Here is a 70864-nt window from a genome sequence, read left to right on the forward strand (position 1 = left end):
GCATGTGGAAAATACATCTGACATATGTGTGGGTAATTAACAAAACAGTAATCTGGGAGCCTAGATTCAATTTGTAGGGCTCTGAACACTCTCCAGTGGGACAGCCCCCAGCAGAGTTATAAACACACTCAGAGTTCACCAGCAGCATATTGTAGAATATAGGTTGTTAAATTCTTTTGTATATCCCTTTTAGTCTGCCTTAAAATGCTTGCCTTCTCTCTGTACCCATCTAGCAATGAACAGGCCACACATTGTTAAGTAAGTTTAAAATGCTTTACTTACTAGATCCAAAGGTCTGGTTCATGCATTATTCCATTCAACAGCAAGGAGAACACAGGTAGATTACTCTTGATTGCAAAATACAGCATATAGTTTAAAATATGCTGTGTGAACTTGGAGCAAGTTCAGACATGTCCATCATGGTCAATAACATGGCATGGAGAGAGTGTGAGGAACAGCAGCTTCACTTCCTCACCTCACAGAGAACAGGGGGCATGACCTAGCAGAATCTAGGGACAGAACTTTCTGGTCTTACCCCCTTCATGCACTAACTAGCACTCATGCATAGCTATGTTTGAGTGCAATCTCCCACATTCTAGGCACAGGATAAGCGAAAGTGTTGATGATCCCATAGAGAGGGTGGTGTGTATCTAACAGAATATCCTCAGCAGCCTCCTGAAACTATATTTTCAGGATTTGGGGTATTACAAAGCTGGTCTAGTGGAAAACAGACATAGCTTTTAGAAGTGTGGATACAGTAATTTCGGAGCCATCAAAAGGGTTGGCATCTTCTAAGGCCCATATGCCATCAGTCTGCTAATCCCCAGAGCTCCCTCATCCTGCTTTATCCAACAAGAGCCTCTGTTTGCCTTGCTCTCTCATTCTGAGCACTGATGATGAGTGTTGGGCACAAAGGAAGACAACAAGGAAATGGGCAAAGGTGATAGTGGCAAGTTGATGGGGCCACTTGAGGAATCTCGAGCAAGAGACCCACAAAACCTGGAGATGCCACCGAGTCCTTTATGACTTTTTTATATCCTGTGCCCATAATTCCCACCGCTCCCTCCAGAACAGTAAAATACCAGCAATAATAAGGACTTTGAAAAGTTCAGGAATTTTATGAAATAGGCAGAAATCTCAATGGGTGGTGAAACACATGACAATCAGAGTATGTTTTGAGAAAGTTTTACGAACTTTCATACTTCCAAAGTTTCCTCTTTGCCTTCTCAGTTGCAGACCACTAACTTTCTTGATCACCCAACTTTAGCTGTTTCCCAAACTTTGCTGCTATGCAGGCTCTTAATTGGATTACAGAAACAAAGGATTTAGTTATCCAAATCCTTGAGAGAACAGGCCAGTGGGAAGTTTTTCAGAAATCATTTTACATCAGTGCTATCTAACTGGTTTGGATGGCAACTTAGCCAACATCAATAAACAAGTTTCTGTGCTGAAAATGAAGAGTCCTTGGTTACACAATAAATCATGTGGGATTTAAAAAAAAAATGTTTTTAGAAAAGGGAGTGTGGTCCACAGAATCTCCCAACAGGACAGTGCTGCTCGTTTAACTTGTTAGAGCTATATTACTACTATGCAAATAAATTGATCATTTTTAAGAGATTGTACAATTCACTCAGCTAAGCTTGAGGCCAGTTGGCTTAAAAGTGACCAACAAACATTAAATAAAACTTATGTGTCTTTAAACAGTTTTTCACTGTGATGTTCTGACTTTTTTTTTAAAGCCACCTTCAGTCACAGCAGTTGTTGGACTTTTTTAAATTTATTTTTAAAATCCTGGTAATGTCTGGGGAAATCTGGACGTACGGCAGCCCTAATATATCTCCTATTTACATTAACTGATGAACCAAAATTATTGTCCAAAGGCAACAAATTATATATTTTCTAAAGAATCATATACAGATCAACGACTATCACTTGTAGCCATGAGAGAGCAAAAAAGCCCAAGGGAGCATCCCCAAATCTTGTAACTATAAGGGAGGAAGCAAATACAATTCCTCATTAAGCCTGCCCGGGGCCAAAGTTTTTAGCCTCAATATTCACTCACTTTCTTTCCTTCACAAGTTCTTATCATCATCTGTATATAGCAATCTGAAATTGACAAATGGACAGCCTTCTATTGGGATTTAACTGCAACACTAGGAGCTATTTTCTGTATTTATTGACCTTTGGCATCCTAAGTGTGTGTGCTTTCTTTATCACTGCTTGATATAGACAGTGTTGTTCTGTTTTATTGAACACTTGCAGCTTATATGCTTTGTCATTTTTAACATTGATTATTACATGTTGACATTCGTTATCTTTGTTTATTCTTCAGCTGATTCACATTTTTCTGTTGGGGTTACTGGCCTTTAAAAAAAAAAAGCAAACTGTATATACCAGCTATCCATTTAAATAGATCAGCAAGTTACTGGAAGAAATATTTTGCTATTCCAGCTCTAACAGTTACTCTACTCAAGTCCACATATTTTCTCTCAATTTCTCGCTGCATGCATATCAGTGTTGCACCGGTAATAAGTAATTACACTTTAAATTCACAATAGTATTGCTGGTTACAGTACAGCTTGTAGCCTTTCCATATTTTTAGCAACTTCATTAATCTGCGAGGTTCAAATTTCCTCCTCCTCCTCCTCCTCCTCCTCCTCCTTCTTCTTCCTCTTCCTCTTCCCATCCCACCATTCATTTTAGGTGCTCAGATTAATCTTCCAATCCCCATTTTATCCTCACAAGAATTCTGTGAGGTAGGTTAGGCTGAGAGATCGTGAAAGGTCAAAGGTCACCTAGTTAGCCTCATGAATGAGTGGGGATTTTATCCCTGGTCTTCCAGGTCCTAATCCAACACTCTAACCACTACACAACACTGGCTCTATGCCCCACAGTTAATTACTGCTGTTATATCTATTAACAAAGGACTATTTCTAAAAAAATGGCTAGTGAAGACCAATGATTAAGGTTGCTATCTTATACCCACTCATCTGGGAGTAAGCCAAACTTAGCTCAAAGGGGACTTATTTCTGAGAAGACACATACAGGATTGCACTGTTAGTCATTAACATCTTAATTTATGTCTGTCTAATCCTGAGGTATAAAACTACTCATACATTTTGAAACTCTCTTTCACTCCATCTGGACTTGAACCTTTTGTGACATAGCTGCTACTCTTCTTGCGCTAAGAAAAAATTTCTACAAACACTCAGGATGACTCACCAGGAGAAGATGCAGTGATTCAAATAGTCCCATTGTTACTTCATCATCACAACTGGAATTATACCAATTTGTGGTAATGATATTGTGTTTATGCTGCATTTTAGTATAGACACAACCAAATACTTCAACTTCAGATCTGAATTCAGTGCATTTGGGCATCTCAGTGTCTTCAGTTTAAATGCCACATGGGTTTAGTTTTTTACTTCTCTGCCTTGAGCTGCACCTCATCAAGGACCTTGAGGAAGTAATTAAATTGGTTTACAGGTGTTTTCAGACAGATTAACCCCATGAATTTGGACTATTCAAGTATAACTGTGACAGCTGTAGAGTATGACCACCATTTTATATTGCGGTATGCATCACTCAAAGGTGCCAAAGACATTTGGCTGTTTCCTTTTATTCATCTATTAATGGCATGTGCTAATCTTTTTTCAGACCCTCTTCCCATATCTGGTTTTCAAAAGGGTCATAGAGAAATGGATAGGCCTGCTTTAGAGTGCAGCTGCTTCTGGTCTCTTCTCTATGATTTCAGAGAAGTGTCCGATGCATACCTGCAAACTCACAAGTTAGCTGATGCATCTTTAGTAGCAAGTAAAACTGGAGTGGCTGAACCGTTACCAGGAGCATACATCACCTAAACATTTGGGGGTTTTCGCATATTAAATTATATACATGGTTGGCATTTACTGACCTATTTCCACTGTCTATGAAACACTGTTCAACTGAGAAGCAGAGTTATTGTGACCACAATTATATATAAATTCCTTCTCTAATGGGAAGAACTAGAGAAGTGGGACTTCCTTTGGAGTAATCACGCTTAGGGGTGCGTTTAGTAATTTTGCTTGCAATAAGTCATAGGATATTACAACCAACTAGCTAATATAAGAAAGTCACCCCCAACTGGGGACCCTCCCCCCCAGCTGCTCCCCTACCTAGCTGGCCCTGCTTGGCACCCTCCTTGAATGCCTTTCCTATGCTGGGATGTATTCTTGAATGCTCATACATCTTGCTTGCCTTGGATGGAGAATAGAGCGGGATGTGTGAGTAAATTAACCTTTGTTGCTGTACCCACTTTTGCACCCACCACGGGCATGTGGTTCCCAGAAGGTTGTGTAGAAGGCAAGGCAGCCCTTGGGCTGAAAAAAGACACTCTTTCCTTACAATGAGCCAGGACAATGGACCATATAGTACAGTATTGTGCCTGGCAGTGGTTCCCCAAAGCTTCAGACAAGCTTATTTTCTAGCCCAACTTGAAGATGCCAGGAATTGAACCTGGCATCTTTTGCACGCAGAGCATGTGCCCAACCACTGAGCTACAGACTTCCCTCAGGTGCAATTATACAAATTATACCTGGGACTGCCTACCCTACATCTCTACCCATTACTACTTACGGTACGCATCCTTGCCCTTCCGTATCTTTACTGCTAACAACTGTATTTTCAGAGAACAGAATGTCACAACCAATGTTCAGTCGCTGAACATTTCGTGCAGGAGAGCAAGGTGTTTTCTCCAGGTAGCATTAGGCAGGGATGACACAGTATCATATTTTGCCATGGGGGAAGTTGGGTTTATCCCTGAGCTAGTGCATAAATTGCAACAGTGAAGATAGTGTGCAATGCAGTTGCATGGTGTCTGTAGCCGCTGTGCAGTCGCAGTACAAAACTGTTATCTCTCTATATTGTATTTGCACTTACCCATCATCACTCTGGGGACATAGGTGGTGCTGTGGGTTAAACCACAAAGCCTAGGACTTGCCGATCAGAAGGTTGGCTGTTCGAATCCCCGCGACGGGGTGAGCTCCCATTGCTCGGTCCCTGCTCCTGCCAACCTATCAGTTCAAAAGCACCTCAAAGTGCAAGTAGATAAATAAGTACTTCTCCAGCGGGAAGGTAAACAGTGTTTCCGTGCGCTGCTCTGGTTCACCAGAAGCAGTTTAGTCATGCTGGCCACATGACCCGGAAGCTGTACGCCGGCTCCCTCAACCAATAAAGCGAGATGAGCTCCGCAACCCCGGAGTCGGTCACAAGTGGACCTAATGGTCAGGGGTCCCTTTACCTTTACCTTTACCTTATCATCACTCTGATGACTAAGCATGCAAGGATAGCCAATTTAAAAAGGCAAGGGAAGTCTGGGAGGCCCCAAGTGAGCTGTCTGACTGAGCAGGCAGGCAGGCAAGCAGAATGATCACGCATGTCAAGAGGGCTGCTATTCCTTGGTAGTTAGTCCAGACAGGCAGCACACAAACCCCATCATTGCTATTGCTATCATTGGTGGCAGGGAGAGCAATGAAGGTGGGGGGGAGCTTATGTGTCTTTCAGAGCTCAATTCACTGTTGACTATATAGCCTTGTAGGAGGAGACATTGCAGTGAATGTGGCTCTGGTAAGCAAACATTGGGCAGTCAGTGAGGTACTCTCCACCTGCCACAAAGCCAGCTTGTCCTAGCTACCTCCACATGACCTGCCTGAAATTAGGACCCCATTCCATCACTTGCGTTACAGAGACAGTGCTTGGATGACACTCCAACCCTTAATCTTAGCCACTTTTATTCAACCTGGTACCCTCTATAGATATTTTGGACTTTAATTCTGATCATCTCTGAACATTAGGCATGCTGGCTGGGGCAGATGTGACCCAAAGGGCACCAAGCTGGGGGAGGCTGCTAAGGAACTACTGCTGTTGCCGTCACAAAGGATCAGGTAGGACCAAGTCCTGGTGTCATCCACATTGCTTTGAAAATGCCCTCAACAGATTTTCCTGGGTGTTTGAGCTCACCTCTCTCGTCACCTCTCGTCATTTTTATTTCAATCACATACCATATCTGTTGGAGCACTTGCTACGAGCAGGAGAAAGACTTCAGCAGCATTCAGTTGCTTTGCACTGGCAATTTCCCCCTTCCAACTGGGATGTTCAACAGGCATAGTCTCCTTACAAGTTTCCGTACTCAGCAGAAACCTTAAAGTGTCCACCCAGAGGACTTGCAGATGCCAAGAAGTGGTCCACAGTTCATTGAGCGTATGACCTTGAAATATGTAACATGATCGCACAAATGCCTTCTGTTTAACTCACCCCCCCCAGATGCTACCAAGAATCTACAAAGCTTCCGTGTCAAATAACTCTCCAACATTGACTTCCTCCCACAGCCCCCAATATCTCCTTCCAAACATTCTCTCTCTCCCCTAACAGTCTAGTTCCTAGTTAGATGCTGTTGGGAGAAATAGAGTTCCTGTGTACCGCAGCTAGTAATTTCCAGCTCTGAGCGCAACAGCAGCCAGCCATGTCACTCTTTGCTAGTGGTTTCCTAGGCTCTCTCCAACCCAACCAAGAACCTTGTCAGCATTTAAAACACATACAAGGAGTTGCTTAAAGAACAAAGTGGCTCACTTTAATAACCACAAAAGTTGGTCACTATTTAACATGACATTCTAAAAAAAAAAAAAGTCACCACAGGATTCGTTTTATAGTAAATTTACAAGTGGATGGTATACATTTAGATATAGAGGTAGAAGTTCACCGTTACAATATTCAACTAATACAGATGCTCAGATTCAAGGCACAAAATTGTGTTTTTTTCCAAACAAAAAACCCAACTGCTTCTACAACGTGAACACTTTTAAAAAATGTTCGTGAGGAGACATTTACACACCCTTTCCATCCTTAAAACAGTCAAGTTGCATCCAGCATTATCCGTATCTTTGCAAATTAGCTGGCATAAGAATGAAGACTTACTTTTTTTATCCACCTTGCTTGATTGCTTTTGAACTTTAGACAAGAGCTTGGGTAAAGTAATATTTACATATGAGAGCAATGAGGGGGGCAGAAAGGGTTTTGCCATGATATTTGGCCATAATTTAGAAATGCCATTGCCACCTCAAAACACAAAGTAGCTTTAAGAAGCTACCAACTTTAAAAAGATTTGGGATGGGGAAAAGAGGGGAGTCTTTCTCAGTAATGGAATGAAAAAGTCCTGCATTACTTAATTCCAAAAACTTCATAAAATGCACATTTTCCAGTTGAGTTAGGAAAGATTTAGTGTTCAATGAATGTAGGTGTTACACAGCAGAATTTCTCTGAAATTTATCTGTTCTACATAGCCTGGGTGAACCTGTGAAACACCGCCCCACTATTTCACCACATTTGTTTTAAAATGTTTGCCCACAGAAAATACAAGAAAATATAATAGGTGCTGAAACAATTGCATCTTCTGGTTGAATGGCCATCTCAGGAGCAATCTTACACAGTTTGTTTACAAAAGAGTAGAATGTTAATGTACATTTAGTGAAGTTTCAAAAGGGACAAGGGTAACCACTACATTTTATAAATTCACTTTGCCCATCACAGTTTCCAAGAATTCTATTACTTTATATACAGTATGTAAAAACATTGATTTTCTGTTCACTATACAGGTATAGGATCCAAGAGAATACCACAGTAAAATGTTAACTATTGCATCTGCTAACTGCAAGTGCACTTCACAATTCAGTCATTTAGTTTTGAACATAATTCAGCTACAAACACCAGTCCTTTGTAAAACGTTAAATTCCATTTTTTGCTTCATTGTTATTTGTGGCCTGTTTTCGTTGAGCAATGAAAGGGTACATGCACTTGTCTGCTCCCAAAAACCGGTACATACACACAACTGCTTCAAAAGGCAGGATGCTGAGAGGGGGAAGAAAATAAGAAATGTTATAAAACACTTTAGATTACAATTGGTGAAGAATTGCTATTATTATTTATTAAATATGTATATTGCCCTTCATCTGTAGATCTCAGGGTGGCTTACAACATAATACAATATAAAAAGACAAGAATAAGTATCATTATTTACATATGATGCATTTATTTATTTAGACATAGATAAATGCCAGAAAGCTAAAAATACTGTCTGCAGTTACCGACCTCTCCTTGAAAGTAAGAAAAACAGACAAAAGACAATGTGCTATAATCTTTTGTACAAGTAAACAAAGCCTTGACGCAATAACAATAATTGATTACTTTAAATATATGACTGTGTATGACAAATGTTTAAAATGTAAGATAGAAATCAAACCGTTTTAGCTATTAGAAGTTTACATTCAGATATTGCTCGCCCCAAATTTCTGAGCATTGTTAAAGAGCCTCAGTTTTAAAAGAAAAATAGACAATGGGAGACCTAGAACACTTCATAGAAATTTCAGGGTAGCCTTCTGCCCCATCAAAAATTGGAGTGCCACACTGATGTTTAACTGAAGGAAGATTTTGACATTGGACTAGTTTTTGCTATATACTTGCTGGGGCACTATGTAGAAACCTTTCAGAGATTAGATGAATCAATACTAACACTTCCAGTTTTGTTTTGCATGCCTTTGTTGATGCCAGTTTTCAGTTTAAAAAACCCCAGAAATTTGAATTCAACTGAAAAGCAAGAACTTCTTCAGATCCAGGGTATTTGGCAATGGAATTATTTGTCAAAGTTGCCTACTGAAGCAATGGGCATAGCTGCTGCTGCTGCCTCCATTAGCTTCACTGTGCAAGCAGGAGCATGTGCCAATTAAGCTGAATTTTTGTGTATCATCAGAAGGCAAACAGAGGGGGTAGGAGTTATCCAGAACTGAAGCTACAGTGCAAGAGCAGATAACTTAGTGCTGATTAACTCCCCCGCTTATGATCCAAATTAAGGAGGCCAGGATGCCTCCACTACCCCCATTCCCACCTGTGGATTCCGCAATATGGAGACTTAGCAGCTGGACGGAAGGGGGGCTGTTTGGGAGGGAATCCTTTATTAAATATGAGTGCCAGGTGGGCCTAGTGTGGTGTAGTTTTTCTGCACTTCTGCAAACTATAACATTTCAAACACCACAAGGTCCAAGCGTTAGTTAAGTGCCTTAACATGTGATCCACATAGGCTGTTCTGGGGGATGTGTGTGCATTCTTAATATGCCAATATAAGATTAAAATAATTGGGGTGAGGAGAAATCTCTCTCTCTCTCCCTACTACAGCCCATGAACTTTTTACCTTTTCTAGTGCTGTGCCATGAAGAGAGAATGCTGACATAAAGGGCACCAAAGGCACCTTTCTGGACAAATACTCAGGAATGGTTTGTTTTATTAATTCAGAGAAAGATTGCTGTATTTGGGATCCAAAACTATTTCACTTCTAGTGTAGCTTTCAAAAACACTGTTTTCCTCTTGCCACACAGCTTGACTTGTATGCATTATTCAATCAAACATTATAAGTATATTATTGTACACTTGAGAAGTTTTTCCACCAACACAAGTTCCTACAGAACTTTTCTAGCTGTCCATTTATGACAGGCATAGGCAGACTCGGTCCTCCAGATGTTTTGAGACTACAGTTCCCATCATCCCTGACCACTGGGTCCTGTTAGCTAGGAATGATGGGAGCTGTAGTCCCAAAACATCTGGAGGGCTGAGTTTGCCTATGCCTGATTTATGATATCAGACTCTCTGACAAGAAGTCTTCCAGGGGTGAGACTAGTAAGAGCAACTCCAAGATGTACAGCACTCCAATATACTGGGTACCCATTGGTCTGTTAAAAGTTATACATTAACTACTAGCCAAGATTCCAAGATAGTCACCTTTTCATGAAGGTGACCATATACATCAGGCGAGGTGTGCAAATCATAGGTTGGTCTGTAAGTATAGCTCTCATTGCTTGTTTTACACAGTAATCTGGCTTCAGTGGTGGAAGGAAAGGTTCAATTTCTTTTCTGAAAAAGAAAAACGAAAGCTTCATTTTAGAAATATACATGCAGAGAGAAGATTCAGCCAGAGTTAAAGCCACTTTTTACTTCAAAGGGAATGGTTTAAATATAAGCTTAAGTCCCATTGATTTTAATATGAGAGTCAATGGTTTAATTTGGGTCAGATTATGCCATGTGAAGAGTTTCTAAATTAAAGTCTGATCTAGATTAAACAAGTCTGTACATTTACCAGATATAACAGGCGTTTATGACACATCAAAAAGTGAAAGCTAAAATGCACCTTGGCTCCAAATAATATTTTTGTTTCCCTGTTACATGAACAAAGCTATAGAGATCATATTTATGTTTTGCAATGTAGATCTTTTATTGTACTGGACCCAAAACATGTCATTTTTGTGGCATTTGATATAGCTATTATCTTTTTCACAGTTACTGGAGATGAGAAAAAACAAGCTAGTTTGCTTACCTAATTCTGCAGCCTCTGAACATTCCTGTGTCTACAAGGTAAGGACAGACCAATGTTGTTTTAATGCCATCTTTTTCAGCTGCCTTCAGTTCATGGCTCAAAGATTCGTGAAAACCCACTGCTCCAAATTTGCTGGCACAATAATCCTAGATTGGAAGAAGCAAGTGTGTAAATATAGCAAAAATAAAGTGAACAGATTTGAAAGCACCGTTCATGTTCCTATTGAATCATTATATCACTTAATCAAAGTCCTCTAAGCGGTGATAGCACTAACTGAAATAATTTCTTCTCATCTGTATTATTAGCTTTATGTAGCAGTGTAATGAGGGGCAGGAATGTATTGTGAAGTCAGTTGTCAGCTTCAAGTCATAATACAAGAAGAAATGCCCCATCAGTATGGAAGTGCTTTCATTCTGAAACCTCATGACTTGGGTTATCAAGGGAGAAGGAAACACACAATGGGAAAAGTAACTGGGAGACAATCTTGCTTGTGGACCACCTGAAGGTGTGGGTGGCTTAGTCTGGTAATCTGCCATTGTTTATTTGCCAGCCAGGGATATGAAGTCTAAACCGCTTCTCCTTTAGCATTTCTATATCCTTTTCTATATCCTTTGCTTGCTCACTAAGAAGTTCTGCTCTTTACAACCTGTTGCAGCACAATGGCTAAATTAGACAATCAGTGTTGATTAATGGAATTATTGTTGGGAGTGTGAAAGACAAAAAACCACCCACAGTGGTTCACAATTGTGCCTTCTTAAATCAGAACGAAAGACCACCATTGATATTTAAGTACATAAAAACTGTATGTAGAGGAGTGACCAGTAAACGCTTTGTTTTCATCAAGCCACCAGCACTTATGATGACCACACAGCATGGGGCAGAGTGCTCCAGAAGTACTTAGTGTGAGGCTAGGAAAGAGAGCAGACAGGAGGTACCTTATTCCATTTTGATCACACAACTATCATTTTGAAATCTGTCATGTCACTGGTACTGTATTTTAATTTTGAAGTGTCTCAAGCAGGAATGCTGCCTTGCAACATCTAGACCAGGGATGGGGAACGTGTGGCCCACCAACTGGTGTTGGAGTCTGGCTCCCATCATCACTGACCATTGGCCATGCTGGCTGGAACAGATAGAAGCTGGAGCCCAACACCATCTGGATGGCCACAGGTTCTCCAACCCTGATCTAACCTTCACTATGCCTACAATGGTAATTTTTGGTACATGTAATACCATGTATGGCGTGTGGGGGGACGACGACTATTAAATACGATACTGCTGGTATTTCAACAAGTGTTGCTCATTCTTCTCTGCACTAACTCTTCTAAGGAAGTCATTTCTATAAAGTAAAAAACCAAAACTGATGGTTACTCAACTGAATTGAAGTTGAACCTTGAATTTTCAACAGAAGTTAGAGCTGTGAGCTTCCCAGAAGTCTGAGTTAATTTGTACGCCAGCAGGTTCAACAACAGCATGAAGCACTTAGACATGCAAGATCAGTTTTAAAGTACAGTAATCTTAACAAACCTCCACTCCAGCGGTACTAAACAGGCCAAGGGAACTTGCAACAGTCACAATGTGTCCATGATTCAATTCCAGCATTTTGGGAAGGAAGGCTTTAGTGGTCTACAAAGCAAGAGCACACGAGTTTGTTACGTAAGTGCCTACCATTCATTGGCCTACTTCTGCATCAGCCAAAATACAAGACTGCAGGCAATTGAGTGAATGGTCCCCTGAGATAATTCTTACAGAGAAAATGTAGCACCCTAAGTTTCATTACAATTATGCCCAGAGTTTCCATTAGGCCAGATATACTTACCTTTCTCCCAAAGTCAAGTGGTCAGACTAACTTGTCTAAGAGACAGCAAGTTTGCAAAAGTAGTCATAACACACAAGGTTGTCTCTCTGTCCATCCCATTTTAGCCTCATAACATCCCTATGAGACTGGCACAAGGTCACCCAGAAAGCTTCATGGGTGAGTGGAGATTTTAATCTGTTTTTCCTCCTAGTTTCCCTCCCCTACTCTTTAATTTTTACACTGCACAATTCTGGCAAAAAGCTCCTATTATAAGCGAGGAATGTGTGTTTAAAAATATGTATCTTGTTGTACTTAGAAATCTGCAACAATATATTGACATTGCTCAGATTAATGTATGGCTGACTTGTTTTTCACATTGTAACAGGCATGCTAAGAGGCCAACACAACAACAGATGAAGTCTCCACAAAGCTCCATGTATAATCTCATCTCATGACACCTGCATATTCCTCCATGGACTTTGCTGAGATTCCACCTGCAGAAATATATTTGAAAGATTAAGCCGTCTATAATTACTTTACAGCAGTTGCTTTGCAGCTGCCATGCAGTTGCAGGAAGTGACTCTGTGCTAGAATCGCATTTCTGCCAAATTGACTGCATCTGTAAGCCAGAAACAGGGCTCATTTTTAAATTGCTACACCACTAGTTCTGTACTATTAAGGAAGCCCCCACCCCACCCCATCCAAACCAATACTAGCGGCTTTTAAAGTTAAGTGGCTTCCTAATCTAAACAAACACAATTATTTTGAAATACTGAAAGCTAAAAAGGTGGGGGATTTTCTTGAACTTAAACCACTCGCTGCATTTGTTCACTAGGTAACTGACAGCCAAAACAATTTCAGCTAGAAAAAGACTGCTGCTGACTCAATCTAATTCCATTCTTATGGCGTCTCTGCTTTTTCCAATCAGAGACATCAAAACAGTTTTGCTCTAAGAATGTTCACATGTTCTTGGTGAGGCATTTCTGTTCGCAGGTGTTAAATGACTAGCTCAAACCTCTGAACACCACACAAACATGTGTTTTCAATGGGCAGCTAGTGGATGACAGAAGATTAACAGGTTCTCCCATTCTCAGTTTCTTGCCTCGGCTCTTAATGAAGGATTTGCTACACTACAGAACTAACCTGGTTTGCTTGAGCCCCCCCCCCCCCGGTCATCATCCTTTCAAGGAGTTCAAAACATGAGAAGTTTTGTTGCAAGGCACCAACTGCTACCAAAAATCTGGGTCAAAAATTATGCTGGGAAGTCGTACTATGCAAGCATAATATAGTGCATGCTGTTTTTCCCAATAATGTACATTTTAAACCTGTAGTTATAAGGAAGAGAGATCATTAGGAATTGCACCGCTATTCCTGTGTTGTTCCTCTCCCTGCTTGTTGGAGAAGCTGCCACCAAATAATTTCACCATCTACCACACTTGCAAGCAGGGCAAGTGATGGACAATGACTGGAGGACCAAGGAAAGGGCTGATATTGTATCTTGTAGGACTAACAGTCTCTCAGCCTTTTACAGAAGAGCGCTTGCACGTTTTCAAACACATCTCTGCAGCTACCAATGCAGAAAACTTAATATAAACACTCAGTTCTCAGGGTGTGCCAATTGTTGGACTCCACCAAGTCCCACACACAGTTCTGTGTGCCCAGACCCATGATCAACCATCATGTTTTGAGCTTCTCCCACCTCTTGAAACAAGAGGCATCTGCAAACATCTTTGGTATCAATGAAGACTGGACTATGGCTTCATTTATTCCTATGTGAGGGAACAGTTTATTCTAGGACATCATGGTCTTTGGTACAACACAATTCTGCAGATGTGGCAGTTTCAAACAAACATAATTGTTCAGGAGTAAAAAGTAAAAAACTATTTTGAGCAGAAGGGAAATGTGAGAGCAAAAGTTGGCATGATGGATAGGGGTTGTTGGGGCTAGTAAGTTGTACTTACTTTCAAGTCTCCTGTTTCCCACTCTATCTCATGCTTTCCTTTGCTTCATTGGGGGGGGGGGGAGAGATACTATTCATGGGAGAAAGATTGTTGTAATATAATGACATGGTGTCATTGTTCCCAATTCAAAATTTAAATCAGTTAATCTCTATTGGTTGCCTAGCTTCATTTTGGTTCTCAAATTGCTATCATAAGGATCTTCTGGCTTCATTTACTGAAGAAACCTCTCTCACACAGAAGGGGTGAGACCCAGACTTGTTCTCCCCTCCTTAGAAAATAAGTTCCAGTAGAAGCTCTCACTTGACGAAGGGAACACGAAGTGATATTTGCCAGTTCCCTCTTCCCTTGCTGCACTATTCTAGAGGGTCCTCCAACAGTCCAGAGCAGATTTTTGGGAAGTACAGAGTGCTGCAGCAGGGAAGAGAAATCTTGAAAAACCACCCCTCTGGTAGGAACATCCTGTGACTCAAGTTCTGCACTCATGAAGTCTGGATCCAATTCCCATACCACAAACCCACTCAGAACTACCTCGACTAAAGTTGCTCTCTGTACGGTACTTTTAGTACACTGAAAATAAAAACAAAAGTTCATTTTATGAAGCTTTGCTAGAAATGGCTTCACATGTAGCCCTCTTCCTCCAGCTCCTTGAAGCGTAACACCATGGAGTAATGCAATACATCTGAACTCAGTTTCATCTGAATTCTTTCCAGGATCTTCATTATCTCCACAACAAAAGTTCTACACCCAATGCTCTGAAGAGTTATTAAAAATCTGGCACAAACATTTTGTCCCCAATAGAAGCCAATAACCATGGAATCGCAGGATTCCATTTTTCCTGGACTATACTATACAGTTCAGCTTGAATAATCCCTTGGGACGAGGTAGAAACTCCCTACACTTAGAAAACTAGCAGGGAGAGGGCTAATCCTGGAACCCTCCTCTGACACACTAGTTTTCTACATGCAAAGAAACTTTGCCTTCTAGGGCCTGAATTGCTTCTCCACCTCCTCAAATTGCAGACTCCATAGTGTGGTCCACTCCTCAATCATGTAACTTGTTTCTGATTCATGTTGATTAGCTCTTATTTAGAAGAGAAAGGCAGTTGCTATATGGGGCAGAACCAATTTAGATATATTCTAGTGGGAATGTGTGAATTAGTCAGAAGTCATAAATTACCCTTTAGAAAGTTTCCTATCCTGATTACAAGAGGTGATTCTGCAACCACTTTTTACCATTTTTAAGATTAACGTTATGGACACGATCATAACAAGAACAATGAAACCAAGTTGTCTATAATCCTATGGTTATGAGGATATAACAAAGGAAGTTCATCTACCACAGCAGCCAATCAATCAATCAATCAATCAATCAATCAGTAAACACAAGTTCAAACTTTAATTTGTGTATAAAAACCATTGGCTTTTTGGAGAAAAGTTTATGAAGCTGAATTATTTGCTTGTTATTTTATAGTCTTGGGAAGATACCATACAATATTTTAAAATAGCTGACAAAATTTTACAGCTCAAAAATACCAAGAAATATGGATTATGAAAGCTTGTTAACTACTTTAAAAGCATCCAGGCAAGAGTACAATGCCAAGAATAGAACAGCAAATGTTTGAACAGTGCTAAAATGTGTGTAGCACTAGAATTGTGTTGCAGACTAACCCCCCCCAACCCATCAGGTAAGATGCTAAAACATAGTGCCCTATAGCAGCACTGGAATCTACTTAATGGAGCAGTTGGGAGGGACAATGAAAATTTCATATCCTCTTGGCTCTGTCCTGTTAACCAGCTTCTTTGCACCATCCTGACATCATGAAAGAACTGGTTTAACTGGTTAGACAGCCATACAAGGAATTACCTCAATTTCACATGGCAGCTACTCTTACTCTCAGATAGGCAGAATTCAAAATGACTTACCAAACTGTTCCCCACTGAGACAACTTGAATACAGTTGCTTAAAAATGTGCTGAAAATGTGTTTAATCTGTATAGAGCTCTGTAGGATCTAGGATACTTGTCCTCCGCTGGAAGAAAGCAAGCTATGCACATTTGATAATATGAATAGGGACAGAGTTGCTGAGTACACCAAAGTCCTACCTTAAGAGCTAATAAAGGTTTAGTATTCAGCAGATAGCGCTACCCACTTTCAAAAATCTTCTCTGACCATGAGGCCTAGACGTGCATGCAAAGAGATGCAAAAGGGAACACACACCTGCCTCTGCTTCCTTTCTGATGTTGTCTTCCCCATGTCAGAATTTAAGAGCGTAAGCTTATTTGGGCAGGGTCCTGCCCTCATTCTTTGTAAACTGCCATGATAAATAACAATAGTCAATTATCCAATATTGGACATATTCAAAGCAGACCCATTTAAATCAATGGGTGCAAGTCAGCCCACTGTTTTCACTGGGTCTGCTCCAAGCATGACTTTAATCACCCAGTAACTGCTAAGAGCTGTTTGAAATACCAAGCCTTCAAAGATGACAACATTAGTGTAAACTACTCCTGTGTATATTAGGAGCACATTCGGTTTTGAACCAAGAGCTAAAAGGGCTTTCCCACTGATATCCTCCTACTTGTGAAAGTCTAACCTTTTTCAGTCCATAGGTTGTATTCATTGTGGGCCAACCCACCAAGGGTCATATCCCAGCGGTAGAAGTGGCAAAATTGAAGTGGGTGTGGCCATCTTTGTCTCTCTTAGGAAAATTTGCCCCTCCCCATTGTCATGGTGGTGGTGGAAGCAATTTTCCTTCATATCACCCTCTCTGTTTGAATGGGAAAAGGAGGAAAATCTTGCCAATCTGCATCCCCAACAAGGCACTGGGCTGAGCAACACCCGGTTCCATGGGACATGAAGACTGTATCCTCTCCCTGCAAATCAGAATAGCAGGGGAGAGTGCTCAGCCCAGTGCTATGATGAAGATGAAGATTGTTCCGTTCCTGCTGGTGCTCTTCAAAGCTGCAAAGTTGGGTTGGGGAATCAGTGGGCCATTAGGGAAGGCTTAGCAGGTCAGATCAGGCCCACAGGCCTCCATTTCACTACCCACTATTTAAAGGGTAATGAAATACAACACCACAATTAGTAAATAGCCCAAAATAATAAAACATAATATCCTGCATTTGCATAATATCCTACCAAGGGAAGGCTTCTGCAGAATGTGCTGTAAATAAAGTAATAAATGCATAGGTTAACAGCAACTGTTAGTCTACATTCACCAATAAGGTATTTATGGAAACATGAGGTGAGGCAGAGAGGAGTGGGGGAAAGGAACACACGTCTTGTTAATGAGACCACAGAAGTTGGGACGGTATCTCCAGAGTTTCTAGGGAGTAGGCTAAGAAGTGGGTTACGTCCTAAGTTTATCCCTGTAGGAATGGGTTGTTCAAATATTGGCTTAAGGAGTCAACAAATCAGGTTTTGATTGTCACAGCCATTTGTCTGTCACAGAAATGTTAAACCCTAGCCAAAGAACTAGGTTAAGGCTAGAATAGGAAGACTGCAGCGCTGCCCAATACATTCTTTCAGCCCAGCCAGATGCTGCCACTTCCATAGCATGCGCCAATGGTTTTCAAAACTTTCCATCTCCAGCAGTGCCAGATTTACGTATAAGCTAAACAAGCTATAGCTTAGGGCCCCACTCTCTTAGGGGCCCCAAAAAAATTTAAAGGGGGGAAAAACCTGGATGTACATTTCCAAAATATAAGATCAAAAACAAATAAAATAAAACCTACATACAGCAACAGTGTTTTGTGTTGTGTAGCTTCCTATGATATAAGTAATGGGCCCCACCTGCTATATAAAGGGCCCCATGACCTTCAGTAGCTTAGGGCCTCATCAAACCTAAATCCGGCCCTGATCTCCAGGGAACCCTTTTCACATAGATGTGCTTGCCATAAACATCCTGTGCTTTGCACAGGACTCCAAGGTGTATTCTGTTCAGGTGCAACTCTGTTGGCCAGGCTGTTGGAATTCACTCTTGTCCAATGTAAGCCAAAGGTGAGGCCTGGAACACACAGTCTTCTACACCAGGCAAAAGGAAACTCAGCCCTCCAGCTGTTTTAAGACTACAGTTCCCATCATCCCTGACCACTGGTCCTGTTAGCTAGGGATGATGGGAGTTGTAGTCCCAAAACATCTGGAGGGCCGAGTTTGCCTATGCCTGTTCTACACTGAAGCACTGGAAGAGAAGAATGGCAGAGAGAGGCAAGATATCCGGGGAAGGTACCGATTACTCAGTGGTCCCCCTGTTAAGGTTCTGAGAAATGCTAGGATTACCTAAAAATGCTATTATCTAGGTCTATGCTATTATTTGGGTCAAGGACTTGGGGACAGACGGATAAGTCTTGAACACTGGCAAACTTCATGATGCAGGCTTAGAACTTGCATATGTACACAATCCAGTGTTAAGATTTCTGTCCTCTGAATAAAATAAAACCAATTACATTTAACGTCAGTGGCAAACTCCAAATTGTTTAGCCATTGCTTTACTACTATTTCGTCAATTCAAGAAAGACGCACACAGCCTACCCTAATTCAGGATTATCAGGAAGCAAAAGCAGTTGGCACACACTTTTAAAAAAAAAGAACAGCAAAGAAAGAAAAACCTGTAAAGGTTAGTTTATTTTTAGGTATAGAATCTAAACAGCCAAGCCCCATTAAAGGAGTCACCTTTTGTTTTGCACAGCTCATTATACGTTGGAAGTTTCTTAGCACCACAAGCTTAAATCCCACTTACTAATGCATTCCACTGCTACTTGCGAGAATTCCTCACTTCATTTGATTAGCCCCAGAGCCACGTTTACACTTGGTTATGAAATAAATGAATAATGTAAATATCTATACTGTTTCCCCCCCCCCGACACCCACTCATGTGTCATTATTCTTCGTCACTCTCATCCTCATAAACATGTTTTCTTAAGAGTGCTAGATATAATGGGATCATTTAATCTATTTAACTGCACTATTCTGTAGCTGCAGTGACCACAATCTCCTCTCCAAGAACCCATTCATCCATTAATGCTAAGCCGTGGTTTAAAGTTAAGTTTTATGTGCAAAACTAGGTCACAGTATGTACTTCTCTCTCAAATAAGAGACGAAGCTTATGAGTTGGGGGGCGGGGGGAGAGACCTGTTTGCCTAGACCCTTCTGACCCCTGGATCTAGCTCAGTATTTACAGCATACACATTATCAGTGTTAGATTCTGACTAGCCCAAAGGGTCTGAGCAAGTTCCTTTTTGCATAGGTAGAAACCCATTTTTAAACGGATAAGAAATTTGCATGCAAAAAATGCCTTTTCTTAAGAAGAAACTTTTCCTTATAGCACAAAGCTGGAAATGCTGCTGCTGCTGCTGCATTTTAAAAAATGGGTTTCTATTGGGGTAGAGCAGGAGACTCTTAATCTCAGGGCTGTGGATTCGTGCCCCATGTTGGGCGAAAGATTCTTGCATTGCAGTTGGTTAGGCTAGATGAGCCTCATGGTCTCTTCCAATGTTACTATGATCCTATGAAAAGTGTGAACCTGCTCAAGCTCTTGTTGCAGGGTGGGGGCCCTCAGTCCCTGAGGCCAAATGCGACCCTCCAGTCCTCTCTTACCTGGCCCTCAGAACTCTCCCCAGACCACACCTCCTTACTCTCCCTGCTTCACAGCCCCAAGTGTTTTTGGCTGCTGGAATGCGTCCCTGAACTCTGATAATTTATCTTGCTTGAATGTTAAAGGTAAAGGTAAAGGTGCCCCTGCCCGTACGGGCCAGTCATGTCCGACTCTCACTTAAGAGGCCGGGGGCCAGCGCTGTCCGGAGACACTTCCGGGTCACGTGGCCAGCGTGACGAAGCTGCTCTGGCGAGCCAGCACCAGCGCAGCATACGGAAACGCTGTTTACCTTCCTGCTATAAAGTGGTACCTATTTATCTACTTGCACTTAGGGGTGCTTTCGAACTGCTAGGTGGGCAGGAGCTGGGATGGGAGCTCACCCCGCCGCGGGGATTTGAACCGCCGACCATGCGATCGGCAAGCCCTAGGCACTGAGGTTTTACCCACAGCTTGAATGTTAGGTGAACTGAAAGCAGTGTTGCCAAAGACAAGGATATATCTTTATCTGTCTATAAACATAGGCTCCTTCACTTGCAGTGGGAAATGGTATTGTCAAGCAAGAGCTCCATCATGGAATATTGCCAATTGTGCAGCTCTGCTCATTGAGGGATACTTTTGATCTAATCCGGTATTTAAAAGGTGCATTACTTTCACCCTGCCCAGTTAAACAAACTTGAGTGTTGCAATAGCTTCATCTCTGTGTTGCAAGAGCGCACCACTTAAAATCCTAGAACAAGAAATGTTTGTTGTTGGTTACGGCTTGTGGCTGTGCTCAACCTTTTTACTTTCCTATGATACCTGAAAATCTGCCCCCTTTCGGCCCGATCTTTGAGTGCTGCATGGAAGATGGTATGTAATCATCCATGAATGAATCCCAAGAGACAATTTGGCAAGCTGTTATTAACAATTAAATGAATAAACACTGCTCCTTTTTAAAGGAAACATAGTATGTAAGCACAGAAGAAACAGTTCTGGCCTGAAGGGATTGTCTAGAACCTACGGACAGACAAGAATAGAGTGCCAAGGAAGTTAGGAAACAGAGTGTCTGGGTGTGTCATTCCCAGGGAACCAAGGTCTAGGAAAATGAACTTGAGCTGGTTAAACATTCATTCTAAGCCAGTAGAGTTTAGTGTGAGGCTTCTGTTTCAATGAAGAAGCCAACACTGCATTTCCCCCATCAAGCAATTCTCTTGTTCCTTTCCAGAAGGATAGTAATTTCAGAAACAGAAGGATGGAGGACCCAGAAACCTGAACAGGTATAAAACGGTACATAGGCATGTGTAAATTATTTTGAATTACAGTTAGATAGAGGGATAAAGAGATACCCAGGTATGGGGGGGGGGAGCCTCCTTTGCTTTGAAAAGTATTTAGCAACTTGTAGTAAGCAGAAGCCAAGACCTTCAGGCTACAGGGCGGGGCAGGCACAGGGCAGAAGAAGCTAAACTCACCAACCTCTTCCTGTTCACAGGCAGAAATGTTATACATTTGAAGTTCTATTTCCACTCCTGTTCTTTGTATTCCAGCTAACCTATCATGGTTCTAGGATATTGGGCGCCCATACCTAACTACCAAGAATTATCAAAATACTTCCAAGTGCAACTTATACAGGAGTGTTTTTTCATGCTCCCCCTTTCCTATTTCAACTGGTGTATGCCAAGTCTTAGGATCAACACAATAGTGGAAGCTAAGCCAAGGATCAAATAATACATTTGATAAGGGATTGGGGGGGGGGGAAGCAACATGCAAGTTACGTAGCTAACAAATACAGTGGTACCTCGGGTTACAGACGCTTCAGGTTACAGATGCGCTAACCCAGAAATAGTACCTTGGGTAATATTGCTTCAGGATGAGAACAGAAATTGCGCTCTGGCGGCGCAGCGGCAGCGGGAGGCCCCATTAGCTAAAGTGGTACCTCAGGTTAAGAAGAGTTTCAGGTTAAGAGCAGACCTCTAGAATGAATTAAGTTCTTAACCACTGTATGTAGATCTTTGGGTAAGCTTAAACTGTCCCTGGGACAGTGTACTATCTTACAATTTAAATAAATGCAGTGTGTTAAGGGAGAGAAAGATAGTACACAGTAGGGTTGCCATAATTCAAAGAGGAAAAAAGAGGACAAATTTGCCAGTGTCTGGGGCGGGGGGGGGGGAGGTGCGGGACAAAAGATGCTGGCCTAGATAGCCCCATGGTTTGACCCTGCAGGATCCTTTTTACGGTCCTATGCAGAGGCGTAGCTGGGGGGGGGCACACCACGGAGCCGGCAGCATGCCCGAACATGAGGACATTTTGGCAAATTCAAAAAATCCGCCAGGACAGAAATTTTACCTGTGGGGAAAAAAGGACACATTCTGGAAAAAGAGGACACATGGCAACCCCAGTACACAGGGAGAACGCAGGTTTAACGAGAATCATTTCCAAAATAACTGTAGTTATTTTACTGAAGTTCACCGGTTAATGAAAGTGTCTAAAAGATATTGAGGGTGTACTCACAAGCAAGCTCCCTCTGCTAAAAAGCCAGTTGGTCTATATTTAGATTTTTGCACAGAACCTGCCCCCCCCCCCATTGTCAGCCTTTGCATTTAGTCAGTCAAACTGTTGTACTAAAATATTGTAAGGTATTTCTAAATACACAGAACAGTCCATAGTACTGTTAAGCATGTTGTACTGCCTGGCACCACCTCAGTTCGCTCTGGAGCAGGCATGTCTACAACACACCATTTCTGCTAGGCATGGTTTGTGGCCAAGGAATGTCATGCCTACTCTGCACCAATCCTGGAGACTACACTCCTGGAGACTGTACAAGCGCCCTCATTTTCAATGGTTTTCAAAGACCTAATGCAGGACTTCTATTGGGAAGTCTGTCTTTTTGAGAAGATGCTGCAATTTGACATAGCCCATTGCTACACACAATAGATACAAAGTCTGTTGAATTGCCCACATATCAAATAAGGCAGGTTCTACACCACCTGCCAACCTAGTTCCATGAAGGAAACTTTGCCACTTTTCTTGAGAAGTTGGCTAGCCAAAACAAGATCTGGACATGTTACAGGTTCCAAATAAGCCTGCAAATATATGGCTTGAACACGGCAACATTTTCTCTTTCAAATGGAGCAAATGAACTTAGCTAACACCTTAGGTACAAAGAGATACCTGGGCTGATCACAATATCGAGGGGGTAATTCAGCCTCTGTGCAGACCCAGATTAGTACAACAGGCAATAACTTCAATAAGTGTTTACTCTGCTGATGATCTCCTGATCAACACACAACACAAAAACTATCACACCCCATACCCTTGGGCTTACACTGTCATAAGGAGGTAGGAAAATGTGTATAGGACTGTATCCTAGGAATTGAATGAAGTGGAACTTACTTTTCAGTAGTCATACCTAGGATTAGTCTGTAAGCAAGCTTAGATGCATACCAAGTGGGATTCAAACAGATCACTCATACTTTCCCATGGGCAGGTCAAGTTTATAATATTCTCAACAAAGCATCACAACACGGCCAGAGGAGGACATCATGTATGTAGCACTAAACCATGGTTTAACGTTACTTGGAAGTACAACATATAAGAAATCCTGCACCATCTCCTACCATGTTGGCACCATAAGAGATATTGATAGAGAATTCTAGCAAAGATTATTCATACTGGTATACATAGAAGGTGAAGCAGTATTGCTGTTCCAAAGGCTTGATTTGGTTGCACTGACAGTGTTTATTCTCTGGATCAACAACAATCCTGTTTGGAACCACATTCCCCAAGAAAAGCAGTGTTTGTTTCTTATCACTTGCAGAGGTGATTCAGATCTCTCTCTCTCTCTCTCTCTCTCTCTCTCTCTCTCTCTCTGTGTGTGTGTGTGTGTGTGTGTGTGTGTTTGACAGCTGTTCCCTCATTATGCCTCAAAGAGCTTTGCCTTTTCTTCATTATAGCAGAATCCAGAAATCTGAAGCAAGTGGACACTATTTAATTTCACCAAGGTCAACCAACTGGAAAAGCCAGTGTAAAATACCAAGTATGTATACTGAATTTGAAGCACCAATGTACCTACTAAAGGCTCTTCCCAATTTTTACTTCTTCCATTTCTTTTGCTACTTAATTTGCATAAATTAATGATTTAAACATTCTCTTCCTGTGTTTATATTGTTCTACATTTAGGAAACTAGCAAATGTATTCAGTTACCTAGGTCTGGGAAACAAAAGAACAGCTTGAGCATCCACCTCGGAGAATAATTTCTTGATAAAAAGCATTCAGAGAAAAGGGTTGTGGGTTGCTACTTGAAACTATACAACACTGCATGACAAGGTATTGACTTGTTTAGCTGAAATAGCTCTGTCAAGTTCAAGCCACATGGCAAGGGTTAGCTCCAGAGCAGTGCTTCAAAGGGAAAGAGAGCTTGAAATGTCGTATCAAAATGATTTTCAAAACGTACCTAAGGCTGCAATCCTTAGGGGGTGCGCAACATTTTCTGGTTTCCCCCAGTGAACAGAGAGTGGGACTTACTTTTTCAATAGACATGAACAGCACTGCAATATTAGGTTTCCATTGTTAAATTAGGATTTTTAAATGAATCCTTAGAATACACAATAACGTTGCAAGTTATTGTTGAATTAGATGCCTGAAGCAAGAGCAGCTGGGCAGGCTAGGATCTGCCCATATTTTAATGACAATGATGTCATAAGTGACCACTTCCAAGAACTCTAAATTTTTACAGCTATGCCACAAGCATGCATTTACCCAGTTACCAAAGTTCCCTGTTTTTACAAGTATAAACTGGGTGTTTGCATTTCATTTCTGCAGAAAAATCCCTCAGGCTCATTCTAATTGTAAAACATTTAAACCAATATCTTCTGAATTGTTCAAGTAGTATATGATGAAACTGGATCTTCCTTCAATTCATGCTTTACTCACTGAACAGTATTGCAGCATGGTTCTAAAGGGAATGCTTGACATAAGGGTCATGAACCAGTCTTCTACTCTCCTATCTTAAGATAGGCACAGCAAATATTTAGAACTCTCAGTAACACGGAGTTTGCAGAGTATTTCAACAGTATAAATGCTGTAATTGACAATGGATATTATGCAGTGGATTTTGAAGGAAATTCAAGAAAAGATTTCTGAATATAGCCTGGTATTTAGGCAAAGTCTTTTAAAAGTCGCTCTTTATAAACATTGGTCCAAGTCTTCCCAGGAAAACAGAGGAGAGAAAAATTTGCAATATTCTCTGCATAACTGTATTGTCCCACTCTTTAGGCTGCAATCCTGTATGCACTTACCTAAGAGTAAGTCTCATTGAATACAGTGAATTAATTCCAACCCAACATGCATACAAAAGAACTTCGGGTAGCAAAAGCAGCACTTGCTCAAACTCTATGTGGGAATCTTACACCATACTATTTAATGTGGGACCGTCCAGCTGCCATAGACTACAACTCCCATCTTCCATAACCTTTGACCATGCAGGCTGGGGCTGATGGGAGCTAAGAGTTCAACAACATCTGGAAGGCACCACGTTGACTACCAAAGACTTCTGTTTTACACTATTAGCGATGGTTCCACAGAAGATAGCCAGAAAAATCAAGGGAAAGCTGCATAGCTTAGTATGAAAAGTAATACAACCAAGACTTCTGCTGTTGGAAAAGCTTCTGCATGGGACTTTGAGCAGATGCTACCATTTGTAAGCGATAACATTGGGCTCAGTGGACCAACGACTCAATCAGTGTGGCAAAAAGGCCAGCAGATATCTCTATATACCAGGGACTCTGACCCAAACAGTGTTAGCCACATTCAGGTCCCAATGAAATCAACAGGGTGAAAGTTTGTTGAGACTAACTTGCCCAATTGTTTTTTTTAGTTGAACACAATTTTCTCAGGATCTGGCTCAGTGAGTAAGATGGGCAAAGTAACAGAAGGCCCCAATTATGCAGTGCTGCCACACAAAAACAAATGCTGTCCTGAACAAATTGTGATTTCATTTTATAGGGAACAGACAGACTAGATATCAAATGTAGCAACATAAATAGATATACTTACCCAGAAGTGTGCGTGGCAGTTAACCATCATGGTCCTTTCAATAAGCTCATCGGGACATTCCAGGAGATGGTGTCCAGAAACCACACCAGCATTATTAACAAGGACTGAGACTTCACCAACTTCTTTGCGAACTCTCTCGGCAGTTGTGTATACGTTCTCTCTTTTGCTCACGTCACAAGTATATGTGTGGACTTGCAAGTTGTAGTGAGGTACTACTTCTTCACCATGCCCAGCTACTTACAGGAAGCCAGACAAGCAAGGGGTAGGGGGAGAGAAAAGAAAGAAAGAAAACTATTGTCAGGTACCATGCAATGCTTAAATATCAGAAAATAAGTGGACAACTTGATCCACAAACCACTTCAGATGGAGTTTTTAAATTTGATGGTATGGGAACACGCAGCTTGACTGTTGTATTAACTTAGAAATAAGTCTTACTGAGTTCAGTAGATTTAGGGCTTATTCTCAAATATGAACAAGACTGCAAACTTTCATTTTTTTGGTGTGTTTTTTTAAAAAACCCAACTATTCCATTTAATAGGTTTGTGCAAATGGTGCACATGAGCTAAATTAAGCATGATGATGATGATGGTGAAACAAACTGGTGAAGCCATTTGTGACACTCCAATTCTAAACAGTATACTCAAAAGCCAGTTCCACTGAGTTCAATGGGACTAACTCCCAGGTCACAGAGTCTAGGGGGTAAAGTCAAACCATTGGAGAGTTGCAGCACAAATATGTCAGACCATGGCTTTCCATGTGTATCACACTGCATCTCATACAACCCACAACCTGGATTTCTGTGCAATAGGCAGCAAAGAGTATTCCCATTTCACCACCCACAAGATTTACTGTTTTGAGTTGGCTGACTATCCCAAATACGCCCAGACCTCCTTTGCTATCTCCACTTGGTGCTCTCCATTTAATGGCCATATTAAATTCCACTGGAATAAATTATTTCCTTCTCTTCTCCTGTTCCAGGAATAGGCAACAGTCGGGTAGAGCATAGCAACTCAGTGTCAGAACATATGTTTTGCATGCAGAAAGTCCCAAGTTGAATCTCTGGCATCTTCAAGAAGGATTGGGAATGCCCCCCCATCTGAAACCCTGGAGTCTCACTTTCAGGTAGTATAGACAAAACTGAGCTAGATAGACAAAAGGCAGCTTCCAATATTATTAGTAAACATTTGGTTAATTCTCCCCTCTTCTGACTCTTGGTTGTGCATTTCAGATGAGGTAGCCAGACCTTTACACAGTTTTCTGAAAATGGTCAACGAGGGCTCATTTGCTTTTATTGCTATTTTAGCACCTGCACATTCAATTTAAAATTTGCAAACCGCTGCAGCCCAGCATACCAAAGCAAGAAAAGTTCCTCAATTTCAGTCTTGCCTAGAATTTCTGGAATCCAAGGTAACTGTTGTGCAGTATTTGGAGTACTCAATGAAATGGACCAACATGACTCAGTTAAGTCCCATTAATTTCAGTGGGTCTACACCAAGGAGAAGTTAATTGAATACCAGTCATTGCCTTTAGTGTGCCAATCTCTGCCTCTGTAAAAAAAATAAATCACTGCATCCCTCCCAAAACTTCTTGGGTGGCAAGAATGGAGAATATTCCCCTAAGACCAAATGGTTACAAAACCCCACCCAACACTTTTTCACACAATAGGAGGACTTACGAATGTTTGCAACTCAGCCACCCTTGATAAAGAGGCAGGTAAAGTCACTCTGGAGAACACTACAAGCTGCACAAGCCGTTGTCTCTTTCTCTTCCCGTCCAACCATGTACAGATCCGTGTGCCAGAAAAGCATCCTATCAAAGAACTCCACAATCTGCCTTATTGCCCTGAGCAGCACCACATTTCTGTTAAAGAGAAGACATCCCTTGCCCCCTGAGGACAGAATGATCCTTAAAGTTAATCTAGAACTTTGTCCAGGTATCGGCAGGAGGTCTCTGCACAAGAGCAACGATCCAGGAGGTAACATTTTCAGCTGCTACTATTGCCGCTGCTCTTGAAATGTTTTCTCTTTCCTGTACCCTCTTCTCTCAGAATCTTGCACTTAATTTTAAAGCACCCAAGGCTGCAATCCTACACGCTTACCTGGGAATAAACCTCACTGAACTTAATGGGGCTTACTCCCGAGTAGACCACGTGCGAGAGAGCGCTGTTTTTTAAGTATCGATAGAAAAAAAACCCTTGCTTTTCTTTCCTAGAAGGAAGTGGCGCTTGCTTCTCTTGTTTGCCTTTTAAGAACCCGGGGCTTCCCAAGCTCATCCCCGTCTCCACCTCAGCGACCTCCTCCCGCCGGTCGGTTACCTTTCTGAGCAGCGACCACGGCTTCCTCGGCGATCTCCCGGTAGATGTGCCGCACCATGCCCGCCGTCTCCTCGTTGCTCTGCGTGTTGATGTCCCAGAGCACCAAGCGCGCCCGGCGGCGGGCAAACTCCAGAGCGAAGAGGCGGCCCAGCCCACTGCCAGCGCCGGTGATGAGGCACACCTGCCCCGCCACGCTCTTCTCCTTGGGGCGCATGAGCCACTTGGCGGCGGCCACCACGAACGCCCAGAGGACCTTGAAGGTAACCACGAAGAACTCCAGGATGATGTTCATGGTGGCGGCTCCCTTGGAGGGGGGTCGGGCAGCCGGGAGGAGCAGCGAGAGGAGGAGAAGCGGGCGACTGAGCAGCAGCAGCAGCAGCTGGCGGCGCCCTAAAAAGGCTACTTCGGAGTCCTCCTGCGCGGAGAAGCCGGGAGAGCGCGCGCGCCTCGACAATTCAGCGAGGGGCAGCGCGCCCGAGCATAGCCAGGAGCGCAGAAACTGCCCGTTCTCTGCCTCCTCGGACAGCGAAGGGAGCGCGCAAGCTGCTTCCGCGCTTAAGGCAGGAACTCTGCGCTTAGGCACCAGCCAAGCCTCCTAAGGGCACCTCAAGGGCCGCCTCCGGCTTCGCTCTTTCAGACGCCTTCGGTGACGGCGGCAGTGGCCACTATTTCTTGCTACGGGCACGCTAAAGGGAGGGCAAATCTCTCAGCGCCCTCCTACCCTGAGGGGACCACCGCGAGCGGCAAGTTAAAGCAGCGCACGGAACAAGTTTCCCTCGGAGGCTCCTGCTGCGCTTCCTCCGCGCTCTCAGAACAAACACGCGAAGGGGCGTCCGGCTGCCACCTTCCCAGCTCGCGGAAAAGGCTGAGCGGTGAGGCGGCCGCGGCTGCTGCTGCTCCTGCTGCTACTACTACCCCTCTCACGCTCCTCGCGCCTTAGCCCTACCTGTCCCCTCCGCCTTGCGGCTGTGCCCAAGCTCAGCACCTCGCCCCTGAAAGTGAACATTTTCCCACCACTCGGCGCTCTATATAGCCCCGGCGAGAGGAAACCAGGCCCCCCTCCGCCAACCCTCCCGCCCCCAAACCCACCATCATCCGCGCTTCCCAGCCCGGCCCCGCCTCCTCGTCGCCCACTTTGCATTCCTAGGCCTTCCCCCGTCTATTCCCGTCACGTTTCCGCCCAGCAGCGCCGCCCTCCTTTATTAACCAGAGAGCCCAGTCCGGCCACGACGGCGCAGTCAAGCGCAGCGGCGGCGGCAGCGCGCACTGTTCCCCGCGCTGCTAGGCCCGCCCACCCTGGGCGAACTGCGCCTCTGCTGCCCCTTTTCTGTTTTCCTAAACAATCATGTTCATGAGTGCCACGGCCTTCAAGAAGCACAGGCTGCCGAGAGTCGCGCTCATGTGCACACTTTTTTTAATATATAAAAAGGAGAGAGTCCCATTTAAAGCGATGGCACCGTAAACGTGGAAAGGGGGCGGGCTGAGTATGGAGGACACAAGTGTTGGTACAGTCTGCGAATTTTTTTTTCCTACTCAGAAGTAAGTCCCCGTTGAGTTCTTTGGTGCTTTCTCCTAGGCAGACCACAGGGTTGCAGCTTCAAGCTTTTGTCAGCTCACCTTCATGTGAGCGGCTTCGCCCACAGTCCGTTACCCTCGGAGACAGAGCTTGTAACGCTAAACTGGGCAAGCCTAACTGAACCCGTTGATTTGAATGGACTTAGGCGCACCTAACAGCGTGGGATGGGGCTGCAGTCCGACACAGCACGCTGACTTGTAATCCTATGTGTTCTTACTTCCAAGTATCTGGGTAGAAGCCTAAGCGTTGGGAAACAGTGAGCTTCGTGCAGGAAACTATATATTCGTGCCACACTGGCCACTAAGTCTTAGCTATTTCTTGGGGAGAAAGGGGAGAAGTTAATATAAATTGCCTACATTCACCAGAATGCAAAGCGGCAGGTCTAGACTTAAGGCACAGCTGGCAAAGACTACAGAACCCATGATGCACTGAAGCAATAATTTTTATTTTGCCCCACCCCACTTGACAATGTATGCTGGGAGATGTAGTTTTAACCTGTCATCTATCAATTTTAAATTTGCTCCGAGTTTCATTGTGCTTACGCTGTAGTCCAACGCACGTTTACTCAGAACTGTTCAATAGGGCTTTAGTCCCAGATAAGTGTATATAGGAGTGCCCATCTTAATTTACGTCCTGTACATCTTTCACGCAAGAAGCGATGTTATCCAGTCATATCAGCGCTTAAAAACACCTATAATGTTTTACAATCGAAGACACATGATACAAACGGGGGAAAGGATCGGGAAGGAGAAGGAAGGCAAACACTGGCGCTGGGGCTCCTTCACTGGCCAATGGATAGGACCAGATTGGTCTCCCATTGCCATGAGGTTCTTCCTGGCAGGCAGAGGGGCAGCCTCCGAGTGGACCTTGCTGCGTTGGTCCGGCAATACAGAACATGCTTTCCTTGGGTTTTGCGGTCGCAGGGCAACAGGGAAAGTAGAGTGTTCTAATGTCAAGGCTGAAATTCTATGCACCTCACTGGGAGTAACTACAGAATAACCATATGCATGGCTGTGCAAAGTATACATGGCTACATGCCCTTTATATACTTCAAGAGAAATAATATAAAACGTGCTATTTTTAATCGCCCAGAATCTGAGAATTCAAGACGCCACTCCGTGTATGTCTACCAACAATATCGAAAAGCTGGTTCCTAACACCAGACCTGAATATAACACTCATCAAAATTCACTGCTTGGAAAAACCTTTATTTGGTGTGTGTGTGTGTGTGTGTGTGTTGCCTTATTTTCTCATTCCCCCGAACACCTGGATATTCACCGCATCAAGGAGTTAATGACAGTTACGCATGTGCTACAGTTCCGGCTCTTACATAGGCACTCTTCCTTTTTCAGCACAGGCATCGCGTAAGACACCTAAAGCTGGGGCTTTGCGCTTAATGGTCCCTTCCACTAGGCGGCGGAAAGAGTCTTCAAGTTCACCGCGCATGCGCCAACTCTTTCTTTTCCGGCGGCGACCATGGCGGGCGAAGAGTGAGTAGCTTTTTCTTCCTCGGTGCAATCCATTGCCATCCGCGATATCAAGAAAGCGTTTCCTGGGTTTTGTTTCTCGGCCTTCGCCGCTGAGGGCTCCGTATTCTGAAGAGGCTTTTGCTGAGCCTTCTTAGCGAGTGTTTTCTCGGGAGACGGAGGGGTTCATTCAGAGGGATGCGGCTGGGAACTAGGAAGTGTCCCTCCCTGTTGCAGTGGGGCGCGTTGCGAGGGGTTCATTTCTGGGGAATGAGGGGAGCTGGGGACGAGCGGGAAGGCCACGACCGCCGTGGGCAGCTTCCAGACTCACTCGGTCCCCTCGCTTCATGCAGGCCGTGCTGGTCTGGTCGTTTGCGTGGCCCGGTTAGGCCTAGCTGTAGCCTTCCGGCACACGCGCTCCGCTCCGCTTGTGGAGGTAGGCCAGAAAATTCGGAAGCTTTGGCTGCTTGGGGATTTTTGAGCGCTTTTTCTTGCGTAAAGGTAAAGGACCCCTGGTAATTAAGACCAGTCGCAGACGACTCTGGGGTTGCGGCGCTCATCTCGCTTTACAGGCCGAGGGAGCCGGCGTTTGTCCGCATTTGGCTTGCATAGTTTGCCCGAAAAAAAAGGCTTTGACCCGCTGTCGCGATCGTTAGTCGCGATAACCAAACATACGCTTGTTGTATTGGAAGGGTTCCCGAGGGTCATCTAGTCCAACCCCCCCCTGCAAGACAGGAATCTTTCTGCCCAACATGGGGCTAGAACCCATGGCCCTAAGATTACACTGGGATTATTTTTATAGAAACTTTTTTTCCCGGAGTGGGGTGCAAGTAGTTCTGCTTTTAAAATACCAGCATTACAATTTGGGATTTTAAGGTAATTTATAAATCTCCAAAAAACCACTCCAGCTTTGCAGGCCACTGGTTTGTTAAACATGTTTATAACTACCAACAGTGGTAACAATGAGTTTCACATAGCTATATCTCAGGAAATCAAAACTGCTCGATATCTGGAAATTCAGGAAAGCAATAAACCTGTCTCTGGAGAGAAAAGTTTTAATAAAGTAATCTGGTTAATATGCAGTGTTCTATAGCTGCAATAGTTTTCTACTAACAAGTCTAAAAAGATATTGTATGGCTATTAGGTTGTTTCTTTTTGTGTGCAGTATGTATGAGAAGAAACATCCATATTCAGATGTATATGTCTTTTGCTTTCTAATGCAGAGCGAAGAAGAAGTTGCCTTCGGTTCCCGAGAGCCTTATGAAGAAAAGGAAGGCTTTTGCTGATATGAAGGCCAAACGTCTGAAAAAGCTGTTGGTCCAAAAGAAGGTGAATATAACTTAACAGTCTTGTCCATATGCATGTTACTCAGAAATAAGCCCTATTGTGTTTAGTGGAGCATATTCCTAGTATATGCAGGATTACATGCAGCTTTTATTAATGGAGTTGTGCTAGATGCAATTTGATGGAAGTGGCTTGTTTTGCCTTGATACTGTAACAATGTTCCATGTCATATGTTAAGAGGGGATACCATTAAGCTGCAAAATTGGATTTTTGTGTGTGACAACTTAGGTAGTTGGTCTGTTAACTTTTTGTGGCTCTATAAAATTAGGCTTGTAATATATGGATCAAAAATCTAGTTTTTTATATTCTCCACTGCTTAGTGTATATCTAGAAACAATATTGTCCTCATTCTGGCTTATTCTTTCCCATGAGCAGCTGCAGCTGGCACCAGAGCCACCTTTCCCTAACATATTCAACATCTTTCACATATATTAGTGAGATGGTTATCAGTGACCCTTTTCATTATAGAGATTATAAAGCTCTTAACCAAATGCCCTTTATCCATTCTCTTCTTGCATCTCATTGAAGGGGTTCCTTGCCTTAACCATTCAGTTACAAAACTCACCTCCCCCAGCCTTTGCTCTATCAAGGCTGGGACCTTGCTCCCCTCTTCTTTAAAAAAGAAAGGCAAGTAAGCATTCATTCCAAGCAAGCACCATCAAAACTATGTATGTGCATGTGTGCACCCAGTATTTCCAGCATAGGCTGATCACACAAAAAACAAACTATTTGATAACTATAGTACTCCGCCCACCTTTGCGCTATTACAGGTTAATAAAGGTAAGGGCCAGTGTGGAATTGTAGTTAGAGTGTCAGACTAGGACTTAAAGATCCAGGTTCAAATCCCTACTCAGTTATGAAGCTCACTAGGCTACTTTCAGTGAGGTTACATCAGAGCTTTCCAAATTGTGTGTCGCGACACATTAGTGTGTTGATTGCAGTGTGTAGGTTTGTTGTGCAAACGCTCTCTGCACTGGAAAGGGGTTAGTTTAACCCCTGGTTTGTTAGTAAAACTGAATTGCTGTGTCATGAAATGATGCATGTCTAAAAAGTGTGTCACCTACATGAAAAGTTTGGAAAGCTCTGGGTTGCATGATGAGGGTATCTGATGCAGATAACTGCTGAAGCTAAGCGGGTCTCGAGCTGGTCAGTGCCTGGATAAGAGACCACTTGGGAAAAACTTAAAATTCCATGATGGAAGAAAGCCATGATATAAACGTACTAAATAAATGAGGGAGAATGATGTATGTTGTCCTGATACCCTGAAGGAAGACAGAGATAAAGATGTAATAAATGTGCATATATTTACTTATGAAATGTAATAAAATTCTCTTCTGTTTTCAGTTGCGAATTGCTGAGCGAAAATTAATCTATAAAAGGGCTGAGCAATACCACAAAGAGTACAGGCAGATGTACCGGCGTGAAATTCGCATGGCCCGCATGGCTCGCAAAGCTGGCAATTACTATGTACCTGCTGAACCCAAACTGGCATTTGTGATCAGGATCAGAGGGTAAGATGAACAAATGTGTTGTGCTAACCCATAAATTAACAGCAGTTGATCTCACACCCACACTGTATATGTAAGGAACAAGACTTCCCCAAAGAATCCTGGGAACTGTAGTTTGTTAAGGGTGCTGGGGGTTGCAGCTGTTTGAGGGGTAATCCTTTTTATGACCTAAGCCATTGCAGCAGCACTGTCCTTTATGAGATAATTCAAAAATAACTTGTGTTGAAGCCTCTTTATTCAGATTACCCTTAGTGAAAAACGGTTCTAAAGCTGTTCCATGAGGTTCCATGAAGTCCAGGTTTCAGAATAAACAAAATAAAAATATTTTTAATATGTTTGGGGGAGGGGGTGATAGTGGTTTTTTGTTCCAAATATTTGTGCTTTTATCCTGTATTTTTATCTTGTGAACAACCATGAAATCTTTGGATGAAGGGTGGTATATTAATTTAATACATGAATGATTAAATATAAATAAATACAATTTTACTTAACATTCAAATTATACACGTTGGGCCTAATGCAGAGCAAGGCTTTCAGCCTTATATCAGTGTTAAAGCCTAATTGATTTCAAAGTGAAAGAGCATAACTTTTTGCTTTGCATTTTTAAGTAATATCCCACAAGTTTCAGTATAATGAGGAAAGCTCCACTGAGCACACTCGGACTTCATTTTGAGTTAAAAATGCATAAGCGCTTTGTTCTGCTTATGGTCTAGGTGTAATTTAGTCACTTAATTTATTTTGATTTCTCCCTGAAGGCCTTCAGACTGTCTAAGAATTGGTGATTACTAATAAAATAACATAATAAAATAGTTAATTAATAGCATCCAAAGTAGCATTTAAAATAATGGTATTTAGCATATTTAGATCCCGGTGCTCAAAAGCTGCCAGTGTTCTGCCCCCCCCAATACCTCGTTTAGGTTTAGTTTGCTATCAACAATAGTAGCTTTCTGTGAATATGAGCACAGCTGAGCCACAATGGCAGAGGAGTAGCGATAAAACAGATGGAAGAGTATGAAGAATAAACATGTCTTGACCTAAAAAATGAAGTGTAAGAAGAATAAACATGTCTTCGCCTGAAAAATGAAAGGTGGTACAGTTTGCTCCATGGAAATTCTGGGGTGTGTGGGGGGAATCATTTGTATAGGTTACTACCACAATGAAGGCTTCTTGCTTATCTTGGATTGCATAACAGTTGCCACTTTTTCTAAATGCTCCTTATTTTGAAGTGGGCAAGGAATGTGTTTTGGTAGGTTTTTTTAATCCTTTAGTGGACTGTTTGCGTGGGGGGCAAAATTATCTTTAATACTATCCATTAAAAATAAATGTCATTGGTATGTTAATTATAATGTAAGTTCAGCTATCTGGAGTGTTACATGTTTTACTAAGATGATGAAAGCTTTCATTGGAAGTAGCTGGTAGTTAAATCTGTTTGGAGACCGTACTGAAAAGAAACATGTTTTACTACACTTTTAGAATTAATGGCGTTAGTCCCAAGGTTCGCAAGGTACTGCAGCTTCTTCGCCTGCGTCAAATTTTCAATGGCACATTTGTGAAACTCAACAAAGCATCCATTAACATGCTGAGGATTGTTGAACCTTACATTGCATGGGGGTAAGTTGAATCTTAAATTTAGTGGTGTATATTGTTCCCTATATATGTTGCCTTTGCTTGTCTGCGTTGGACGAAGTGGTCTCTACCTCTGCTCCAGAGCAGAAAGTTCTACTCTGCGCTGCTATTGCAGACTGAGCATTGCATCATACATATTTAGAAGGTTGAAGCATAATGAGGTTGGCAGCATTTTTAAAAATACACTGATCCATAGTGTAGCCCATGTATGACCAGCTAATGTCCCACAAGAGGTATTTCTTTGCAGTTTCACTTGTGTGGAATAATGCAACAAGTTTTCATGTGCATTTCATGTTACTAATTTGTATACCGTACAGAATGTGTAACAGAAATAAATGTACAGTAGACCCTTGGGTTACATTACTCTTGAGTAGCATAAACTTTGGGTTGTGAAAGCGACAAACCTGGAAATATTTTTCCAGGTTTCGCCGCATGTGCAGAAGTGGCTCCTCTGGATACAGATTTTTCTGAGTGTGCATGGCCCTCAGAACGAATTAAATTCATATCCAGAGGGTCCACTGTACCTTCTTCTGTTTACCAAAGTTCTTTCATGCCTCTTTTCCCTCTTGTCACATTTTAGACTAAGCCTCTTTGGGCTGGAACTTTAGCTACTTTGTAATGTCTGGAATTGCAAAGTTTACTGCTAGTAATCCTGTGAAAGGATTTTTGTTTGAGGAACTACCTTGGTTATCTTCTCCAAGTTGATACGTTCAGACGAGTCTACTGCCGTAATATATTCATCTTTATAATACATAAGGGGCTAGATAGTTTTAGCTCTGGACTAATGTTTGGAAAAGTACAGTAATTCATGATAATACAGGTGTTGGCTCTTTCTGACCTATGTTATCCAAAGGCCATGGACTAGAGTATAGGTTGGTAAATGATACTTTCTCTTGCTGATGAAAACTTCCAGTGTAGCATTTCTATATAGGAAACCATACTCTAGTTCTTGCTGAACAACAAAATGCAGTGTGATTGTACAGTTAGAAGTATCACTCCTATTTGAGAAAGTGTTGTATTAAAATAGTGAAGAATTCCTATGGTCCTGAAAGTGTAGTAGTTCCCAGCAACAAATTCTGGGCCAAAAGATTTGCCTCCAGGGTACCTGTAGTAGCTCTCCTCCAATATAAGCCTGCCTTTTAAAGATTCACACAGGATCTTCTGTGCATTCTAATGGTGGTAGAAGCATAGTTGGTTGGGACATCTTCTGTTGAGAATGCAGAAATCCCTGCCTCAATAAGTCCCCCCCCCTCCGAAAACCCACCGTATGTCATTTATTGAAAACATTTTTGATCTGGCAAGCTTTTGGCTTGCAGGGTTAAGTTATCTTAATGTGGTTATAGTGTTGGGTGCTTTTTCTCTACTTCATCCTTGTATTTTACTGACCTAAGTTTGTGTCAGATGTTTAATGTGCGTTTTCCAATTATGAAGGGACGGGTGGCGCTGTGGGTTAAACCACAGAGCCTAGGGCTTGCTGATTAGAAGGTAGGCGGTACGAATCCCTGCAACAGGGTGAGCTCCCATTGTTCGGTCCCTGCTCCTGCCCACCTAGCAGTTCGAAAGCACATCAAAATGCAAGTAGATAAATAGGTACCACTCCGGCGGGAAGGTAAACGGTGTTTCCGTGCGCTGCTCTGGTTTTGCCAGAAGCGGCTTAGTCATGCTGGCCACATGACCCAGAAGCTGTACGCCGGCTCCCTCGGCCAATAAAGCGAGATCAGCGCTGCAACCCCCGAGTTGTCCGCAACTGGACCTAATGCTCAGGGGTCCCTTTACCTTCACCTTCCAATTATGACTCTAACTTAAATATTGTACGTTGTGCTTTGTATTGTGATTGCAATAGAAGACGATGGTAGAAATTCAGTTTAAAAACACATAATATAAGCCATTATTTCTCCCCTTCCATCTCTCTGGCATAAATATGTTCCAAGCAGATTTCCTTCCTGCTTATGCTAAAAATGATTCCCCCCAACCCCCTCCTCTTCCTTGTCCAATGCAATATTCCACTGTGTGCCAAAAGTTGTCCATGCTAATTTTCATTCCTTGTGAGAGTAGTTATGTTCCCAGCATTCAAACCCAAAAGCTTATGTCTGGATACAGCTACTTAATTTTAGAAATTAGTTGGCTGTGGTAAATACAGATGTGTACTGAATGGACAAACAGCAAGGTGTTGAGGACACAATATTGCCAGTGAACTCATGCATTTGGCATACACATTTTTATATTTTTAACTTAGAAATTCAAGCACCTGGTTTTCATTACTAAGTTAGAAGTGCTGTTGTCATGTCTTATCTTTTGTTCCAGTTACCCCAACTTGAAATCTGTGCATGAGTTGATCTACAAGCGTGGTTTTGGGAAGATCAACAAGCAGCGCATTGCTTTGACAGATAACTCTCTCATCAAAGGATGCCTGGGTAAGTAAACTTATGACAACTTGTACTGGATTATTTTAGTGTATCGCTACATCTGCAAGCTTATTGCATTCTTGTATCGTCTGAGACAAGTATTCTTTGCAATCCTGCTGGCCAACTTGAGCATAACATTTTGCATTTACATAGAAAGTATTTCACTGATGTTCTCAGTTAGAACTTTTCTCTAACAGTGTGCTAGTATTATGCCATTTTTGCAAGATGGAGTAATGAGGCTTGCTGAAGGCTGTCTAGTTTGTGAGCTGAGATTTGAACCTAACACATTGTGGTTTTTATGTCTAGCCACAACATTACACTATACCAGCTCTTGCCTAATAAGATTGTGGTTTAGCGTTAGAAGTCAACATCAAAATAGAAAAAAGTTTAACTTAATGTCAAACAAATACAAGTAGACTCTTCAGAGTGCCACTATCAAGTTATACTATTTGAGTGACGGACATTTTGGCTTTACAGCAGTGACAAAATGTGCCCATTCTGTTGGACGCGCAGTGTATAGTGCTATACATTTCCCATGTCCCAGTTCCTTTTTGGTTGCGATGCTCTCATTTGGGTGACTTGGCAAATTGCATTCTCTCAGCTACCCGCAGGGTGATTGCAACAATCAATGAATGGGAAGGCACTTTGTACTCTGAACCTTTTCTAACTCTACTTTTAGGAAAACTCGGCATCATTTGCATGGAGGATCTGATCCATGAAATCTATACTGTTGGCAAAAACTTCAAAGCAGCAAACAACTTTCTCTGGCCATTCAAGCTGTCTTCTCCACGGGGTGGAATGAAGAAGAAAACCATTCACTTTGTAGAAGGTGGTGATGCAGGAAACAGGGAAGACCAGATTAACCGGCTCATAAGGAGGATGAATTAATGGTATGCTGGGCTGGAGAACACTAAAATACAAACTTGTAGCGAGGGTTTCCTTCACACATCTTAAGTTTTTCAAGGGTGTGTACAGAAAATAACCATTGGTTTGTTTGTTTTTGTACACATATCCACCTTGCACAAGGGATATAGGCTTCTGGTTGTAGAATATTTTCTTCATGTGGAATCATGGAGTCTTGGGAATTCATTGACAAAGTTAAGCAGATCTTGTCATGGTCAGTTCCCAGGTGGGAAACTGAGCATCACATGTTAATTGTATTGCTTCCTAAAGGAGCTCCTTATACCTTTACGGATTAGAGGTGGTGAATCCACAGTCTTAGCTTGCAAAGGCACTTCTCTCTCAGCCACAGTACCATAGCTCTGACATCTTAAGGTTCCTTCCTGTTTTGTGCACACTAAGACTTTCAAGGGGTGACACCCTGCCAGAGGTGGAAGTGCCTTTGTAAATCAAGTTCAGAGGGCTTTCCTTGCCCTTCTCCTAGCTAGGAAATGCAATGGCATCTCAGTCCAACATTGCAAAGATCAGCAGAAGTTGGGGGAGGAACTTGTGTATGTCTTTCTGTGTGCATGTGAGTATACCGTGACCATGCCTCCCACAGGATAAAGTAGTATATTGCAATACAACTATGGCAAAATTCTACAACAAACTAAACTATTTAGACCAAACTGCCCCAATGTGCAGGATTAGAAATACAATAAAGCTATACAATCTTTAACTTGATTTTCTGGAACATCTGACATTTTAAAGTTCTTTAGGTGTGGGGTTTGTAGGGGAAATGTAAGCAAATGTGGGTGTGGATGGCAGTTTGTCTAGCTGTAGAATTGCAGTTTTGTTACTTCTCTTTGTATTCGGAACTCATTGTTATGTTAATTAAGCCATATAAGCTGCTTATTCAGAGAACAAATTATGCCCCCATTGCTCTATTTGTGCTATTTTAAATCATTTGGGTGGTTGGTTAAGATGGACTTTAGACTGCACTTTAGGTTAGGCACTGCTTGTGTGTTTTAGAGTAATAATTAATTACTGTAGTATACCGAGCTGGCTATAGGAAACTATGGGAAACACATCTTTTACTATTTTTAGTCACCACAGGCAGCCAGATAAGTAGCTTTTTGGTTGAAAGTGATTTTTGTGTGCACATAAAGGCAAGTAAAACACTGAAATGTGCGCTGTCAGCCCAACTTGAAATTCTCAGAAAAATATTCACCAATTGAAATGTTTCTAATCTTAGTTTGTCTTCTCTTCTAGGGGCCTAGCAGATGACATCTCTATGCATTGTTAATAAAAAAATCTTCTGTGAAATTGTGCTGTTCTTCCTTGCTCTGAAATTGACTGGCAGTCAGAGTACTTCTGCAATCCTTTTAATTCTAGGTAGCCACAAACAGTAAGTTATGAATGTTATTGAGAAATCTAAGCTATGGTTAACCTACACAAGCCGGTCCTGAGTAGTTTGCTCAAAGATCCTGTTAGCTGAAGGTCTGTCTGACAACAAGGTGTTAATGACCTTGCCAGTCAGAAGACTAGGCAGATGCTTGGTTCAGAAAAGGAGCTATGATGATCACCCTTGTCCTCTTCAGATAGAACGTGAAATGGGCCCTGGGAAAGAGGTGCTGGTGGAAATCCACACAGCAGCTTGTGGTGTCAGCACCTGCTATTAAAAAAATTGTTTAGAAAGCTGATGTGAGTTTTAATCTGCCTTTAGTCAGTCATTTTACTGATAAATTGTTTTTGTAAACTGCTTTGGGGTTTTGATTTTGATTTTTTTTAAGGAAACCTGTAAAGCAGTATATAAATTTGATGAAATAAATCACAGCCTATCCTGGGGATAGCAAAGGGCTAAGAAGTTAAGCAACCCAAACCCAGTAATGTGTTAACGGCAGGCAGGCTAACAGGATAAGTCAGACAGTATTTTCTTTCAATAACAAAAGGACTCTTGCCTCATTGGAGGTTTTTAGACAGAGGTTGGGTGTTTGACATAAGCTTTAGCTGAGATTCCTGCATTAGAGGGGGATTGGACAAGATGATCCTCAGGGTTCCCTTCCAACTCTGACTTTTCTATCACTATTTCAGGGGAGGGGAGGCTGACCTGCTACTGCATCTACAGCATTAGATGCAGTTCAAAAACTTTACCATGGCAATATAATTACAAACATAAAAAAGCTTTATTAATCACATATTTCCCCTTAATTGCGAGGTTTGTTGATCAACATAGTATTTGTGAAAGAATTAGATAGACGTGAACAAGAAAATAGTAACTTTACATGATTTCAAAGGAGCCTGTTCCTTTCCTGGTACGTTGTTTACATCATCTGTCTCTTGGCCTTCCTGAGTCTTCTTGTTTTCTCTTGATGTATGGTTTCACATTCCAATGCAGCCAGTTGAGAAAGCCGCTGGAGGAACTGAGGAGGAGCTCCAGTGACAGGGTCTGTGAAACGGTAACCTAGAAGAAAAAACAAAACTCCCCTTGATTAGTAGTGTGTACAAAGTATAATGTGCCCCTCTTATGGAAGTACTTAAAACAGAATTATACAAAATACATCAAAAACCAGTGAAGGGGAATAAAATCACCCCATTCCTTAAAATAGAAACAAGTTGTAATGGTTATCTGAGAGATTGTCAAAGGTAGTAAAAAGGGGTACATAGTGTTCATAAACCTGGCCCATTATGCATTAGTCTGACCATGCTTTTTAGAGAGGCCTATGATTTTATATAGGTTCATAAAAAATCAATTTGAAGTACAGATACCTAGGATTTTAAAAAAACTAAACAGATTCCCATTTCTCTTGCTATATTAGCATTTTATGTTATCCATTTAGTTTTATTATTTTCCTAAGCAATCTTTTGAGCAAGGTATGCATTAAAGTAGAAAAATTACATTTGTGACCATAAAAATGCAATATGACCCAATGTATTTTCATTCCAAAACAACTCTAGAATGAATCTAGAATAACTCTAGTAGCTTGTATCAGTAATTGCCTTTTGTTAATTAGCTGAATTAAGCCTTTGAAACATTTTACAAACACGACTAGAAATGCTGTCCCTTAGGTACATACGAAAACAAAGCCTTCAATAAACAAAGCCTTCAATAAACATTTTTATAACAGCAACAATATTCAAAATGCAAGAAAGTTCACATAGTAAAGCAGTGAGAAAATGAGTTTGCCTAGGAAATGCATCTTGGTGAAGACAGATGGTAGGAAATTAAATATATTAGGTACTATACATTACCAGGCTTGAATTTGGATCCTTCTGGAAATGAAATTAGGCTGGAACACCGATTATACTTCTTCAACCTACAAGCATTTGCACAAGAACATACTATTAATAGAATGTTATATTTATGGACTATGGCAATCAAGGTGACTTGCAGTGGTGTAATTTCCCAGCGGTGTGCTGAGATGAAAAAACATGCTGATCAATGCCATATAAGTATTCCTACATCAAAATGTATTTCTTTAGGAATCTCCATCCAGATTCCTAGTAGTACTCAACAAGTATCAAAACCTTTGTACTGAAAGGACCAATATGCATGGGGATTTAGGTAAATATTAACAGGGCAGACCTATAAATGAATACTAAGAAATAGGGTTCATAGAGTTGAATTGAGCGGCTATAGGACAGCAAGCATTTCTGGGAAATAAAACTTGCATAGGAACTGCTTCTGAATCGTACTGTTACAATAGTCATAACATTTTCCTCCAGCAGAGAAAAGTATTGACTCAGTAACTCTTTCCAGCAACTCAAGTAGGCCAATACTGCAACTTTACACAAGCCTTTACTACATGGGAGAGCTCTCCTTCCTCATTGTGGTTCTGCCTAGCTTCAGGAAGCGAGATGACACCAGCTCTGCTTATTCTAAATCTCTGCTTTTTTTTTTTTACCTTCCCCTGCCCCTTTGTGGGTGTACAGTGGTACCTCGGGTTAAGTACTTAATTTGTTCCAGAGGTCCGTTCTTAACATGAAACAGTTCTTAACCTGAAGAACCACTTTAGCTAATGGGGCCTTCTGCTGGAGCATGATTTCTGTTCTCCTCCTGAAGCAAAGTTCTTAACCCGAGGTACTATTTCTGGGTTAGCAGAGTCTGTAACCTGAAGCGTATGTATCCCGAGGTACCACTGTACATATGAGCCTTTGGCAAGGGGGTGATGTTTCCCAGCATCACAACAAAAGATAACCCCTTGGCTGAGTCCAGAGACTATCAAGGGGATGGGCCAGGCTAAAATGTGGAAGCTGCTTAACTATCCGGTGCCCAGTTCAATCCCACCCACAATATAGCAACAGTCTGGAACTGCCCCAGGTCTAAGTGAGTTTTGATCCTTGCCTCTCCACTTCCTGTGTCCCCCAGTAAGGTCCCAAGACATGGTGAAGGGCACACCATGCAGTAACCTTGCTGAAGGCAAGCAGGTGGACTAGTCTGCCAGACACACCATTTCAGGACGGTTAAAGGTGGTTAAAATAAATATTCACTTTATTTTCATGAATTTGATCAAGTCATGTTTCCCTCTTTCACTATTATGCTGTGTCAGGAATAAACATTTAGAAAACAGTCTGGTGAAAAGACAGAATTAAATATATAAATTAAAGTAGTTCCCAACATTGTTTTTCATGAAAGACCTGGTCCACTCATACTGCCTTACCTTACAGCACCTAACTCTCCAGCTCCACCATGCATACCGGATGTCTTCAGAGGGCCTGGTTTCCAACTAAATGACCCTCTCTTATAAGCATCGCCCATGGCTGTATCTCCCCTGCAGGAGAAGAAAAAAAAAAGCAGTATCTCAGACAGCAATAGGTTTTACAGTAAAACCATCCTGGCATCACTTACTTTTCACATAGTGCTGTGAGGGTGGTTTTATGGCCCAAGGTTCACAAAGAGCATATCACCAGCACACCACGTTCTTTACCAGTGTCAAGTCATTTTAAAGCACAATCTTAAAGACATAGGAGAGGAAATCAAAGGTGGCAATTTCACCCAGTGCCCTGCTGGGCTGTCACTGGCAGGGAGAAAGTAAGGATGAAGCAGCCCTCCTCCACCCTTTACAGGTTTGCTGCCATAGTTTTCTCCCTAGTGTAGGGTCCATGTTGCAGGTCTGGGTATGTCTCCTTCACTGCATCTACTTTTAATAATACTCCTTTTGAGGCCTACCAGTAGAGCTCTGACATCAGTAGCGTCTGCTGCAGTGAGGAGTGGGCAGCAGATCCGCCTCTCGGAGGCCTTGCCTCTCTTTTGACCCTAGGGGAAGGAGCTCTGAGGCTGACTAAAGCCCAGTCGGACATGCCAACATTCACCCTTCAGGAACATAATTCTGAATCCAAACTATAAAGAGTAAAATTAACTTGCCTGCTTTTGTAGCAGCTTTCAATAAAGTATTGTGATGAAGTACGCGGAAGCACAAAAGGTGGTAAACCGGGGTCATCGTTACTGTAACAGCTAAAATCAAAAGAAGAAGGTATCTATCTATATAATATTAAATGGTTAGACGTTGTGTTATAATTTTTAAACATATTTTATCCCAAATAAATGGGATTGGTCAACAGATACAGGGATATACATAATTGGGTAGAAATAAAACAGGGCTCTTTGTCATATATTTCTCCCTGACCTCTAACTCATAACACTACGTTGACTAGTCCGTGAAACCTTATGCCATACATATATTGATTTAAAGTGCCTTGTGGCCCTGTAGTTTTTGCTACAACAGACTAACCTGTCTGCACTTCTGGGAATTGCTTAAACGATCCTGCCCCAACCCCAGCTGCAATATGCCACAAGCTATGAGAAAAACATGAACAGTACATTCATCCACTCCCATTTCTACTAAAAATTGTTTTTTAATGATACATGTATAGCTGAGTGGTAAGACACATACAGAACTTCCAGGGCCAAATTAAACGTGTGTTTATTAAATACATGCTTGCTGTTTGGCTTTCTACCACTGGCTCTGGGGCAATTTACACTAAAAGAAACATGTAGGGGAGAAGAGCAAAAACCTATCCTCTATTCACTTTAGGAAACTTGTGGTTGCTTGTCATTTCTCCAGTTCATTCAATTGTAGAGTTAGTGAGAAGCCTCTCAGTTACATACCACATTAAACAATGAAACACTGTAAACTACCATTAATGAAGTTGAGACGTTATGTTGTGGGAAGTAAACACTACCCTGTACAGGCATAAGCTTTGTCTAAAAAACAAAACAAAACCATAAAGCAGTAAGCCTATGGCACAGATGAGTACTTGATCACTTAAAAATACTGAGGTTTTTGCTGTTTCCCACTGGCCATATTCAGACATCACCCTATACCACAGTTTAGTGTGGTCAGAACAAACTGGTCTCCTCTTCCAAACAGCTATGAGGTAGAATGTGGAACATTTCATTTCCATTTTTGCTTACCTACAGCTTGTTTCCTTGTTGCAACTGACAAAACATAGCTTGTTTGAAACAAGCCAATGTGAAACTAATAAGCTTGAGGCAAGATGGTGACTGAATGGCAAGTGATTCCCTTTGCTCTAAACAAAAAACAAAGCCAGTCTGGGTATGAAGTACCCAATAATAATCTTCCCCCTTTCCTCTGAACAGGTGATCACTGATGATCACAAGCAACAGCTTTAACCATCTGACTGGCTATATGCCTACTTGCCAATGTCTGAATTGGGGCTCATACAAGATTTGGAAGTAATAGAATTTCCACTATATCATGACGATTTATACAAGTCACTATATCATGACCTGTTCATATTTTAGAAGTGTACATCTTCAATCCATTTGACTTTAAATGCAGAAATGGAGCTAAAATTCCATCTTCTATTGCTATTTTTAAAATAAATTTGTACATGAACTTTTATGAGATGTGCTTATTAGAAATTCCTCCGCTTGAAGTCTGCCTCTGAATTATACCTGTGCAGTGCACTTTGAATATGTGAAACATCTATACACTTCATACAATAATAGAGTTTATAATGGTATACCTGTCTGGAAATAAATGAGCAGCACCTTGTGTCTTCTGTGCAACGGGAGAGGGGTTTGGTATTGCCTGAGCAAGACTTGGCATTGCAGCATTTTCATCAGAGTCTCTCAAGCCATATGCAGATGTATATTCTGCTTAAGAGAAATAATTCAAAGCAGCATACATGGAACATCAGGCCAAAACTAGCTAGAGCTACAGTCTTACACTTGCTTAGCAGTTTGCTCCACTGAGGTCAATGGGAGACTTCTGAAGAGACATGTCTGGGCACAGGAAACTGGTCTGGTCCTTGTGAGGTTACCAAGTCAGAAGGAGCAGTTCCCTTATAGTGAGCTTATGTTCTCAGCCACCTATAGCGTCAGGAATCGTCAAGAGCGGAAATGCCTTCTTCTAAATATACTGTGTGTGCACACACTTAGACTAAACTAACTACATAACATCTATTCATCATGTCAAATCCACAGCTGAAACTTACTCCAGTATCTAAAACATGCACATTCTGTTCCTTACGCTGAGCCACTATCTGGAACACAATGCATTGCAGGGGGATTGCCGATAACAGCACTATTTTATGCATGTCTACTTTGAGATAAGTTCCACCAAGTTCAATGGGGCTTACGGTACTCCCAGGTAAGAGGATCAAGTTGCAGCAATCCTAAGAACCCCTGAATGGCAGTCAAAGCTGGAATAATGCCATCGCTAACCCCCCCCCCAAACCTGTTTTAGAACAAAATCAAACTCTCGTTGACTACCTTAACATTTATTTTATTTACAAACGAATGTTTATATATCTCCCTTTAGCAATCCTTTTGTGCCATTTACAAAAGCATGCTAATACACAACATATTAAAAACAGCAATATATTAAAAAGCCTGGGAAAGTAAAAAGTCTCTGCTTGCACTGAAAAGATAGTAATGCTGGTATCAGGTAAGCTTCCCTTGGGAAAGAACAAACGGGCTACCACAACCAGAAGAGGCCTTCACTCTGGCCACCACACACCTTCCCTCAAATGGAGAGAGCTCCAGAAGAGAGCTTCTGAAGACTTCACTACATAGGCAGATTGATATGGAAGGTGGTGTTCCTTCAGGTACCAAGTCACATAAGGACTTCAGAAGTACTTTGAATTGCATGTGGAAAATGGACTAGTGAAGTTCTTCAGGTATTGGTGTAATACTTCTAAAATGATCAGTTACAGTTAGCAGCCTAACCACCGTACTGAGAGCCATTTGCAGTTTCTGAACCATTTTAAATGGCAGCTCCATGCACAAAACATTGTATTATTCAATCCTAGATGTTACCTGGAATGAATAACTATGGCCAGGTTATTTCTGTCTAGGAGAAGACGCAGCTGGTGCACCGGCCCATGCTGTGGACAGGCACTTCTTGTCACAGCGCTTCCAAGGCCTCCAAGTAGAATGTTTGATCTAGCAGTACCCCCAAAATGTGTACTCAGTCCGAGAAGCTAATGAGGTGGCCTCCACATGTTGTTATGCTACAGTTTCCATCAGTCCAAGTCAGCAGGTCAGTGATGATAGGAGCTGTGGTTCAACTACATCTTTGGTACCACATTAGCTACCTCTAGGGTGAATGTAACCCCATCCAGAACAAGTTGAACACTATCTCCCTGAACAGACAAAACAGCTACTCACAGAACCTCTGTCTTGGGGGGATTGAGTTTGCTTATTAACCCACATTCAGCCCATTATAGATTCCAGGCACCTCCTCAGCACTTCTACTCCCTCACCTGAAACTGATAAAACAAGAGTCACACAGAAAGTGCTGGGTGTCATCAGTACACTGATGGCCTTTATCCAAAAGTGTGATTTAGTTATGAAAAAGTATGGAGCAAGACAAAACACTACGAAACAGCAAAGAAGAAATTCTATGGGATCAAGCAGTAGTTCCCAACTATCACATTCTGGGAACAGCTTGAGAGGCAGAAGTGAACCAATCAGAACATCACTTCCATCTTCCAAACCAGGGTGCCCATCCAGAAGAATACTATTGTTAACGGTATCAAAAGTGGCTGAGAAGAACAGCAATATCTGGAGAGGGTGTGCAGTACAGCAGTTTAAAGGATAATTCTTGTTCTTTTGAACTCAGTGGGCAAATGTCTATTGATTTTAAGGAGTGGAAGATAACTCTCAACAACAAAAAGTGCAAGGAAAAACTACATAGGTACCTTCCCAGACAACCAGCTTGTTTGTGGGGATGTTGTATGTATTTAAATCAAGCAATTGTTATCCCCTTTCAGTGTATTTCCCATCACTTTTCTTATTGCAAAGGAATTTGTTTGTTGTACACAACTACGAAATCCACTATAATTGCTCAACCTAAATTTGCCAGTAGTCAGTGGATTCCAGTCCACAAACTAATGACAATTTGGAAGCAGCCAGAAATAGGGATTAGGTTGATCTTTATGGCAATTCCAACACTAAAAAATCTTGGTAAGTTTCCTTTTTATGAAATGTAGCCTAGGATAACTATCAAATGACAACCTTAAACATCTTACCTTGTTTTATCCTTTTTGTCTTTATCACTGCATGTTTCCAACTATTCTCGAAAAGGTGACCCCCGAATGATTTTCCGGAGACTTTTTTATCCAGGAATCTTTGTTCAGATTTTAGGATTGGCAATTTTTGTTCCTTTGGTGTCTGAGAAATGACAGGTCTGCTGTTTCAAACATCACAGTGAACACCAGAGGGGATACAAAAGCAAAAATAATAAATGTTTTTCACATGTTGTCTGGTACAGACATTTCTCAAGTAATAAGTGGGTCACCAAGGATTGCTATGTTTCAAACAAGCACTCGGTTGGCCTTCCCTTGAAGCTGATGGAAACTAGTCCAAAATGTTGGGGAAGACTGCCCTATATGATTACTCCTCAGAAGGACCTATCTCCGTGACCAAATTATTGCTTCTTCAGAATTGTGCTACAAACTGTTTTCAATCAAATATTGTAACATTTAGCTACCTCTTTCTTTATCAAGTTATCAACAGGGATGGACAAACTATTTCAGGAAAGTTTGCACTGATCTTCTCAGTGAGAAAACCAGACAGATTGCCAAAGAAAGTTCAAAATGCATCGTCATAAAGAAAAGGATCCTATGCATACTAGAGGCATACGTCCCTTTACTTTTAAAAAGTGCCTGTTTTGATAACTGCTACAGCTCTTATGAATCATTAAAATATGACGCTAAGCTGTCCTTATTGTAAATTCTTCTGTTGCAATTTAAACTTACAAGACCCTATCCCCTAAAATAGGAAATAATAACTCCAAATCTTTGGCAAAGAAAGTGCAGTACTCATAGACATTTAAAAATATCAATAAACCCCCAAGGGTCTTAACTGGGAATAAAGAAGTTGAATAGAACAAGAAGTTGAATAGAACAAGGGAATATTTGGCTCTAAACTATAGAATCGAAAGTATTCCTGTGAACCAGCATCAGGCAATTTCAGCATCATGACTACATACAAGTCTGCTGTTCAGGTGGCAGATGCAGTAAGCAACAGCAGCCTCTCAGTTACAAAGAGATTAACAATGCAATCTTCTACATGTCTACTTTGGAGCAGGTCTCACTTAGTTCAGTGGGGCTTACTCCTAGAATAATACATTGATATAAGATTACAGACTTAACCACTCATCTCCATTAATGGGAGTGAGGAATGAGGAGTTAGGAGTTATGGAACATGCTAAGTTAAGGTAGATTAGCACTAGCACTTAGCTAAAAACCAACGTCTTTTGAAATCTAGTTGGGTTGGGCTTTCGTATTTTAAAAACACTGTGTTTCATATTTCAGAACACTAATTTTAGACCACTGGGCAAAGTTAAATAAATACTTACCATTCAGGGATGCACGAGATTTCTGGCAGCTTACCATTAGGAGCTTGTGAACCTGTAATATGCAAAGTCCATTCAGATTCAGTTACTCTATTTTCATACCAAAAGTTAAAGTAACATTACAGTTAAATATACTTGCATCAAAAACAGTAAATATTTTACCAGTAATGGTAAATTTTGCTTTAGACAGCACACTCCCCCATTTTAACGATGCACTACAACATATTATTCAAACCAAAATTTGGTCAGAACACCGATTTAAAGGAGTGTGATTGGGATATAATATCTATTAACAAGACACATAAGGAATTCTTATAGCTTATTTTGTCAGTTTATAAACCATCTTTCAATAAGAGGGTTCTCAGGCTGGCATACAAACAATACAATAAATCATAGAAGCTACAGCAAAAACCTCTAAGATCAAGCAGAAAACACTACAACTAAAAAATTTGCTGCAATTTCGGGTGCCAAAAAGACATCAAAATTGGAACCTGTTACACTTCTTGAGAGAGAATATTACACATCAGAGGTACAACTGGGACAGCTCTATATCCATTTATCACCAGCTGCACATGACTTAAGCCTTTATAGGAAGGTTGGGGAAGTGGATCTAGCCAGGAGGTGAGTTCACCCACCTATCAATCACCTGACACCACAGTGATGTCAGATGATCCATTTTTGGCACAGCCCACAAAGCATCAACAACCAATCAGCTGCACTGGGCTTTGCAGGTGTGGATGATCAGCAGTGCCTGCAAACTTCTTTTTGGCTCAAGTGCACATATACCTGCTCTGCACCTGGTGTCATCATACAAGATGTTAGGTGTAAGGCAGGTGGGTATGGAGAGGCCTAGCATACCTAATTAAGCCTGTAGACCAAAGATTCCCCACAGAAAGGTAACAATCTACACTTTGAATTGTGCTTGGAAAGAGATCTAATGCAGCTATGTAAGCACAGGTGAGAAGCTGGCCCCAATTAACTGGTCACACTGTATTTTGTACTCACTGAAGTTTCTGGGAATTTTTTTAAAAATGAACCCTATGAAAAAAATTTATAGCACATTTCTGATGGTCTCTTTTCACATGAACTACGATAAATGAAATTTACAGCCCTCTGCTCTTTCCAGCCTAGCAGTTGACTTACTCTAGCAAATCTAAATCAAATAAATTATCCCCAAATCATCTCTCAAACCTACAAGTTTCTCAAGCTCACACTCTCTCCACCACCTCAGAACAAACACACCACACAAAACCATACGCATGTTAATCTGGACCACCATACAATCTTGGGGGAATTACCCTTATGACTCCTCATTGAAAACAAACTCCCTTCCCATCAGGCTAATTCTTATTCCCACTGCTCTATTTTACCACTGCTCACTTTTGTTTCCTCAAGTCCTCAGAACTGTTAGGTATCTTTTACTTTTGGAGTGGAAGCCCCCACGGCTTGGTTTGAGTCAGGTGCCATTCCTGCAACCTGTTTTTCAACACAATATACCTCGGGACGATGTGCAAACCCCCACGGCAGGGTGAGAAGTGTTTCAAGCCATGTGCAGAGTGCCCTTCCCTATCAGTCCCCACGTGATAGGGGAGTCGTTTCAGGCAGGGTTGAGCCCCAACATGCCTCTCCTCTTCAATACCCAGCATTTGCAAAACGCTTTAGGCTAGAATCCTGTGCCTTCTTCTTTGTGAATAAACCACATTTAGCTCAATGGGACACATCGCCCTGTTAAGAGAGCGCCCGGGGAGCTTCACCTTAATCCCTCACAACAACCTCGTAAGGTAGACCAATTGGGTCGCCATACTGCACGCACGCCAAGCAGGGAGAGTGGCCCACCAGCGCCTTCTGCAGCGTCCCTTCCTTTTAGGGGAAGAGGTGGGGGGGACTTGCAGCAGTTCCCCTCTGCCCCCCCCCAGAACAGCCCCCCACCCCCAGCACTCACACGCACCCTGCTGTTCTAAGTGGATGCGCTGCTGGCTCCTGCTCATAGCGGCCCTTCCACCACCACCGCGCTCGCTCGGGGAAAAGACGAAGGAGGCTCAACGGCGGCCGAAGGTTCGGCCCCCTCGCCTCTGTAGGACGGGAGGAGGCTGAGGCGCCTCATGGCCCTCCGCTTCAGCCGGCGCGCGAGACCCCAACGGCCGCATTTCTGCCCCGCCGACCTCGGCTACTGGAGCGCCGGCCCGGCCCGGCGCGGGCGGGCGAGCAGGCCTGCCGCTGGTTGCTAGGCAACGGAGGGAGCCGCAATAAAGAGGCGAGGCCTGGCCTTCATGGGGCGGCGGCGAGAGCGCTCTCTGGGCCTTGAAGCTGAAGGGAAGCCGCAGCTGAAAAGGCCCGTCGAGTGCCTTCTCTTCCCCGCTGCGAGGAGGGTTCCCTCGGCTTCCGACAACTGTTTCTGCAAGGCAGGCGTTCAACAGGCGAAGCCATCTGCTGCTGCCCTCTTTTGTTTTGGAAAAAAGCCTCCCCTGTTGAGTTTCTGCCATGTGCAATCAGAAAGGCTGATAGGGAGAGGCAGCACCCGCCATGGCCAAGGCCCGGAATGGGAGCTGCATTTAGTCTTGTTACGGCAAAATCCCAAACTTCATGGGCATCGCAAAGTCTTAAAAGAGTTTCATCGTAGTCCATGTTGACTCAGATGGAATTGCCCTTGGACCCAGAATGTGGCGGTTCTCACCTTTAATGCTGGGTATTAGGAACAGTGGTGAAGGCACACTATTCCCATAGCCACACCCTTTCTAAGACTATATAACCAAGAGTAAGGTTTTGGATTAATAGCGCACAGTTTAATTTTTCCTCACACGCCTCTTCTGTTTGGCTCAAGGTCTAGTCCAATGCCTTGTGGATTCAAATACATGCTCACTATTTTTGTGGCATGTTGCTTAAACATTGTGAAGTAACTTTGGAGCTTTTCAAAATAATAGTGACAGTTTAACCCTTAGTCATGCATGCTAATGTAATCTGCTTCTGCTGCTGCTTGGTTTATTTGGTGGGATTCTCTCTGAGTAAACTGGCATGCAGAGGATTGGCAAAGAGCACTCCAGGAGATGATTTCATTGTCAAATAAGTCAATAATAAATTATTATTACTACTACTACTACTACTACACCACACCACATAATTGCTGGTACTTCAGCAACTGTGTGGATTCCCAGGTTGTTTCACAGCTTATTTCAAAGTGTTTGAGTTGGTTGATTTTTCATCCAAGCACCAAGAGAAGGTTAGGGTAGAAGTTCTGGAATGATAAGGATTCCATCAATAGGAAAGGAGAACAGCTGCAGGAACAGCAAAGGCACTGTTTACTCAGTGCTGCCCTGTCCACACACCCTAAGTGGTAATGTCAATGTGAGGTTCTAATCTGTTTTACTATGAGTGGGAGAAGTTAATCCGTAGAAGTTATTTTATAATGTTAAAAGGGACTGTCCTTTATTTCAGACAACACCATGGAACCATTGCAACGCTAAAGTTATGCAATGCTATAGATTCCATGAAGCAAATAAAGTAAGTTCCATGATTTCCTTTTAAAAATAATGTTGTGACAATTCTAGCACGAACTAGGACAAAAAAAAGGTCACAACATCAGCTGCTGAATGAAACGCAGTCATAAGGATTTCAAAAGCACAAGTCATTCCTTCAAAAGTGGTGTACATCTAAATCTCAGTTTATACATTCAGCACATTCACGCAGTAAAGGTCTTTCTGAACTGTGCCACTTCATGTTGCAGGTGGGAGTAAATGTATGTTAAACCACTTTCCCATCAGAAAAATATACCACCAGTGAAAACAGCATAAAGGGGAGAGAATATCTTATTTCTACTTCAAATAAATTCCTAGCTGCTGCTTTGGCACAAGACTAAGCAAGGACAGACTGATGAATACTGACAAAAATCATGACACTGCTGTCTTGTCAAAAACTGGTTTGTGTCCTTTCATAGGAAACACAGGATTCCACACACTCCCTCTGCATAATTCTGCAATTCAAGGTAAAATGTGCCACAACCAGAAATTTACCATCTGGCTGTCTTGATATTCATGATTGCTTTTCTTTGTAGGATTAGCCACATAGCCCAGTTGCTCCACAGTCAATATTCTGGAACTTGTGTGCATAAAATTGGCCATATCGTGAATACTGAAAATATTTATGTGCACTAAAAGCTATGCATTTGTGTATGTGTGACTGGAGGCATGAGCTTGAAAAGCCACGCCACAAACACAAAAGCATACCCCTTCAGCCAAGAGGTGAAAAGATGAGAGAATAGGACGGCAAATTTGATACACTGTCTGAAATACAACAGGTTCATTGATGACAACCACCTCTGTGGAGAGGAGACACAGCATACTAGATTCTCAGTTACACAACGGGTGACACTCTAGAATCCTGGCTCAGTAAAGCAGAAACAAACAGTACATAGATGGGGATTTTGTCCAAAGCATTGGCACTTAAAGGTTCAACTGAGGTTAATGGAAGAGGAAAGGTAAGAAAGATGTCAAAAATAGGGATGCTGGGTACAGAAATGCAAATACAGAATTACCAACAATCACACCATGCTTTTACATCTTGTGGTCAAGCTGTGGACAAAACAGCAGTCTGTGTACAGTATTTTTGCAACTGTTTATGAAACGATGAGCAAAGTGTTTGTAAAAGTAAGACATTTTTGCAGAAATAGACCACCCTGAGATTACTGGTCATTCTGTATGTCTGCTTTTCTCTACAAAGTATATCTATATTTAACACCCTACCTTTCCTGTCTTGCTTACCTAGTCTCATTAATTTCTAGCTCTCACTCTCTAGCTTCTGCCTGCTTCTAGCTCAGCTGTCTCACACACTGGCTTTTGTCTTTCTCTCTACCACCCATTTGCTCTCTGGCATACAGCAACCCACTTTGTTATAATAAGGAACATACTTAGATGTTCCTATGGCCATTCTCTCACAAAGGGACTTGCCTGACCCATTCAACAGAGGAACAAATCCATTAGATTTTAACCCTTGCTGGATCCAGGATTCCAGGAATTACAAGCGACTTGGGTATCATGCAGGCTAAACCCCCAAACTCACAACAGTATTATATAAACAGATATAAAGACAGAAAACTAGAAATAACAGGCTCAAATCTTAAGGGTCAGTGAAAGCCTGAAAAAAGATGTATATACATCTCTGAAGCAACTAATGGATGATGTTTTGTGTATGACAAAGGGAAGGGGTGTTCCAGAGTACAGGGACAATACACAATTAATATAATTGTAGAGTTGGAAGGGACCCTGAGGATAATCTAGTCAGTTACCTGGACCTCCAGTGACAAGGATGAATATAGGAGGACTACAAGCTATTGGTGGTGACCCTGCCACTGGTGGGTCCATCCCGCCAAACAGGATTCCTTTTAAGTCCTTGTCACCAGAAACCTGATGATGACATCAGGCAGAGGTGTCTGCTGACAAACTGCTGAGTCAAACTGGCTCCAGGAGCCAAACTCTCCTGCAAACGTACCATAGGCAGAGGACAAGAAGGCAGCAGATGTTAAGGAACACCTTTCACTATCTACCCAGATAAATGGTCCCCTCTTCTTTCCACTCTCCTGCTGGGTGTGCACATGTGTGTTAGCATCCAGAGCCCAATACATTTTCTTTTACTAACTTGCTTCTTGCTTATATGTTTGACCTTTGAATGTTTCTTAAAATTTGCTGATCTATGCAATGTTTGATTTGTCTTCTGCAGGGTTCTCACTTTGCAAAACTTCAGTTCCTGGTTTCATAAATTACAATAACAAAATTGCCAAAAATAGAAGCCATTATAAGTCTTTTTTCTCCCTTAACTTTTGTTTTTCATTAAATCAGTTAAATCTGTTGTCAAAGCAACAAAAAGACCAACCTGGCTTATTAGTTCCTTTTATATTGCACAGAAGAGAAATAAAATGTGAGCAAATGTTGCATTTCCCATGGATTTATAGATAAATTTAACATATCAAAATGAGAAAAAGTCAATAAAACCAGTTTCTTATTTGTTAAAAAGGGGGTGGGGATTGCTTGGGCATTTTATAAGGCCATCGGGACCTGAACCTAACACCTCTAGAAGGCCCAAGTATGTAAAAAAGGCAACACCTAATGGAACTTTAAACTCAGCTATGTCTAATTGACTGGAGATAAGTCAAACATTGCTACACTAGGGTAGAGATTTATATTTCTAATTGAAAACAGGTGCAAAATAGGATACATTCTATGCCAGTGTTACCAACACAAAGCGGTGAGAGGAGTTGCCATTGTAACAGTACACAACCTTGTAACAGCTATCTGACCACAAAAACCAGTGTGGCTGCATTTTGTTTGCTTGCTTACTTTGGGGGCAGTTCCCAGAATAGCAAGAGGTATATATTTGTTTTAAAAGCTACAGGCTGGAGGTCAGGGATGCAGAACCTCAGGCCTGGAGGCCAAATGCAGCCTCCTGGGCCTTTCTATTTGGCCTTTGGGACTAAAACAGGTTGTGCCTCCCCATTAGTTTCCATAGCTTTGGAGTCAACACAGAGAGGAAGTCAAACCTCTCTGTGCCTCTGTTGCTTCCAGCATCAATCATATACAGATGAGCTCTGCAGTTGTCCTAACTTCAAGATGATGTCACTTCCAGCCAGGTGACAGGGTGGAGAGAATGCATCATGCCTCAGTTGTCTCCATCACAACATGGCCCATTAGGATGCTAACAGAGGCACTTACCTGGGTCAGCTATGGAACTGGTTTGATTGGTTCAGCAATCGGGTTTCTTTTTGTAGATTCTAACCTCACAGATACAGAATCACAGGTTTGGAAGGGACCCACAGATATTATCCAGACTACCTCTCTAACCCTATAGCAATGCTTCCCTGGTGTCTGGCCACTTTGGTATCATTGATTGCATGACTTTTATTTGGAGGTCCAGCAGATATGATACACCTATTTTGACCCAGCGACACTTCTCAGCAGAATTTGAATCACATCCCCTGCCAGATTTTCAGAGAACTGGACTAAAGAGTGAGAGTGCAGGAGTTGTGGGCATGGGTGCTGTTCATGATGACATGCTCTGATCTCTCGTCCCTCCTGTTTCCACTCCCATGCTGAGTAATACCCAGAAATCACAAGGAGTCTTCACAGCCAGCGCATGGAAGAGGCAGTGGGACCATGTCTCCAGCTTCCAATCATTGACCTCCATGAAGTAAATGGGGAGGGTGATTTTGCACCCACATACAGCTGTAGGCTGTATGCTCCCCTTACTTTGTGGTTCTATCTACATCCCCCTTGAACTATACTTTAAGAAGTTTGTTGTTTGACTTCTGGATATTTTAAATCACCTTTCAGGAGTGGCTGAGCTCCTCTGAAATCAGAGTCCCATTGGTTTGCTTGTTGCCAGAGTGCCAAGATCCAATGAAGCCAAAATAAGGGTCAAAAGTTGCTAACAATTGGCCAGCATCCCTGGAAAGTTTTATAGAGTATGCCTGATTAAATAATGCATTAAGCCTGGGCTTGAATTCTTTCCCTACTTATGAACACAGCAATGTCTGATTTCATTTTTTTTTTTTTTTTTACTTTTCATGTGCTTCTATGGAAAAGCTCCATGAGCAGAATGACAGACTGAAATAAAAAAAGAAAGAAAAATAACAACTCAAAATTTCTGTAATTCCAGACAGATTTGTGTCATTCTGGTTTCTTACTACACTTATGATAGGTTTTATCTTTACATTCAGTAAGAAACTGTTAGACATGTTTTGACATTTTGTTATATAGAACGGCTGTTGAATTGTACGTGTTAACCACTAGGTGGGGCAATGAAACAAACCTAAATAGACCCTTCAACATCAGATTGCGTGCAGCAGCTTGAATCTTTACATGTGCTTCTCCCATTTGAATTTATCTTTTTAAAAATATTGCAGGCATTTGCAGTACACTATAATCCCTTTCGGGTTGCTATAGAGAAAGTCAACTGCTGTTATTAGAACAGCTTCTAAGCCTACTGTGCATATTTAAATGGTTAACTAAATTAAATAAAATGCCCCTGCCTAATGGTGTTAGCTAAGTAAGTACATTTTCTATGCCAATACACAAGAGACACCTGTAATAGGTTGCATATGTATCTGTACTCTTTCCAGTTGGTAGCACCATTGCTGCCATTAATGCCGTTTCAGCAAATACTGAAAACTTAGCTGCTTACCAAGGCCTTTGCTAGCTACTTATGTCAGCCATTTGTCATAACTGTTTATTTGTACTGTCTGTTCATGCTGCTGGATTAATATTATGGTTGCTGTTGTATTTTTAATGGATTTTATTCTAAACCTTGAGCTGTTTTCATAATAAATGACACATACATATTTTAATAAATAAAGACTCCTACTCCTTTGTGGAGCACAAAATAGCAAGGAGCCATGCAGACAAGCAAATATCTATACAAGAAGGTGGAAAGGGGCAAGGGACAGCAAGCCCCTCTCAGTATATATCAGCATCCTTTCTACTTGTGATTCCTGGCATTCGGAGGCATTCTGCCTCAAATGGTGGAGGTAGAACATAGCCATGAATCTGTTTGATCCTCTAAGCCAGGCACGGCCAAACTTGGCCCTCCAGCTGTTTTGGGACTACAATTCCCATCATCCCTGACCACTGGTCTTGTTAGCTAGGGATGATGGGAGTTGTAGTCCCAAAACAGCCGGAGGGCCAATTTTGGCCATGCCTGCTAAGCCTTCCAAACTGGTGACCATCACTACATCTTGCAGGATAGAATTCCATAGTTCAACTACGCACTGTGTAAAGAAGTACTTTCTTTGCCTGTTCTGATTCATCCAATGTTCAACTTCATTGAATGGCCCCGAGTTCTAATATAATGAGAGAGGGAGGAAAACTTAATCCACACTACACATCATATTATTACACTTCTATCAGTAACCCCTCACCGTTTTTCTAAACCAGCTGGTTTTGGACTACAATTCCCATCATCCCTGACCACTAGTGCTGCTAGCTAGGGATGATGGGAGTTGCAGTCCAAAAACAGCTGGAGACCCAAGTTTGGGAAACCCTGTTGTAAACTAAAAAAAACAAAACTCCAGATGCTGTACCCTTACTTTACTGGGGAGTTACTCCAAGCTCTTGATAATTTTGCTTGCCCTTTTCTGAACCTTTTCCAGCTCTACAATTATTTCTTTGAGGTGATGTAACCAGAACTCTATTCCGAGTGTGGCCTCACCATAGATTTGTACAATGACATTGTGATGCTGACAGTTTTATTTTCAATCTCTTTCCTAATTATCCCTAGCGTGGGACCTGCCTTCCTCACAGCTGCTGCACACTGGGCCAACATCTTCCTCAATCTACCCTCTATGACTCAAAGGTCTCGTTCCTGGTCCATTACTGCCACTTCAGACCCCTTGAGAGTATATGTGAAATTAGTATTTTTTTGTCCTAATGTGCACCACTTAACACTTGAATGCAATGTATTGCACTTGCAATGTTATGTCACAAACCTTTGGATCAAGGTTCCTAATGATTCTAGGGATGTGCGAGAATAATGACACACTTGTTAGTAATTGGTGTCAGGCACCTTTTCAGATGTGCTGAAGGGGAAACAATTACAAAAATTACTTAATGAGACAATTGCTGAGCCACTTGCCTGCACAGAGAACAAGCTATTTGGCATTGTTTTGGCAAGACTAAAGCTGAGCTTGAGCAGAAGCAAAGTTTGAGGAAGGGGATCCTGTGTGGTTTGTCACCACTCACTTCTCCACTGGCAGGAAGCCAGACTTTCAAGAGGTGTCCCCTGCCAGTTCAATTTGTGCTTAAGCAAATAACTAGACAGCAATAAATAAATAAAAAATAAACAACTTAAAAGCAGGAATGAAACAGAACACAACTTGTTAGGAAAAAAGAACTCAGTGGTCCCACAGTGGGACATACCACTCTGTTCCCTATGGCCCGGTCCTAAGAGGTCCTAATGACCCCTGTAAGAAGAGAAGACCTGACCAAACTGCGGGTGGAAGTGGAAGACAGGAGTGCCTGGCGAGCTCTGGTCCATGGGGTCACGAAGAGTCGGACACGACTGAACGACTAAACAACAACAAGAAGAGAAGAGAAATCCTGGTATGGGCTGGAGTAAGAGAAGGGAGAAGATGGAAAAGGAAACGTGGAGGCCCCTGAACATTGGTGTGTGTGTTGGTAGGTGACCCAAGGCCCCGGACAACCTTCAGCTCTCTGTGTCCAATGACCTCTCCCCTGCAATAGTCACTTGGCAGCTGGATCTCCTTCCTCCCTACAGAGAAGGAACTTATCACAGTAAGAACAAAAAATTGCTTCTCCTGTAATGGAGGAAGGGGATCCTGTGTGCAGTGGCAGAGCATGAAGCTCTGCCATGGGGGGCGGAGAGCAGGTGGGGGCAGGCGCGCATCCTGGAGGTGTGGTGCGCTGCCAGGGGAGCAGCCGTGATACCGGGATCACGCTGCCGGGGGTGGTGCACTCCCCCCACTCCTCTTCCTCCGCCAGTGCCTGTGTGGGATGTATCACAGCAATTACTAGATCAGGTGGGAGGTGCCTCTGGTGTTCACCACCTAATGATTCTGGGGAGGCCTTGCACTCCCTGGATTGGGGCTGGAAGAAGACAAGCACGACCTCCGATTAGTGCAATTCCTCTGTGTGCCTGAGTTAGATCCTGATCACCCGCGCACGGTAATGAGAAGAATTCAGTGAGGATGGACTCTACAGAGAGGTTTCCAAGGCTGGACTGATTTCTGAAACACACACACACGTGTGTGTGAGAGAGAGAGAGATGGGGGGAAAGGGCAAAACCCAGTGAAATGAGAAAGTGCTGAGAAAAGATGTAGTTAATATCAGGAAATCAGCTGATATTAATGTTTACAGCTGAGAGTATGAAATGCCATTTTTTTTATGACTGAAATTATTGTTGGCAGTCTTCTAAAATAGCATTAGAAGAGGCAACACATTATTAAATGTAACTGAAAAGAAAAGTTTTTTTTTAAAAAAAGCACAACCATGTATAACTTTATCAACTTCAGTTATTCTGCTTCCTTATAATCCTTCACTTCTTATGCCCTGTGATATGGCACACTGCTTCACCTTGCACAGTTTTGCAAAAATACAGGCCTTGCTTTATATCCCTTTTGGTTAAAATACTGGTCCATACCCATCTTGGTTACAACACCCTTCTCTCTGCCTTCCACAATGTATGTAGGCCTGCATTTGGTAAGTTTATTATCTTTGTACATTGGATTTGATTAATTTATAATCTGCCCTTCAGCACGAGGCACTGAGGGAGGAGTATGCTTACAAACACTAAAACCTGTTACCATAAAATACAACACAAACAGTAAAATACAAAAGTAACAGCCCATAACAAGATAATAATACTCAAAAGAAGGCATGAAATCCAGCTAATAAATATGAAGGATGTCAAAGCAAATAAAAAGCTTTCGCTTGGTGCCAGAATGTTGCTGGTGTTGACGCCAACGAAGCCTCTCCAAGGAGGTTGCTTCAGATACAAAGCACCATGACTAAGAAAGCTTTGTTTGGTCACTGCCTGCCTTACATCTGGTGGCAGGGATCTTGGAGAAAGGCGCTTGGTGAGTTGTGCAGCTTCATGTGAAAGGAGGTGGTCTCAAGCCCTTTAAGTGGTCAAATGACAGGAAGCGGTCCTGCACATATCCAGTTTTGTGGCGCAGTTCTCCACTCACTCAGTATTTACAATAATGCATACATTTGGGGAAGGCTTGAAATAAAATAAATATATTCATAAAAATAACATACAAAATGCATTTTTGGGGGGGAAGTTGCTTGCAAAAACATGCACATCAGTCAAAATTGCATACCAGAATGTGTTTATTAGAGAGATTCACAATGAAATGCTATTGAATTTTCACGTGAATTTAAAAATAATATATATTGCAGAGAAATGTGAACTGAATTTAAAACTGGGAAAATGAGAAACTGAGAGAACTAAATCTGAGATATCCTTTCAACCCTACCAGTGAGCCATATCCCTTTCCCGCTTCAATTCCCAGCATCTCCAGGAAGGGCTGCGAAAGACTCCTTGTCTGAAATCCTGGAGAGACACTATCAGTCATTACAGACAATACAGAGCTAAAGTGGACCAAAGGACTGGCGGTAAGGTGGTTTCTAATCTACCTCTGAGATTTCCATTGTGGTGCTATGTATGACACTTTTCTTTTAAGAAATTGGCCACTGAGGAGACAGCATGGGCTAGTTAACATCTGACTGCAGTACTAAATCTCTATGCAAAAAAGCTCAGTGTTATCCTGGCCCCATCCTCAAGCTGGGAGGAAGTGTTGCTAGAAAACAGAGATATCAGGCTTGGATCCAACAGCTTTGTTCTTAGGTAGACAGCAAACAAGCTCTTCAACCACGGACATTTTTCTTGTTTCCCCACTCCTAGTGCCTCAGAGGTCAAGTTCCAGAGAGGGGCTCTCAGCCAAAGCGAGATCAGTTCATCATATGAAGAATGAGGGCAATTGTAAAAGGCCTGAAGCACCGCACATTTCGCTCCAGGATTTCCTCAGGCTTTAGGAATTCTCAGCTTGATTATGCCTCTCAGGCCACGGAGTGGGAGTGCTTTACGGAGTCCATACTGGAGATTCAGCACAGGAGCAGCCTAGTGGGAAATGCTTTTATCACCCACAGAGAGGTGTGTTCTGGCTGAGCTTTCACTTAAGTCTTAAGAGGATTGCTAGCAGCTCTCTGCTCTGCGGGCGACTCACAGAAATGATGGTGGGTGGGTAATACACACCACTGGCTGATGATGGATATGCACCCCCCTCCCACTGTCAAAACAGCTTTCCCTTCCTTTTCCTAAGAGAGCCCTGTTTTGAACAGAGAAAGGGCTCCGATAGACCACTGTGTATTTTGCAAGGACATTAAAGCTTGTTGCATAAATTGCTCATTCCAAACAAAGGATTAACCACTCAAAAATGCCAATGCCATCAGTTTGGTGCAGCGTTAAAAGGGCAAAGGCTCCCTCTTCAAAAAACAAGAAGCTTCAAAGAATAGCAGTTTCATCAGATAATTGCGCCCTTTAGGATTTCCTGATAATGCCTTCAGCAGGAAATGACTGTCCCATGATACTCTTGTTTTTTACTTAATGTTTCATCTGTGTAATTTTGATGTGCTGAAAGGAGACATTCCAAGCCACTTGCTCTTGTGATCTATAACCAAGCACATGACATTTGGACATCTCTGGCAGACTCCTCTTCTGATTATTGAGTGAAACAACATAGACTTATGCCAGATCAGAGCACTGGGCCATATAGTTCAGTATTGCCTACACTAGCAAGGTCCTCTAGATATTGCTGGGACTACAGCTCCGATAATCTCTGACCATTAGCTATGCTGCCTAGGGCTGAGTTGGAGTTCAACATCTGGAGAGCCACAGGTTCTATAGGCAGTGATGCAGTTAGGGCTGGACTTTGAGGTCAAAGTCTCACAGCTCAACTGAATGAAATTGTTAGTTCTTGAAGGGTGCTTGCAGGGTAGAGAACTGTCAGTACTGCCTTTGCAACAGTGGAGAAGCAGGCCGGCCAGCAAGAAAGAAAACAGAGGCAGAGAAAGTTATAATCTTTGCATTCTTGAAGCATTTTATCTGAAATGGAATTGTTCTCATGGGTTTTCCTTTGCAGCCCAAAGGCAGCTTTTATTTGATTTCTTTATACAGTTTACATCTCAGTTACAGTTAAGACTAGTAAAATGTATACATGTCAAATAATCTCTCAACAAATCCCAAGAACTACCATCAAGACAGCTTCAGGAAAATGTCAGCCTAAAATAACTTGTCTGCAGAAAATCGACAACATTGAGCTTCTCAGGGTTGGCTGTTCCACAGCTAGAGTGGAACCATTAGGAATACCATACTTCTGTTCTGCTGTGGATCCAACTCCATAACTATCTGGACCAAGGCTTTCCTCACAGATCTCAACATCTGGGGAGGTTCATATGGAGAAGGTCCTCCATATTGTTAGTGCACACTAAACTGCAAGTAGTGAGAAATCTCATGGGTGCCAACACATACAGTATCTTGGGTTTTATTTTCTTGGAATGAAGGTCATCAGAGATTGTAGTGTCAATGTGATCTATGATTTTATTTACACATGCTGAGTACATGCTGAGTCCCAATGGAAGTGCTCACTGAATCAACACTCCCAACATTTCTCACTCTTCCATTAGGTTTCTATCCCCCTTCCCAGTTTTGGATTACCAATGTGATTGCCTCCATCTGGGAATGGGGGATGCCTGCCCCTTTAGGCCCATTCTGGAAGAATCGCCAGCCAGAAGTTTCCATGGTAGTAAGTCACTTGTACACTTTAATGATGGAAAGAGAAACTTAACAGATTGGGCTAGAACCACTAATTTTATAAATAGACTAGTTTGACGACTTTGACAGCCTCTCTTTTTATATAACCCCATTTTACCTACATAAAATTACATCCAGATCACCCCCATCTTATAACAATATTATAGCATGGCACCAAGTTACAAAAAGTTTTATAGGAAATCACTATGATCTTGCAATGTACTAAAAAACTGAGGGCTAATGGATACATGAGGCAGTAGGAGATTGAGTGTTAGGTTCCTGACTTTAAAAAAAAAAATGTTTAAAGCAGCCGCAAGGACTGGGATGGGAAGTTAGGTAGCTGCAAGAAGTGAGGCCGGGGGGGGGGGGGGGAAGAAAGAGAACACATCACCAAAAAAAGAGGGCACATATTTGAATGTCTGGTTTTTCCATGAAAGGAGAGACGGACACACTGGAAGCCAAACCCTTCCTGTCCCCATGCTGTTACTCCAGGAACCTTTCTTCCAGCCCAGCCTATTTCCAGTATCAGAGCAAAGGACCCATGGGGAGCCTCCATGTCCAGAGACTAATGTCACGTCACAGTCCAAGGAAAAGTGGGGTGGGGAAGGGATCAACAAGAGACATAAAGGCCAGTCATAGATCAAGGTAACAAAGCCCATCAACACACCATAGGACCAATCCTGTTCCAACAGCTTTCTCAAGGACCTGAAGGCTTTTATCCAGTATCCCTATGAAAGATGGTGGCTACCAGAGCTTTCCCCTCACACATAGCCCATTACTCTGAAGGAGGCCTTGACTTTCTGAAGGATGCTCCATTGCCTGGCCACTGCCTAGTCTTGCACTAGAGCTCTCTCAGGCTCAGCTTCTACCTCCAAGTCTGGGGTCTCTATTGGAGCAGCAGCTGGGATGCCATATGGTCTGACGGTCCTGGATTGGCTTTGTTACCTGACCCCACCTCCATACCGTTCCCTTCAGGGAGTACCAGGTCTTCCTCTGATTAGGATTCTTTGAGCAGGGGCATGGCATCATCAGCTCTAGCCATCATGGCCAAGAATGATGGGACCTGTAATCCAACAACATCTAGAAGGCACCCAGCCCCCCCCCCCCGTGGCCTGTGTGAAGTAATGAAATGAAAGTGGGATGGAGTTTAAGTTCCTTCACTTGTGTTTCCCTTTTGATGCAAAAAATCAGGCCACCGTCCATCACTCCATATATCATGTGAATGGGGTAGGTCCATAACATGGCTGCCTAATCACAGGTTGCCCCTATCAGGAAGGCAGTAGAATATGTGGAGACCATGAGGTGTGTGTGTGTGTGTGTGTGTGTGTGTGTGTGTGTGTGTAGGCTTCTAGCAGTTCACTAGATAGCAGTTACCTCATGCCCCCCTTGTGCCTCTTCACTTTGAATTCTTTTGCAAATCCTTTCTATAATATTTGTTTCTGGCTTCTCCGTGCTGTTAAGAATTTACTATCCCTTGACATATGAAGTAAATTTCATATTTCAGAAAAAGGTGTTAAAACAACCTTTCACTCTAGTGAGTAATGATCAAAACTGATCTTTGACCTATGTAAGGCGGTGGGGAAACCCACCGCTAAACTGGGAGGTCTGTTTTCAGAGAAGTGTTTTGGCACTTCAGGACTAGAATAGTGTGCTTGAAAAGAAAAGACATGACAAGAAAAGAGAAGAGAAAGACTTTGTGCGAGTCTCTCAACATAACTTGTAAACACAGTAAAAGTAAGCGTGTGCCTTAAAACCTGATCCTATGACTTGAGACTTGTCCACATTAGAGTTTAATGTGGATTTGAAGCTGGTTGCATCTCTCTCTCTCTCTCTCTGGTGTCATGGCACCCTCAATTTCCCTGGGTCCTGACTAACTTAGTTCCTTTAGCTTCTGTGGGTGAAGTCTGGGTATGACTTAATTTGGATGCAATTCATAGTCAGCTTTTTAAGCAACATGTTTCACAAAGCGCTTCACAACATTTTATACCATCAAATGACAAAGTCTAGAGTTGCCTTTTCCTGTGTCTGTTTCATTGCTGCTTAGACACTGCATATCAAAAGGTAAGGTAAAGGTAAAGGACCCCTGGATGGTTAAGTCCAGTCAAAGGCAGCTATGGGGTGTGGTGCTCATCTCACTGCATATTGTGGTGTGTATGGACACATCACATGAGCTGAGTTAGTTTATGGCTTTCAGCAGCCCCCAGAGGACAATATGACTGTGGCTCAGTAGCAGACCTGCCTGCAAAGTGACGTCTACAGCAGTCTTTGCAAATCTGGCCTCAGACAGGTGTCTTCCTGGCTCTGATGGAGATCCTTCAGCTCGTGCTTTCAAAGCACCACTCTGTACCATGAGCAAAGGGTCTGTCTTCCTTTTTTTCAGTGCCCTCTGGGAAACAGGTGGTGCTCACATTCCTGAAGCTGTGTGAGGTTTCTCTGTGCGATGAAGTTGACAGAATGAAACATTCTCATTTAATGAAGATGAATTTCAAGACCTGGCTAGCATCAAATATTCAGCATCACGGAACTTGTCTCTTGAAGGCTTATTCAGAAACTATGACGTCACCCCAACTCTTAAACATTTGCGATGGCAGATTTCCCTGTACAGCTGGCATAAAGCCCTTGCTGTGCCAGTGCAAGAAGCTCACAGCTTGTGGCACTGGACTGGCATCATGCTCAGACTGAGTGGCATGTGAAGTCATAGGAATGAACCATTGTATAGGATCTAGCATCCTTGTTCCATGGTTGTGTTGTTTGGTTTTTGAACGTTTAATGATGGTCCTTTTTATTATTATTCTAAGCTCTCTTGAGCATGTTATTGTTTTAATAAATAGAAAGGTGGGATATCAGTTCCTTAAATAAGAAGAGTCTGCTGGATCAGGCCAATGGCCCAGCATCTCACAGTGGCCAACCATATGCCTGCAGGAAGCCCAAAAAATGACCCAAGTGCAATAGAGCTCTCCCCATTTCGGATATCCAGCCACTGGTGTTGAGAGGTATACTGCCTCCCTCAAACAGCAAAGGGAGGCAGTATACCTCCCTCACGGCTAGTAGCCACTAAGAGCCTTGTTCTCCACTAATTTGTACATTCCTTCTTTGACGTGATCCGACTTGGTGGCTGCATCTTGCAGCAGCTAATAAATGAGTTTCTCTGAATCTTTACTTGCATTTTGTTTAGAAAAATGCAGTTAATTGCAAAAATATGTCTCCAGCATGTTTACTCAGAAGCAAGCCACCATTGGGTTGAAGCCAATGTTGGTTCTACTCAAGGAAGTCCCACTGAAATTAGACTGATCTAGGTTTATTAATTTCAGTAGGTCTACTATGAGTAAAACCTAATGGGAAACACCTATTGGCTCCAGCAGGGCTTACTTCTAAGTAATCATGCATAGTATTCCAGCCTTAGAACCTGCCTCCTTATGCACAGTGAAATGGGTTTATATCACTGTTCTGCTTAAATAACTTTTTAATCTAAATGAAAAGAGTGAGGGGAGGGAAATAACTGCCCACAAACTTGGCAGGATTTCCTTTTTCTCTCTATTTTTGGTCTCAGCCGTAAAACTTTAAAAGCTTCCTTTTAAGGCCAAAAATGAACATAATTTCTACTGGTGCCAGTACAATCAACTATATGGCTAATCTTATTTTACTCTGCCAGTGTGCACGCGTGTGTTTAAAAACCCCCAACATAAAACTCAAAATGGGAACTATGTTGTAAAAGCTCCTTCATGGTTCCACATATGGTGTGAACAGAGGGAATTAGTTTAGATGATCTGCAGCTAATGTCTGGGAAATGTTAGGCTTCAAGCTGTATGTGTTGAAAGTCTCTGTGGTTTAAATAAATGCTCACATAAATATTATGAAAACTTCTCTTTTCAGAGAGAATCTGTGGCACGAAGTCTAATGAGATATAGTTTGTTTGCATTAATATCTCCTGGCACACCACTATATATGATATATATGTATGTCTGTGTACGTTAAAAACAACAACCCATAAGCTAGCTTTATGGGACAGGGAGGACTGTTTGCCCTTTAAAGCTTCAAAGAACTTTCTCTGGAGTAATCTTATTCAACTTGTTTCAGTCTCAATGACCCTAATGAACATGTTAAGATTGCCACATTTTCTGTGGTGACGATCCTGTGGTTTTAAGAACAACTTGTGATAGGCCAAACCTTAGTAGGTGAAACTTTCTCCATTGCTGTATCTTCATGCTGAGATAACCAGAACCAACCACATTCTTTGCCCACCATTTGTATAGCAGTTAAAGGCACATGGGCCTCTGATGTTGCTGAACTACAACTCCAATCATGCTGGCTGAGGCGGATGGAAGGTATAGTCCAACAATGTGATGAGACGTGGGTTCACAATCCCTGCTGTATTTATTTATTTAATTAATATCCCACTTTCTCCTCTCAGGAGCTCGAAGTGGTGCACATTGTTTTCTTCCCCCCTCCCATCAATCCCCAAACAACCATGTGAGGTAGGTTGGGCAGAGAGGTAGTGACTGGCCCAAGACCACCCAATTGGGCTTCATCGCCAAGTGTGAGGCTCTGTATACACTATAGTAGAAGCACGTTTTCTCCCTCAAAGAATTCAGGGAGTTTATTAAAGCGTTGTGGGAATTGTAGCCCTAGCGAGGGGTAAACTACACAGTCCTTTGAGGGAAAGAATGTGCTTTGCAGGTAAATTGTGTACGCAACCTGACTCTGACACCAAACTGAGCACTCTAGGTTGCAGGCTTTTCTGGCTGGTTTGCAATCCCAATTAAAATATTAAATGAACAGTAATTTTAAAACTGTGAAGATTTAAAATATTGCAAGCTATCAGAATAAAAATAAAAATCAGATCACAGTACATCAATATTGAATCTGTATGGCACCATCCTATTGATACATTACAAGCATTAAGGAAATAACTTCCCTGTTTCTCCCAGCAACTTTCACCATAATTCGCTTATAATTTGGAATCGTGAGCTGGATGGAGAACAAGCCTGTCTCATACTTCTCCAGCTATCATGTCTGAAAGGCGTAACAGAAAACTACAAAAGAAAGCAATGGAGAAATAACACTACAGTTCTCCCTTCCTGACCCTAAATATAACGGGTAGAATTCAGCATCATGCTAATACAATCATTTCATTGGGGCAAGTAATTTCTGCTTGCCACATGTAATAATATCTCCTCTCCTCCCCACACCCATGTGCTGTTCTGGGGTTTTCTCTGGCCCTCCAGAATGGATTTGGGGGAAGTGCAAGGAGTACATGGGGTGCAGTGGGGGAAGCCCTATTGCACTAGCACAGGCATAGGCAAACTCAGCCCTCCAGATGTTTTGGGACTACAACTCCCATCATCCCTAGCTTACAGGACCAGTGGTCAGGGATGATGGGAGTTGTAGTCCCAAAACATCTGGAGGGCCGAGTTTGCCTATGCCTGCACTAGCAGGAATACTGGCTTCTGCTAGCACAGTGGATTCATTGAATTCATCCCATTGGGCAGCATTCAATTAAACAGTTGTGCTAGTACAAGGGGATTTCCCTCCCCCTCCTTTCCAAAACACCACCCCCACATCTGCTCCCAAAATATGGGGGAACCCCCATAATTTAGGAAGTGTGCAGGGTGGAGGAGAGTATTCTGTTGTGCAAGGAGAAATCCTTACAATGAAGGGACATTTGGCTTAATGCTGCATTGAATACAACCCATTACATGGAAGTATGTAGTTATGCTGGATTGTATAATTCCATATTCAGATTGTAGAATACTCTGTTTTCAAAATGGCCATGATCCATCTATGGAGATACAAATGTGGCAGCTACTCAAGCAGCAGGTGTCAACATTGTTATTATTAGCAAAAATAATTTAATTGGTTACTCATACTTCACCCTACAGTCCTAGGCCGGGTTACAACAATTCAAAATATAGCATTAAAGACCATTTAAAACGTAAAGAAGAGAATAATTAGTGCAAGGTCACCAATGAGCTTCACGGCTGAATTAGAGTTGCAAATTATGCATTGCCAAAAATAAATCTTGCTGTAGTGGACCAGATGCTGCTAACTACTGATGGGCAACTTCAACGCATATGCTCTCTCTTTTAATAGTTCCTTTTCTTTAAAGCAGGCTTGGACTGGACAGCCCTCAAGTAGAGGACACCTTCAAACAGATGAATGTTCACTGTAAGGTAGGACACATGGCCACCCAGGCAGAGTGGGGATTTGAACCCAGGTCTTTCAGATTATAGTCCAATATGCTGCCATTACACCATCTTGGAACAGACATGCCTTAGGAAATCTTTTAGGCATACAGTCCAGTATGTATATGACTGCTTTTGGGATGAAAGGAAACATGTTGGATCAGATGAGATGTTGTTTGGCCAGACATTTTTGGGAGCTCCTAGTTTAAACCACAATTAAGAATTGTTCCATGTTTTGGTCCTTTAAAGTTACCGGCATGTTTATTGACAGAGTGCTTTGTATGTTTTTGAGAACACAGAATGCTTTTGTTCATTTGGAAGCTATGTTTGAAAGCCTTCAGTTTGATATATCTGGATTAACATTTGCCAGGGTTAGGGTTGGTAAAAACCAAAAAGAAAGAAAGAAAGAAAGAAAGAAAGAAAGAAAGAAAGATGGATGAAGGGCATTTATGGTGGTGATCTTCCGTGGACACACACCGTTTATTTGCATATCCTGAAAGCGGGGGGAACCTTCTGCAAAGTGAACATTTGTATCAACACAATTCATGATGTTGTCTCACTTCAAAACCCGAGAAGGCCCATGTTTCTTTTATTGGAAGGAGACTTTGGGAAAGTAAATAGGTGGGCATGTGCAAACAAGCCTGAAAGAGAGA

General features: G+C 42.2%; 3 protein-coding genes and 3 long non-coding RNA genes across 8 annotated transcripts; 3 read left to right on the forward strand and 3 right to left on the reverse strand.

Moving 5' to 3' along the window:
* Nucleotides 1-6585: 6585 nt before the first annotated feature.
* On the reverse strand, nt 6586-29221 carry RDH10 (retinol dehydrogenase 10). The gene is made up of 6 exons (XM_083451310.1): nt 28090-29221; nt 25776-26008; nt 11921-12019; nt 10394-10539; nt 9802-9933; nt 6586-7881 (listed from the first exon to the last, which is right to left on the reverse strand). Exons 1-6 carry the CDS (start codon nt 28379-28381, stop codon nt 7758-7760), a joined length of 1026 nt encoding a protein of 341 aa, XP_083307436.1. The 5' UTR covers nt 28382-29221; the 3' UTR covers nt 6586-7757.
* On the forward strand, nt 12026-28118 carry LOC310682553. Its single transcript, XR_014513984.1, has 5 exons — nt 12026-12368; nt 20949-21000; nt 23674-23756; nt 27563-27750; nt 27987-28118. It is a non-coding gene; the product is annotated as an uncharacterized lncRNA (long non-coding RNA).
* A 1798-nt stretch (nt 29222-31019) lies between the features above and the next one.
* RPL7 (ribosomal protein L7) lies at nt 31020-40219 on the forward strand. The gene is made up of 7 exons (XM_083451423.1): nt 31020-31155; nt 32355-32460; nt 33820-33986; nt 35457-35594; nt 37914-38023; nt 38694-38904; nt 40166-40219. Exons 1-6 carry the CDS (start codon nt 31142-31144, stop codon nt 38900-38902), a joined length of 744 nt encoding a protein of 247 aa, XP_083307549.1. The 5' UTR covers nt 31020-31141; the 3' UTR covers nt 38903-38904; nt 40166-40219.
* Nucleotides 40220-41060: 841 nt separating this feature from the next.
* LOC310682472 (uncharacterized protein C8orf89) lies at nt 41061-51937 on the reverse strand. Of its 2 annotated transcripts, none has more exons than XM_083451397.1 (8): nt 51668-51937; nt 49723-49774; nt 48392-48552; nt 45884-46013; nt 44259-44348; nt 43555-43665; nt 42146-42210; nt 41061-41357 (listed from the first exon to the last, which is right to left on the reverse strand). In XM_083451397.1, exons 1-8 carry the CDS (start codon nt 51705-51707, stop codon nt 41218-41220), a joined length of 789 nt encoding a protein of 262 aa, XP_083307523.1. In that variant the 5' UTR covers nt 51708-51937; the 3' UTR covers nt 41061-41217. The 2 variants fall into 2 exon arrangements, with proteins under 2 accessions (XP_083307523.1, XP_083307522.1); XM_083451396.1 differs by having other exon boundaries at nt 45884-46016; nt 51668-51936.
* A 42-nt stretch (nt 51938-51979) lies between these two features.
* Nucleotides 51980-58093, forward strand: LOC310682539. 2 transcript variants are annotated; one of them, XR_014513962.1, is made up of 4 exons: nt 51980-52420; nt 53152-53217; nt 53651-53698; nt 57288-58093. It is a non-coding gene; the product is annotated as an uncharacterized lncRNA (long non-coding RNA). The 2 variants fall into 2 exon arrangements; XR_014513963.1 differs by having other exon boundaries at nt 51980-52121; nt 57288-58090.
* On the reverse strand, nt 55638-57290 carry LOC310682560. Its single transcript, XR_014513994.1, has 2 exons — nt 56285-57290; nt 55638-56247 (listed from the first exon to the last, which is right to left on the reverse strand). It is a non-coding gene; the product is annotated as an uncharacterized lncRNA (long non-coding RNA).
* Nucleotides 58094-70864: the final 12771 nt, after the last annotated feature.

Source organism: Podarcis tiliguerta (genome assembly GCF_965153285.1).
Source record: "Podarcis tiliguerta genome assembly, chromosome: 7".
NCBI classification, from domain to species: Eukaryota; Metazoa; Chordata; class Lepidosauria; order Squamata; family Lacertidae; genus Podarcis; species Podarcis tiliguerta.

Excerpts from the sequence above, each read along its gene's own strand:
- RPL7 (XM_083451423.1), top strand. Across the intron at positions 32,461-33,819 it reads AGCTGTTGGTCCAAAAGAAG|TTGCGAATTGCTGAGCGAAA; the intron begins GTGAATATAACT and ends TTCTGTTTTCAG. Across the intron at positions 35,595-37,913 it reads GAACCTTACATTGCATGGGG|TTACCCCAACTTGAAATCTG; the intron begins GTAAGTTGAATC and ends CTTTTGTTCCAG.
- RDH10 (XM_083451310.1), bottom strand. The coding sequence starts at position 28,381 with ATGAACATCATCCTGGAGTTCTTCGTGGTTACCTTCAAGGTCCTCTGG. Across the intron at positions 26,009-28,089 it reads CGTGGTCGCTGCTCAGAAAG|CTGGGCATGGTGAAGAAGTA; the intron begins GTAACCGACCGG and ends TCCTGTAAGTAG. Across the intron at positions 10,540-11,920 it reads TTAGTACCGCTGGAGTGGAG|GATTATTGTGCCAGCAAATT; the intron begins GTTTGTTAAGAT and ends CTTCCAATCTAG.
- LOC310682472 (XM_083451396.1), bottom strand. The coding sequence starts at position 51,707 with ATGAGCAGGAGCCAGCAGCGCATCCACTTAGAACAGCAGG. Across the intron at positions 48,553-49,722 it reads ATCTCGTGCATCCCTGAATG|CAGACCTGTCATTTCTCAGA; the intron begins GTAAGTATTTAT and ends TGTTTGAAACAG. Across the intron at positions 46,017-48,391 it reads GACAAAAAGGATAAAACAAG|CAGAATATACATCTGCATAT; the intron begins GTAAGATGTTTA and ends ATTTCTCTTAAG.